General features: G+C 43.1%; 1 protein-coding gene and 1 long non-coding RNA gene across 5 annotated transcripts; both read left to right on the forward strand.

The window, feature by feature from the left end:
* Positions 1 to 2444: 2444 nt before the first annotated feature.
* Positions 2445 to 38564, forward strand: Csnk1a1 (casein kinase 1 alpha 1). Of its 4 annotated transcripts, none has more exons than XM_036204507.1 (11): positions 2445 to 3121; positions 3806 to 3912; positions 17215 to 17341; positions 18465 to 18563; positions 20870 to 20953; positions 24516 to 24655; positions 26332 to 26410; positions 27032 to 27106; positions 28503 to 28609; positions 30169 to 30317; positions 37686 to 38564. In XM_036204507.1, exons 1-11 carry the CDS (start codon positions 2999 to 3001, stop codon positions 37691 to 37693), a joined length of 1098 nt encoding a protein of 365 aa, XP_036060400.1. In that variant the 5' UTR covers positions 2445 to 2998; the 3' UTR covers positions 37694 to 38564. The 4 variants fall into 4 exon arrangements, with proteins under 4 accessions (XP_036060400.1, XP_036060401.1, XP_036060402.1 ...); XM_036204508.1 differs by having other exon boundaries at positions 2446 to 3121; positions 30169 to 30281; XM_036204509.1 differs by lacking the exon at positions 20870 to 20953 and having other exon boundaries at positions 2448 to 3121.
* On the forward strand, positions 31529 to 35752 carry LOC118594575. Its single transcript, XR_004946389.1, has 2 exons — positions 31529 to 34655; positions 35355 to 35752. It is a non-coding gene; the product is annotated as an uncharacterized LOC118594575 (long non-coding RNA).
* Positions 38565 to 71538: the final 32974 nt, after the last annotated feature.

The following is a 71538-nucleotide window of genomic DNA, read 5'->3' on the forward strand; positions in this document are numbered from 1 at the left end:
ATAGAAGTGAGAAGCACTTTTAGGAGTTCTTGCCAAGCTCAGAGCTTACTTCCCAATAGGAAGTAAGGGCCTCATGAACTACAAAATACTCTTTAAGTGTAAAGGGCTAGTCAATATAATTTTGAAACTTTGAGTATTGTGTACTGTTTACATCATTTCTCCCCTTCTCTCCCTCCAGCTCCATTCCTATCACCCCCCACTCCCTCTCAACTTTGACCTCTACATATATATACATATATATGACCAACATACACATGCATGCACGCATGCACACGCACGACCTGTTGAGTCTATTTAGCGTGGCTCATATGAACATGTGTTTAGGGCTGACCACCACTTGGGATTGGATAACCTGTCAGGGAGCTTGACCTCAGAGAAGACTGGATCTCCCTCTTTTAGTCGCCATTAATTACCTTCATCTAGAGGCGGGAACTTGAGATTTCCCACGTCCATGTCGTTGAGCTGGCTGTATGTGGGTGACCATATTGTTAAGATTTCGAGGCTGGAACTGCCTGTCATAGGTAGAAGACATGATCTCACAGCAATCCACTTTAACAAACCCCCGTGAACCATGCAGTGGAAAGAACAGAAAGTGGGAAAAGAAAGACATATGAAATTGCTGTCAGCCGGGCGGTGGTGGCTCACACCTTTCATCCCAGCACTCAGGAGGCAGAGGCAGGCAGATCTTTGTGAGTTCGAGGCCAGCCTGGTCTACAGAGTGAGATCCAGGAAAGGCGCAAAGCTACACAGAGAAACCCTGTCTCGAAAAACAAAAACAAAAACAAAAACAAAAAAAACAGAAGGAAAGTGCTGTCAGTGCCAAACACTGGGAAAAAGGCAGAATGGACTGTGACGCTAACCCAAAGCACATTTCTGTTTTCCTCAAGTTTTCAACACTCCATAGACTCCTGCATCTGATACTGACTCTACTCAGGCGTGTTTAATAATCAACACCCGGGACAGAGCTTGGTGCATTCTAAAGGTGTTGCGTTTTCTACTGATTTGTAGGTTTCCGATCCTAGAGATGGACGAGCTGTTTGGGGTTTTTTGAATCTGCCTGAACTTCTTGTTGTTGTTCTTATTTTACCCCAAACACTCTTTGTTTACCAGGAAACTTTTCTTGAGTAAAACCACTTTTTTTTTCATTTTGTTGAGTTCATTTTAGGGTTGACTTAAAACTTTTACAACCTACGCTATATTCATCTTTCATAGCAACCAACAGAGCCTTTGTAAACCTTAATTTCACATTCAGTTTTTGGTCAAATATCGTAACTGAAAATAAGATCAAGTTCTGATTTTTTAAATCGATTTTTACTTAACGTTTAAAGGTTTTTAAAAAGTTTTATACACTCCCAATTTTATGATAGTTATTTATACCGTTTACATCAATACTGTACTTTTATTTTTTTAGTTTTTCGAGACAGGGTTTCTCTGTGTAGCTTTGCGCCTTTCCTGGAACTCACTCTGTAGACCAGGCTGGCCTCGAACTCACAGAGATCCGCCTGCCTCTGCCTCCCGAGTGCTGGGGTTAAAGGCGTGCGCCACCGCCGCCCAATCCTGTGCTTTTCAACATGACTCAAATGTGACTGTTTCTTTGGGGATGAGTTTAACAAGGTTTACTATGAGTAGTTTTCTTACTGTTATCGTTATTTTTGTTTTGTTTTGTTTGTTTTTCGAGACAGGGTTTCTTCTTGTGTGGCTCTGTAGACCAGGCTGGCCTTGAACTCAGACTCATCTGCCTTTGCCTCCCAAGTGCTTGGATCAAAAGCGTGAGCCGCCACCGCCGCCCAGCTTGTTCTTTCCTCTTCATTGTGTCAGTAAAATTATGAAGCATCTATTTGAATTGTTCCTTTCAGATCAAGTGCATTCAGAGGGCCACAAACAGACATTGGGTGAGACCAACTCCAGGTTGTTTCCGAGCCCTTAAAAAAAAAAAAAAAATGGGGGAGGGGGCTTAGCAACATTCCAGGGAGCCCGAACTCTAATGACTAGTAATCAACTAGGCCCTACTAAAACCTGAGCCACTTCTTGAACCCAGCTCGCGCCCAGCTCGGCTTTTCTCTTCCCAAGCAGAAACTGGGCTGGGAAAGGACGGCCCCGGAGAGCGACTTGAAGACAGATCAAAGGTTAGAAACCGCCTCAAACGCGGAATAAAGGTCAACGCTCCACTCCCAAGGAGGCCAGACGCTTCCATTGGCCACATTTGAAAAAAAAAAAAAGAGGTGACTCCCTAACGCGCTCTCCTAGAAGCACAGCCCGACACCAGCCTCGGGGCCTGAATTAACAGGTAGCAGCAAGAAAGGACCCGCCGACGGCCGGAAGTGGAAGTGAGCCCCGGGGGCGGGAGGGGGCGGGAAAAAAGAGGACAGGCCGCACCAGGCCTGCGCGGTCCGCAAGCCTCGCAGTGCGCAGGCGCAGCGGGGCGGCGACGGGGTGACGCTCGGAGCGTGGGCTGCGACTCTCGCGGATCCGGTTCCGCCCTCCGTCTCGCAGCCCACCCTACCGAAAGAGCGCCCGAGATCCCTTTCCCAGAGTGCTCTGCGCCGTGAAGAAGCGGCTCCCAGGGACTGGGGGCATTTTGTGTTGGCTGGAGCTGGAGTAACAAGATGGCGGCATCGGCGGAGTGACGGGGGTCCCTCCGGGCCGGAGCCGGCGGCAGTGGTGGCAGCGGTCGCGCCGCCCTAACTCCCGGCGCCCCTCTCCCAGCCCGCAACGTCGCCGCGGACGCGAGACAGCGGCGGCCGCCCGCAAAGCCACTGGCCGAGCTTCGGCAGCCGCGACCACCCCTCACGAACTGCGGCCTGGCCCTCAGCGAGCGGCGGCGGCGGCGATCCGGTTCCTCGCAGCCGACTCCGGCGCCCTGTAACGCCAACAAAGCGTCGCTTCTCGGTGGCCTGCCGCGCTCCGCCGTTCTGCCGGGGGGAACAGCCTCGGAGGCCTCCATCCTCTTCCCAGAGGTGTCGGGGCTCGACCCCCGCCTCCATCTTCGCGTCTCAGGATGGCGAGCAGCAGCGGCTCTAAGGCCGAATTTATCGTCGGGGGGAAATACAAACTGGTGCGGAAGATCGGATCGGGCTCCTTCGGGGACATTTATCTGGCGATCAACATCACCAATGGCGAGGTAATCGCCCGGTTCGGGGAGGGGTGGGGGACGTTAACGCTGGGCTTTTTTTTTTTTTTTTTCCCCAACCCTCCCCCCCCCAAGTACTCCAAGCCTCTTCCCACTGCACGCACGCACGCACGCACGCACGCACCGGGGAGCCTAGAGCGAGCCAGCTTTCCTGGCTTAGCAACCTCCCCCACTATTTCCCTAAAAAGGAAAAAAAGCCCGATTAGAAAGGCCGGGTAAACTCCGAGGTTCCCCAGCTTGTTCAAAATGTCTCTCTTTAACCGCTGTTTAAGACGAGGAGAAGGGCGAAGGCGTGTGATCGCCGTGGTGTCCTTTTTTATTTCTTAAATTTAGTTTGGGGTTCTTGTTCCAATTAGAGCAGTTTCTTTCAAAACACAAACAAACAAGCACCGCCTTACGCCCCAGGGTTGCCTGCTTTCTGGATGAGTCCTTTCATTCACTTTAGATTTAGAGGACATGGAGGGTTCGCCATTTGCCGCGCCCCCACCCCACCAATCCCCGAAAAAACCTTTGAGGCTGGTTGGCTTGTTTTGTAATTACAAAGGTAGCTTTCCCCCATCCTTTCGCGTCCTTGTAGCGGCGGCGACTAGGAAGAAGCATTGCTAATGTCTCGTTTCCCAAGTGAGTTGGAATCCATAGGGATGTTGATGCCGTCCCCTCCCCTCTCCTCTGCAGGAAGTGGCGGTGAAGCTAGAATCCCAGAAGGCCAGGCATCCCCAGTTGCTGTACGAGAGCAAACTGTATAAGATTCTTCAAGGTGGGGTTGGCATCCCTCACATACGGTAAGAACCCTTGAGCACAGTCGATCCCAGAGGGGATTGCGAAATCAACGGTGAAAGGGGCTGAGGCTGGTAATGGGCCCGGCTGAGTCGGTTTTGGTACCGAGTCCTCCGGGTTCCACAATTAACCGTGATCGTTGGATAAATTTTAGCACGCCAACTTAGTTGAAATTTTGTTTGTTGTACTGCTGCATTTAGTTTCGGTCCGTTTCCCGGGGCTTTCACTTGCAGCTGACTAGGCAGGTCATCTTTGATCCCTACGCGGAAGGGATCTTGCTATCTTTACGGCGACACTTTTGATGTTGGTACGTTTGTCCACTGAAGTGGTTGGGAAGGTGCGGATGTGACCGAGTTTAGTCTGTTGGGGTTGCTATCCGAGCTGGTTTGGGAAATGGCTGCTCTTTTGTTGTGTTTTTGTTCCAACATGTCTTCCTCCTCCGCTTAGAAAATGGCGGAACGACGTGACTCAACCCCCATATTCCTGCTTTTTTCTCCGCTTGGATTCACATGTTAAGTTTCCTTGATTTTCCTTTAGCAGCCTTAAATGGATTAACTGTTGAAAAGCCAAGAATTGAGTCCCATAAGGCCATGAGATTCTGGGAAGGAGATGGCATGACAGTGTGCGATCCCTGCAGCAGATGCGACGTAACTTGTTATGTTATGCTGATCGAGAATCCTCAACATCCCTGCCCAATATGTTCATTGCATTTTGCTTTTGTGAATGGTAATGTTTAACATGTTTTAGTTCCTTCCTACAAACTTTACGGGCAGTGTCTGTTAATGCAGTTTAGAGCAGCACCCGCTGTTGAAATGAGCTGGTCAGCTTTATGAAGAAAGCTTCACTTACCAGCAGTTTGATAAGTAGCTTCAACCTGTTGAGTTATTTTGTCGGTGATATTTAAGGGAAATTTCCTCGGAGAGGATGAATGGTAAATAGAAATAATCAGGACAAAAATTGCTGTTTCAAGTATTTGATTTTATTGAAAGAAACATTAGTTTTACTTTTGAAATTAACCTTTGTAAAAAACTAAACTATAGCTTTAAACCTCACTGTTTGGAAAAAAAAAGAATCATAATTGAGAATGAAATGGACTGCTGCATAGTGTGTTCTCCCCTTTTCCATTCCTCTCGTCGCTGTTCTGCCTCCACTGGGTGATGTTATGTAGACCATCCTGGGCCTTGACCTCATAGAGATCTGCCTGCCCCTTCCCAAATGCTGGGAATAAAGGAGTACACCACACCCAGCTGCTTTTTTCTATGTCCTGAATTGAGTAATGAATTACCTTCACTCTAAATACTACTACCTTTTAAAAAATGATAAATGTTTATTTTTAATACAGATGCTGGGTGATAAATACTCCCGCTGGTCATTTGTAAATGAGCTTTTTCAAAGAAAATTCCAGATTTATATGGCCAAAATTAAAGTGAATTGGAGGAGGTTTGAGTTTTTGAGTGATTTTTGTCCCTGAAATAAACTATCCTGGGAGGAAATAAGGCCCTCAGGTTTCCTTTACGTAGATCAGCCTGTATTGGTTCATTTGTGTTTGGCCCATTTCACAATATTGTCATCCTTTTAAGATTGCCCTGTGTTGGGAAATTTATACATTTCAAAAAAACATTAATGATTGCATTTTCAATGCTAGTGTATTCTTTAGTCTGGTAGCTTAAGGACCTTGCAGATACAGATCATTAAGGGCAATGAGTAGTATACTAAATAAGCAGATGAATGAGTTAACATGTGAGCAGACTAGTAGGTACCTATTATAAAATGGTGAATGCAGAGAGAGTTACAGCCTTTGTAAACTTTCTGTGGGTGGGGCTAAATAGATTAACCTGGCTTTTAAATTAAGGCTTCCTGGGAAAGGAGATGAGGTTTCAGGAAGCAAGCTTGGTGGACTGGTTGGGGAGGGCATCCAAGAATAGAGTGGCTTCTGGGAGTGGTTCCTAAGGCAGAATGTGGTAATTAGGTAGGGGTGGGGAAAGTGTACGGTTGTTAAGCAGTGATAGGACAAGTACATAAAAACAGATACAGTGTGTTGGTTTGTTTTGTTTTGTTTTGTCTTTTTCTTGAGACACAAACTCAGAGATTCTTCTGTCTTCCCTCTAGTGCTGGCCACCATGACTGACCAGTTTGTTGGTTTTAAAGGGAAGTATGAAATGATAGTTTTTGCACCAAAAGATAAATATTCACAAAAATGTTCTTAGTTTGGTGGCAGCGTTTTCTCATTGTTTTTGTATATTCAGTATTTCTTTGTCACTTATACATAGTATATATCTAGTAAATATTTACTTGGAAAATGTTCAGGCAAGTTGGCTGGCTAGTTTTAGGTAACTAGGAACAATCTGTTTTATCCATTGGTTGATAATAATTTAAATTTTTACCTATCATATACATCCTCCTCCTTTCATACTTTATTTTTTATGCACACATACAATCTGTTTATAAGATTGGCTTTAAGATACTCTGCTCTGGTAGAGAGACTCAAAATTATTTGGCCTACATAGGTGGGTGGCTTCCCTCTTCCTTTGTAGTTTGAGGGACTTATAGCCACTTAGAAAGAGTCTAGGCTGGACAGCCACTTAGAAAGAGTCTAGGCTGGGGCGGTGGCGCTGCACACCTTGAATCCCAGCACTCGGGAGGCAGAGCCAGGAGGATCTACAGCTCGAGATCCAGGTCAGGCACCAAAACTACACAGAGAAACCCTGTCTCGAAAAACCAAAAAAAAGAAAAAAATAAATCTAACCTCAAGAGTGAAGTATGACATCTAGTTTATGGTATATGAAACTAAATCCTTTTGGCTTGCAGGACATCTGGAAGCTCACCTAGAATAACCATCTTTACATTCCTTTTCTACATGCAGAAATTGAATTCTCTCTGTAAAGGAAAAACAATTTTGGTAAACAAGAAGAGCTCTTAATCGGGGCAATTAGAATTGAATGTCTGAGCACTTGGTGAGCTAGAGTCTTTTTAACTTCTGTGAGGCTCATAGCTGCCCAGCTGTGCAATTCAAAAGAATGTTAATACTTAATGGGTTTAGTTTTGTTGGGGGTGGGAGAGTGTTGAATAGAAATGGGGAGGGCTAGAGAGATGGGTCTGAATTCAGTTCCCAGCACCCACCAGGGGTTTTTCACAACTGCCTCTAACTCCAGCTCTAGGAAATCTGATATCCTCTTCTGTTGTCTAGACATTTGCACTCATATGACACAGTCACATGGACATACACTTTAGTTTTCCCCAAGAAGAAATGTTTGGGAAATTTATTCTGCTAGGAAAAGAACTCATTGCCACCTGCTTTTTATGTGCAGAACTTACCATGGGAGCAGGATTCCATATTTAAAGTCTTTTGCTTAGTTAATCTCAGACCTTTCAGTTTTGGATTTTAAGACTGTTTCCAGATGATAGTTGCAAAAGACCCCCCCCCCCCCAGTTTGGTGCTGTGTCTAAGTCTTACCTTTAATATTATTTTATGGAACAGTACCTCACAAAACTTACACATGCATCTGCTTCTGGCAACTTTTAGATTAACTATTTAGAAAGATGTATAGTGGTAGAATATACTTTTATAGGAAAATTGTGTGTAAGAAGGTAGTTGGGGATATGGGAAAAGAGTTCTTGCCTTTTTTGTTGTGGTGGTGTTTCCCCCCCCCCCCCCCCCCAGGGTTTCTCTGTTTAGCTTTGCATCTTTCCTGGAACTCACTCTGTAGCACAGGTTGGCCTCAAACTCACAGAGATCCGCCTGCCTCTGCCTCCCGAGTGCTGGGATTAAAGGCTTGTGCCACCACTGCCCGGCTCTTGCCTCTTGTTTTTTTGACCACACCTTCTTGCCCCTCTGCATTTGGATGTCAGATATTTTAGAAAATATTTATAAAGCATTAGTTAATACTTTGTACTGCTAAAGGCAGTTTAAACAATTTCTGTCTTAATCTTTTGCTATTAAGTACACATACACACACACATATAATTGTGAATAAGGTTGTAACAGAGAAAAACAATTGTTGAAGTGACTTTTTCAAAGTGTGACTAAATTCAGTGTACTGGAGATGTGCTTTGTATTGTTCATTTATGGGATAATAGATGGTGTTTTTTGAGCTGAACAAAATCTGTAAGATGTGTGAAGAAGATTGACTCATATAAGTTAAACCTTGAGTCCCAGAAGAGTTAACTAGTCTTCTGGATCCTAGTTCTCCTGAATGCCATTATCACCTTGATGTCAAGGTCATATCATGCCTGCTCATACATGCCACACCTCTATTTGATAACTGAGAAAGCCATACTTAGTTAGCTTCATTCACTATCCACAATTCCCTTGTCTCCATCCACACACATTAATTTAACAAAAAACAAACAGGCTTGGAATTGTAGGTCAGTGAAGAAACACATGCTTCATGTATGAGAGACTCAATTTAATTAAGTACCAGTATTCCAAAGAACAATATAGCTAGGCTTGGTGGCTCATACCAGCAATCCGAGCTCTTGGAACATTATCTGAGGCCAGCCCAGGTAACATAGCAAGACCTGTCTGAAAAGAAATTATAAACAAATGTCTAGAATTTGTTGCAAATATAAAGAATTGAATCTTTTTGAGACAGGGTCTCACTATGTAACTGTCTAACATGGAAGTCACTTTCTAGGCTAGGCAGGTCTTAAACTCGAGGATCTTTCTACCTCCTGAGTGCTGTGACTAAAGGTATTCCCCACCACTTCCCACTAATTGAATCTTTAAAATGGGTTATTAAGTAGATTACCTGAGTATCTTTTTCATACCTTCCAGTGAATGAAATGTTTATTTAAAGTGATGTGCTCTGGTTACTGTTTTTGTTTATTTCACCCCAATAACTGGCCTCAGGTTTGATTTTATTGATAAGAACTGTTAAGATTTGTGCTACAGTTTATAATGCAACCTCAGTGGCTCCTAATAGTTTAAGTGACCAGTGTTAACTAGTGTGAACTGATATGTGGTTTAATGGAATTTTTATGATCTTAGGTATAATTTAAACTTAGTGAAATGTATAAATGCTAATGTGTGGCAATGTTTTTTTATAGTAGTTGTGTGTTATTTCTTCTAAATTTGATGAAGGATGTTCAAAACAAAGTAATAACAAAGCCTTCTGTTTGATGGGTAGGATACCCTGGAGAAGTTACTGACACTATTTAATGTAGTTGTGATGATTACTGCTTGACTACTCAGTGGTAGTTGGTAGCTTTGACTCGTTTTCTTCCATTGAAGATCTAAAACATTGCCATTCCCTAGTCCTAGTGACTAGTGAATTGAAATGTGTTGTGGCTGGTTTTTGGTTTTGTTTTGTTTTGTTTTGTTTTCAAGATAAGGTTTCTCTGTGTATGGAACTTGCTTTGTAGACCACACTGGCTCCGAACTTAAGAGATCCTCCTGCCTCTGCCTCCCAAGTGCTGGGATTAAAGGCATGCAACCAATTCTAGATTTCTGTTTATAAATTTTTGTTGTGGCTGTTTTAATAAGGACTTTGAAAGTGCCATACAAAAAGGATTGGTTGGAGAGTGTTAGACACTAAATAAAAATGGAAAAGACAAAAGCCAAACTGTATTTGAACCTAGAATTCCACAATTTTTAATGTTGTCTGCTTTTCAGAGAAAAGGTTTTGTTAGACCAAATGGTTTTTTTCTTGTTTTTGAGACAGAATTTTGTGCAGTCCAGGCTGGCAAGACCTGGCATGGCTTCCAAATAGGTCTTTTAACAGTGTTTAAATGCTTTCTCTAAATTGACAGGATTATGATGAGGGATACTACTTCCCACCTCTGATGTATACAGTACAGAGATTTGTTTTGAGCTAAAATTGCCTTTTATTTCTAGCATTGATAAGCACTGTTGAAATAAGGAGATAGTTGGTTGGCTTCAGAGCCTGCATATTCTTTTTCCTTTTATGTGGAAGAAGAGGCATGGTAGTGGTAGCACATGCTTCTACTTTCAACACTTGGAAGGTAGAGGCAGGAAGTTCAAGGACAACCTGAGCTACATGAAGGCTCTCAAAAAAAAAAAAAGAGTGGAGAGGTAAATGCTCAATAGTTCAGAGTGAGTACTACTTTTGTGAAAGATCTGAATTGTATTCCCAGCACCTGTGTTTGGTGGCTCCAGGGAATGCAACCCCTCCTCTGTGGTCACTAGTACTTGCTACACACATAAACATAATGAAGAACAAGATCGAACACTATCCTGGCATTATGTATTATCTCTTTTAATCATTGCAGCAATCCTGTATGTTGGGAGGTTCATATAAAAATTACACCTGGTATATAACGTAGATATTTAAGGCCTAGGTTGATTCTGGTGTCAAAATACAGGAACCAACCATACTACAAACACTATAACTATTGCCTCTCAGCTCAGCTAATTTATCTCCATTTTTCCTGGACCTATATCTCAGTAAGACTCTTTTGGGGGCTCATTCCTTTAATCCCAGCACCTAGGAGGCTGTGGCAGGTGGATCTCTGGATTTGAGGTTAGTCTGATCCTATAGAGCCAGTTCCAGAACAGACAGCTACACAGAGAAACTGCATGTCAGAAAAACAACAATGGACTCTTTAATTTATGTGCTTACGAGATGCTGTATCAGGCAGTATGATGCTAGAAGCTGCACTGTAACCTCACACAACCAAGTGGTTTGGGTTTTTTGGTGGGGGCAGTATCTAAAACATGTTAAAAAAAAAAAAAAACCACTGCTTTGAGAGAAAGAAGAAGTAGGTCTTGCTGACAGGTTCTTAGCACAGTGTGCAGGTATAAAGGAGGCATTTTAGAAGTATTTGCTGCGTGTATTGTTAAGTTCCTGAGTTGTAACTGAAATGGTCTCCAGTTGTAATACTTGTGTTAAACTCCACAGGACTAAGACTGATTTACAAAGGGAAATGTGGCTGTGCTCTTTGCTTTGAGTGCTGTTAGAAAAAAACACTGTTATTGAAATTTAATGTTCTAGAGCCGGGGGTTGTAGGCACACATGTAATTCCAGAGTTCAGAATTCCTGGCCAACCTGGGCCACATAGTGAGACTTTGTCTTTAAAAAAAAAAAAAAAAAAAAAGGAAAGTTCTTTAACTTATCACAAGGTTTATTTATCGGGTATTTTAATTTTCTAGGTCAATACCAAGAAGGGTTGTTGGTTTGGGTGTTTGGGTAGTGCATGGTTTTTGTTTGTTTTTGGAGACAGGTTTTCTGTGTAGCCATGGCTGTCCTGGAAGTCAATCTGTATGTAGACTAGGCTGGCCTCAAACTCAGAGATCCACCTACCTCCCTGTCTCCCAAGTGCTGGGATTAAAAGCATGCACCATCACCACTTGGCTATTTTATTTTATTTTAATTTATTTATTTATCTATTTATTTATTTATTTATTTATTTATTTTTAAGGAAAATGTCGCCGGGCAGTGGTGGTGCAGGCCTTTAATCCCAGCACTCCAGGAGGCAGAGGCAGACGGAACTCTGTGAGTTCCAGGCCAGCCTGGTCTACAGAGCAAGATCCAGGAAATGCGCAAAGCTACACAAAGAAACTGTCTCAAAACCAAAAAAAAAAAAACCCAAAAAACAAAAAACTGTCTATAGTGGATGAAGTATGGGTAGTGTAAATTGTTACTGTGTTTGTGTTGTATTTAAATGTACAGGGAAGAAGCTTACAAGAGAACTTCTAAGACATTGTCCTGCCAGCCCTTATCTGAAATTAAAAAACTTGAGCATAGTTATATTATTACAAGTGTCTCATACATTGTACTGGTAAAAATGTAGGAAGAACCTGGAGTGGAGTGCATGTTTTTATATGAATACCTCTCTTTTTTCTGTCCTCACATTTATTCCTTTTTTGAGACAAGGGTCTTGCTGTGTAGACTAGGCTGGCCTTGGACTCACTTGGTGTGTGCTACCATGCCTGGCTTCCTTTTTCTGTTTTTTTTGTTTGTTTGTTTTTCTTTCTTTTTTTTTTTTAGGACTTTTCGTATTGATTGATTGGATTGTTTTTGTATGGGGGCTGTTGACACTGAATTTAAATTATTCCTAGTACCAGGTTCCACTTAGTGAAGTCAGTGTTTCAGTTCAATGAATATTAGCTGCTATTCTTCAAATAAAGTCTCTAGTGGTTGAAACTGTCCTGCTTAACTTAAGCTTATAAGCAAGTTTACATAACATATCTATAGTAAGTTATAGATAATAAAAAGCTTTTCCCTGTATGAGTGCCTACTGTGTACCAGTGAGTTTAAAATAGACACACTTCGGCCAGGCGGTGGTGGCGCATGCCTGTAATCCCAGCACTCAGGAGGCAGAGGCAGGTGGATCTCTGTGAGTTTGAGACCAGCCTGGGCTACCAGGTGAGTTCCAGGAAAGGCGCAAAACTACACAGAGAAACCCTGTCTCGAAAAACCAAAAGAAAAAAAAAATAGACACACTTCAAAATTTTTGTTTTTTAAATTTAAGCATTTGTCATGAGCCAGACATGTGGTATCAATAAGTTTTGTCTTCCTTTGAAAATTAGAGAACAGTGTCTAAATCTCAAACTGAGATTGAACATACAAGGATGTGAATGTTTCCTTAACTTCAAGAAGATAGTGTATTTAAGAATAAGCTTCGAACTATAGCTGGAAGCCCTCGGCTGCTTTCATTGGTCAGTGTCTTAATAAGTTAGGGGGTTCTATTTCTATGATAAAACACCACTACCAATAAACCCTTTGGGAGGAAAGGGTTTATTTTAGCTTCCAGTTCCACAGCGCAACTGAGAGAAGTCTCAGAGTAGGAACCTGGAGGCAGAAGCTGATGCAGAAGCCATGGAGGGATGCTGGTTGCTTCCTAGCTTACTCACATTGCTTTATAGCATAGGGACCACCAGCCCAGGGGTGGTACCAGCTGGGCCTGCTTACATTAAGAAACCGCCCCAGGCTTTCCCACAGGCCATCTAGGGGCATTTTATAGAATGAGGTTTCCTCTTTGACATGACTGTGGGTTGTGTAAAGTTGACAAAAAAAACTAGCAAGCACAGTCAGATTCAGGGGACAGACTATTGATGGAGGTGTTTGAATCAGTGGAGTAAGCGTTTCTCAGACCTTAGCCATGTATAATACTTGACTGTGTGGACTGGAGAGAGCTCGAGCATTTATTATTGCTCTTTCAGAGGACCAGAGTTTAAGTGCCAGCACCCACATGGTGGCTCACATGGTCAGTAACTCGTTCTAGGAGATCCAACATCCTCTTCTGAACTCTGCAAGCATGCTTGTGGTGCACATATATGCAGGCAAAACACTTATACGCATACTATAAATAATTTTTTTAAGAATTAGCTACAGAGTTTGTTTAAAATGCAGGTGGCTTCACCTTCTGCTCATATGTGTTTCATCAATTCTGGAATGGGTCCCAAATCTAATTTTTAATAAGGACATCCAAATATTTCTGCTAAGACCTGATGGCCACACTTTGAGAACTCTGTTGAGGTTCTAGCATTCCGTTGCTGGAAAGTACAGAATTTTGCCAAGTGCTTGTGGCTGTTGTGGAAAATGGTATTGTCAAGCAGATATGATGATACATGCCTATAACCTCAGCACTTCTGAGACAGAAAGCAGGATTGCTGCTAGTTTGAGGCCATCCTGACTACAAAGCACATTCCATACTAGTTGTGGGGGGTACATACCAGAGACCATATCTCTCAGAAAGAGTGAGGCATGAGGCAGGGAGAGGATGCTATTGTCGTGGTTGTTAGATTGTAGGATTGTTGGGCAAGTTCTTTTTTCCGCTTTCCTAGTTCTTTTACATGGGTCATCTCATAATTACCACACCACATCGTGATAGGTAGGCGCAGTTCAGGGTTGAGGAGATGGCTCACTGGATAAAACACTTGCCACACCAGCAGAAGGACCAGGGTTCTGATACAGAGAGCTAGGTGGGAATGGTGAGAGCTAGAGGTAGGATCTCAAAGGGTTGTATATTCACATACATAACGTGATGGGTACAAGGCCTTGGATTAATCCCTAGTTCTGCAAGAAGTGGGGGAAGTGCCTGGCATGGTGGTGCCTGCTTGTAATCCCAGGCTAAGGCTGGTGGGTCACAACTTCAAGGATAACCTACCTGGGCTTGTTTCAATACCTAGCGAGACTGTTATGGAAGAGGGAGAAAGATGAGTCATGGACCAGTGAGCAAAGTGGGTTTTCTGGCTATTTTTCTGTTATTCTTGGTATGGTGTTGTGTTCATTTTGTTGTTGCCTCAGTGTTGTACTTATCATTTATCTGTTCTTTTAGATCAGAGAATGAATCGGGTGTGTGTGTGTGTGTGTGTGTGTGTGTGTGTGTGTGTGTGTGTGTGTGTGTGTGTGTGTGCGCGCGCGTGCGTGCAGCTTGAGTGGTGTACAGGCTTTATGCAGATAATCACAACTGATGAGAATTCTAGAGTACAGTATGTATGTAGGGGAGTTGTTTGTTTTGTACAAGATCTCACTGTATAGCCAGGCTGGCCTCTTAACTAGGCAATCAATCCTCTGGCCTCTTCCTGAATACTGATTGAACTACAGAGATGGGCACGCCTGGCTTTCAATACTAACATGAGATTGGAAGCAATTCTCAGCCTCTCAAATGTTATTGTAGGCCTGAGCCTCCATACTCCAGCTGACCTTAAAATTTCTATAGCTCTGACTAGAGTGTAGGAGAAATTTTTTAAATAACTTAAAATGACATGATTTGCTAGTGAAAAGCTTGAACCATTTCAAGTGTACAGTTTTATTTTTGTCATGTACAGTCATTACCATAATTCAGTTTTAGGATATTTTTGTCACGCTCCACAAAGATACCTTGAACCCATGAGCAGTCATTCTCTATTTCCTTGCTAGTTCCAGAAAACCAGCAATTTTATTTTCTGTATGTGTATAGTTAGTTGCCTATTAGGAAATTGTTGACCAGGGGCTTGGATGGATAGCTTGGTGGTAGTGTTTGCTTGGCATCTGGGCGTCCTGGGGTTTGATCTACAGCACCCAAAAGAGGGTGAGATCATTAACCATTTATGATCGGTATGCTGGCGATGGCTATAATTTCTACTTCCCAACGCAGATGTGTGTTAATGCTTGACTCTCCCTTGACCTTCACTGTCTACACTCTGCCCCATCCATTGTACCTCTGTTAGCAACATTTAAAGTAATGACAACTGACAAAAATTCCATCATACTACAAACTAAGTAGTATGATTAGAACGTATTGCTTCAACCGAGGAAAAAATGGGGAAAATAGCAGGTATCGGATGAATAAATGTGCAGTAGCTTCAGTGGTGTACAGGCTTTATGCCGATAATCACTGATGAGAATTCTAGAGTACAGTAGACACGTTAGGCCCAGAATAAACTGTTCCACAACTCTCTGCCCCTCTACCCTCCCTCTTGCTCTAACATTCTTTTGGGATGTTCCCCGAGCCTTGCAGAACGAGATGTAGAAATCCCAGTTAAGGCTCATCTTTCAATAGTCTGTTCCTCTCAGCACTTTGACCAGTTAGGAGTCTTCTATAGTAAGCACATGACCTACTGCCAAAAGAATCCTGGTAGCCACAGCTGACAGCAGCGCTGGTGCATGGACATAAACAAAAATATCCAGAAGGCATTAGATAGGCACACAGTTTCTACTCTCCAGCTGTCTGATAGTGGAAGCTTCCCCACTAGGGCCTATTCATTCCCCAGCCAGACTTTTAGCCAAGCTTACAGTACCAGATAAGAATTCCTTCCTGTAGAGGTAGCTTCAGATCCAGTCGGAAAGTGCGCAGTTGGCCCTAACAGACCTGCCACTATTGGACCTCATTTTCATGCAAGTGTATATTGTATGTTTAATGATCTTTTACTTTGACTTGCTAAGGATTTTAAGGGAGCAAATTTGATGTAACTGAATATGGACTCTGTTATTAAGGTCTGAAATGAGCTGATATGAGGTTTTATCTATATTTCTCTTAAAGGTCATATTTGAAATCCCTTACAGTTCTGAGGATGGCATTAAAGGGATAATAATATTGAGTATCTGAGACCACTAGTTAAACAACTATTTAAAAAAAAAGAAAAGAAAGAGAAGAAAGAAAAAATAAATAGCAGCTGGGCTTCGGTAGTGCACACCTTTAATCCCAGCCAGGAGGCAGAGACAGGGCTACAAAGAGAAACCCTGTCTCAAAAAAACAAAACAAAATGAGCATAGCACATCATATAATAAACTGTATTTTCTAGGAAAATCTTCATATTCTTGTGTTAATACTGATGTTTAAAATAAATGATATCTATCGGCAGCAGAACAGCATATTAGAGAAAAATTGTAAAGAAGAAATAGCATTAAAACATTTAGATAATTTCCTAGAAACTGGTATGTAATGTTTTTTGCTCTTTTGAGGCAGGATCTCATCTCACCCTATAGCCTAGGTTGGCCTCAAACTTTGCCTTAGGCTCCTGAGCCTTAGGGTTACAGGCTTAGCCAACAATCCGACTCGGATTTTAGTTTTCAAAAAGCCTTTTCTCTCCTTTTGAGTTTTTTAACGTTGTTTCTATTGGTGTTAACAGAGAAACTAAGCCAGGTTAGGCTTTTAAGTATTTACTCCAGGGAAGAATTTGTTTACAGACATCAAAATGTGGAAAAAAAACTTATGGTCGTGATTTCCAGTCCCCCCCCCCCACACACACACAGAGTTTCTCTGTGTAGCTTTGCGCCTTTCCTAGAACTCACTTGGTAGCCCAGGCTGGCCTCGAACTCAAGAGATCCATATGGCTCTGCCTCCTGAGTGCTGGGATTACAGGTGTGCGCCACCACCACTCGGCAGATTCCCAGTTCTTACAACGAGAAATTAAGTGATAACATTTGAGTTATTGGGGAGAAATTTTATTTGTATACAGTATTAACACAGGACAGTTAAAATAACTTTTCTTGAACAGATTAATCATGTGTTGATACTACTCTTGTAATACTAAACTAGGCAAAAATATGATTCCTTTTCAATGAGGGACAAATAATTGAAGTGCAATTCGGTGTGAAAGATACCGTTCTGAAGTGTTAATAAGAGGGCTGATGGAGTCATTTCTTCCATTACAAAGCTAGTCTAGATTGCAGAATTTGTCTGACGTTGGGAAGTGGTGCAGATGGCTAGCTGCCGAGTTGAGTTACGCTGGTGAGAGTGAGTTATTAAGTGTATTAAGTGCTATGCGGGGAAAGGGCTTCCTACTCTTTCTGAGCAGTGTGTTTAATTGCTGAGTTTGTCTTGTGTCTAGAGAAAGGTTTCCTTAGATAAACCAAAAATTTAAATGTTATAATGTTAAGTGATAATGTTTTTGCATTGACTTTTTTTTCTTGTTTTTTTAGGTGGTATGGACAAGAAAAAGACTATAATGTGCTAGTCATGGATCTTCTGGGGCCCAGCCTTGAAGATCTCTTCAATTTCTGTTCAAGAAGGTTCACTATGAAGACTGTTCTTATGTTAGCTGACCAGGTATGTAAACTTTTGAGAAAAGTTATTTATTATATAATGGCAACAGTTCATAGACCAGAGTATTATACCCCACATGTCACTGTTTCTCTTCAAAAAACGTAAAAGGATTGTTTGTTCTCTTACAGTAGTAAGGTATGCTTTATAAATGTGTTTCTCTGGAAATAACTATTCCGTGCAGCATTCTGTTTTTACTGTGCGTGGTGGCACAAAATCTTACAATCTCAGCATTTGGGAGACTGAAGAGGGCTTACCAATGCAGGGCCAACCTGTGCTGTATACAAGATCTTGTCTCAGGGGAACAAAGAACAGCAAAGAACTTTGCTTTTTGTTTTGTTTTGTTTTTTTTTTTAATAAGATACCAGGGTAACTAAAGATGATGTTTTAGCCAGAGGATGCTTAAAGTCGGAAGCACTAATAGAAACACCAAGACAAGACATTGTAGTAATGCCTACGTTTGCCTTTTTCTTTTGTCTGCCGTGTGTGTGTGTGTGTGTGTGTGTGTGTGTGTGTGTGTGTGTGTATGTGTCCGTGTGTGTCCGTGTGTGTGTCCCCGTGTGTGTGTGTCCCGTGTGTGTGTGTCCGTGTGTCCATCCGTCCGTCCGTCCCAGCCTGGCTTCAAACTCCCTAAGTTTACCACTGGGGGAAATAAAGTAGAATAAATAGGCCCTTCTAGGAGCTTAAAGTCAAAAAGAGAAAGATAAAAAAAATAGCTAGTCAAGGTTCTGTGGTAACATGAGAAAGAAAATTGCTAAGGACTATAAGGCTTTTTTGCAATATAGTCCTTAGCAATTATTTCTTTCTCACTTTGTAGAGCAGGCTGGTTTTGAACCCATAGAGATCCACCTGCCTTTGCCTCCTGAGTGCTGGGCTTAAAGGTGAGTACCACCACATCCAGCAACACAAAGTTTTTAATCATTCATACTAATAGAACAGGCCAAAAGCCACAAAAGTTTGGGCCTGGGAGCCAGCAAGTTTGAAATAAAAAAAGGGCTTTATTGTTTTTTCATTTATTGTCTGTCTAATGCTGTCATTATAGATTATACATAATTGAAATACTGGAGTGCTTGAGAAATTATGAGTTGCTTTCTGTTATCACTTACTATTTTTACCTTTTCTTTTTCAGATGATCAGTAGAATTGAATATGTGCATACAAAGAATTTTATACACAGAGACATTAAACCAGATAACTTCCTAATGGGTATTGGGCGTCACTGTAATAAGGTTAGTTCAATGCTCTTTGCATGAAAGAACAAAGAGTAGAATATTGAATCGAATTGCTCTGATAAACTTCTGAATCTTTAAAAAGCCATAGTAAATTGAATTTGCTGTAATCTGCTTAAGAGATTGTACCAGAAGGATAATCAGCTAACTCTATTAACTTAGTAACTGAAGTATATTCTCTTCAACTTATTTAACCAAGGTTAGTTTATTTATGTGAAAATATAAAATTCCAAGGGCTTTTTAATGAGCTTTAATCGTCTATATTTAACTTGGACAATTGTATGTAGTTTTCATTCACTTAAACAGTGAAAACATGTACCTATAATCCTTTCTGAATGGTGACTCTAAAGTGTGGGTTTTGGAATACATGTGCTTGTACCAGTATGGCAACCACCGACCTATCTGTCACTATGGCATTAACCCTTGCTGCCTGAGCATGGTTGATACTGAGAATTCTTAAGTCCTTGGATTGGTGTATTTCAAAGAATAACTTTTGGGCCTGTTTCAAAAGTAGCTTACAATTTATTACTTGGGTGAGTTCTCCACCCCTCCTCCATGCTGTTACAGGAGAGTACTGACCAGTGATTGAACATTCATATAGCAGAGTGAGTGATTATTGGGAGGGTTTCTGACAGTGGGTTCCATATACGGGGTGGTTAGGTTGTAGTGACGCATGATTGCAGTTAGAAACTAATTATATTGAAATTTTGTCTGCAATGCTTAGTTTTATTGAGTGAATTGCTTTCTTTATTCATTCAATGTTGAGCTCGGGCAGACAGGCAGCATTGGCAATGCACGAAGCATGTTCCAATCTGATGATCTCAGAAATTTCTCAACTTCAGGACAACTGGGGGCGGGGGGGCTTTTTTGTTTTTGTTTTCTTTTTGGAAGGAAACTTCCCATTTGTTAACCAGTTAGGGAATGTGGTGTTTTAGGTCCAGCTGTAAATGTTTACCTTTGTTTGCCTGTATGAATGCCAACTTGGAGCCATTATATTAGACCTGGTGTTGCTTGTTAATGTGAGATTAATGTTGGTCTGACCAAGTTTTAGGAATTAGATTTTTTCATAGAATTTCATATATTGAAGGGTTTTTCAGCTATGTAATTTATCTTACATCCCCAAATTGCATTTAAAGAAATGTAGCTTCTCTCTTTGAAGCATCCAGGTTCTTAGTTATTATTCTAAAACCTGGTAATTGGTTAGAAAAAAAAAAAACAAAAAACGTTGGTCTTAATTTTTCCTCCTGCAGTTTTGGCAGTTTGACTCTTCTGTTGGCTATTTCCCAGCCCTCTTCTTCCTGTTTCCCTATCCTTAAACACCCATTCTCCCCATATGGTCCCTGTTCTGCATAGTGACAGAGCAGTAAGTACATAGTTTTTGCCTTCACTTTAAACAGTGGTCCAGGTAGTAATACTTCCCGCTCTTTCCCCGCTCCTTAGGAATAGTTGGTTTAATCCCGTAGATGTCTTGGAAAGTCCATGTTCCTTTTTTAGAATCTGTGTCCTCCGTACAGATAGTAAAAGATTTTGTGGCACTGCTTACCTGGGGCAGTTTTCAGTTTCCATAGGACAGAAGTGAAGTGTTTCCTTTAAGATTCAAATAGAAATGTTTCTCGTGAACACTTCAGTGTTTTGTTTCTGTAGTTGGTTTTTTGTTTTTTTTTTTTTTTTGGTGTTTTCTGTACTGTAGTTTGAAAGTGCCCATTATGTAAGACTGGCTCCTTCAGTCAGCTTGTACCAGTAGTTTGTATCCACAGGAATCAGGCTTGATGGGGTGGGGGCAGCTTCCAAGTTCAATTTCTTACTTGGAAATTGTTCTGAATTTGATACCTAGGAGTAGCCACTCCAATCTTAGTGAATTTGCTCATCTCTTCCATTAATTGGCCCTGCATGCTTTAAAAATAAATTTTAAGGTGACTAAATGCCTTCTACCTCTTCCTTACTGAAGATTTTTTCCCCCATACATTCTTTTTTGGGGGAAGGGCAGATTGTGGTGTCAAAGATTTCAGATCTAAATTCCCCGTTTTTTATTAAAAATCAAAGAGCCAAATGTCACCATTGCTATCCCTGTTTCAGACAGTGACACAATCCTAGTGGCCTTAAAACCATAACTATTCTAGAATTGAATGTTCTTGAGCACACGATTTTTATTTGGAAACTGAGAAGCTCCAGTGCTTGGTGGAAGAAGGATGGCATTTGGCTACCCTGTTCTTTCTCTGATGCCTCGGTGTTGCCTGTCTGCGCCGGCCATTGTTGCAATGTACGCAATACTGTTTGATGCACTGCCACCTCTATTGTCTGTTCAGTGTTTAGAATCTCCAGTGGGGAAGAGGAAAAGAAGCATGACTGTTAGTCCTTCTCAGGACCCATCTTTCTCAGGATTAAACCAGGTCTGAAACTGTCTCCTATTCCAACCTCAACCCCCAATTCATGTGCTTTTCTTTCTTATTGTTTTGTTTTTAATTACTTTTATTTAAGTCTGGAGAATATAGATCTTGCTCAAGCACCTCTTACGTTGGCATTATTCAGACATACTTGGCAAACATGTAACATTACTAAGATATTTTTGTGGCTTTTGCTTAAAACTTTTAAAGCTTAGAGAAATCCTAAATGAAAATAGGGTAATGTCTTTGTTTTAGATCGTTGACATTGATATGAAGAAATGCTTTTAGTTTAGTACTGGAACCTTTACTTCAAAATAAACGAGATAGACTAGCTTCAAAATGTGTTTGGACTTGAAGAGTTTAATACACAGTTAAGTCTCGTGTGCTCTAGTGACTGCTTTGCTCTCCCTCCCTCCCTCCCTCCCTCCCTCCCTCCCTCCCTCCCTTCCTTCCTTCCTTCCTTCCCCAAGAACTTACCTCAGGTAAGTGTAGGTCAGATTTCACAGCTAGTCTTCTCAAACCAGATTGGTCAGGGTGTCGGCTCTTAGTTTCCACCAATGGTTGCTCTAGACCAGACAATGTTTTTGTAACACAAGAGTGACGGTTGAAGGAAACAAACTAAATGGCCAGTGACCACTAGTCACAGGAAGATAACGGAATATATGACCCGATTTAGATTTGAACAGGCTAAACAAGCCAGTATTTAATCAGTTTACATTAGCTTTTCCCTCTGGAAACTGAATTTTGTTTTTGGTTTTAGTTTGAGGCCTGGTCTAGCCCTGGTTGGCCTGGAACAGGCTGGCCTCTTGTTCAGCCATCCCATTCACCTACCTCTGCCTCCAAGTCCTGGGACTAAGGATGTAGGCCACCATGCCTGACCCAGCATGAATTTTTGTAGACAGAGGAACGTTTACTTTAGGATGTGAATTTTGGTGCTTCTGGAACCAACAAGACTATAATTTTTGATACTGCGTCCTCTGAGAAGACTATTGGCATAAATAACCAAAAATGTAGAAATATGCCATGCTGTGTACTGACTTAATTACCTAAATTACTTTGCATTTCTTTCCTACACTGCCCCAGTTTTGATTTGTATTCTGGCGCTTTCACTGCTGTCCAGGGGCAAGTTCCTCCTCAAAAGGTTTCAGATACTCGAGAGTTACTTATCCCAAACAGAAATGCGTGTGCTGGTGCATGCCTGTAATCCTGGCAGGAGGAGGCGGTGGGTCACAGCAAATTCCGGGCCAGGACTAGTTAGTTCCCTAGGGAGTCCAGGTAACCCAAGGAGCTGCATGCTGAGACCTCTCCTCAACAAATAATGACCCCCAAAGAGCTTATTGCTGTGGGTGGGTAAGAGTGCATGAGTTTCCTCATTATAAGAAGAAACAATTCTTTAAAACTTACTAGCCTCATTTTTCTCCCCAATCCCTTTTGCTTACATTTTGTAGTATAACAACTTGATTATCTAAATGTGTTAATATTTTGTTTATATTATACAAGCTAGTTAGGTTGCGAATAATTGATGCAGGTCCTCAGAAAAACAGCTTGTCCCCTAATGGAAATTGCCTGTGTCTTTGCAGGCGCAGTCCTCACACTTGACTGGCACTGACCTTCCTCATTTGTTGTTTTCTTTATGTACTTTCTTGGAGCATTCATGGATTTAGTATTTGGCTTGGGGGTTTTTAGGTTTTTTGGTTTTGTTTTGTATTGGTTTTGCTTTTTACATTTTTGTTTGTTTTTAATACTGTTTTCTCATTTTTGTAGAGGAAATAACTTTGGAGTACTGGGTTTCTTAAATCAATCTTTGGTTGTTTACACACTATCTGCTCATTGAGTTGCACATGGAGATTTGTCTTTGAGTAGCAGCTGTCAGACATAATCCACATTAGCACACTTCCCCTTCTCTTTGAGGGATCACATAATCCAAGAAGGCCCTGAGGAGTCCATGACCTAGGAATTGTTTTCAGTGCCATGAAGCTTAATATCGTTTATTGTTAGTTTTCTGTTTTCAGTGTTACTCTGCAGAACTCTGTGCTCATTGACTACTAGTAAACTGGTGCTGGTTTTCATATTAAGAGGAATGTGCAGCGTGAGCTATAAAATACTTTCCCATATACCCAAATAACTTGATTGCTTAGGGAGTTTAATATTAGATTTATAAGGCTTCTGTTATCTATCTATTACTAGTAATTTAGTCTTTTTTTTTTTTTTTTTTGCCAGAGCTGAGGACTGAACCCAGGGCCTTGTGCTTGCTAGGCAAGCGCTCTATCACTGAGCTAAATCCCCAACTCCAATTTAGTCTTTTATGTAGACCAAATGAAAGTATAGGCATAATAGCTGGAAGAGACAGGGTTTGTTTGTTAAAACAGGCTGTCACTTTGTAACCCTGGCTAGCCTTGTACCCTTTTGTAGACCAGGCTGGGTTCAAAGAAGAGATCTGCCTGCCTTTGTGTCCATAATGCTGGGATTAAAGGCATGTGCCACCACCCTTGGCATCTTAGCATGAGTAGATGATTTGTTTACTTGTAACTTGAGTTTTAAAAGATTACATTAACAGTTTCCTAAGACATCACAGCTTCCATACTGGTAGAAGAGACCCAGTAGTTAACAAAAAGAGTAATAAAGTGTAGGTGCAATTAGAAGAGACACAGTAGTCTCATGTGTTCACATGCACACAGATAGGTCAAGCTTGATAATGTGGGAGATAGGATTTTATTATAGCATAGAATGGTAAGTCGGGTTTTTTCCTACAAAAGTTAAAACCTCAAATACATTGGTAAACAGGAATCGATTTTGTTACTTTTTCATCAAAAAATAGGTTTTCCTTTTTAAAAATTCAGTTTTGTAGATTAAATTTGAATGACTTAGAAAACTGTACTCTTAGTGCTTTATTCCCTGGTTACCACGTAGATCATATAAAAGGAGACATTTTCTTCTAAAATGTTACTGTGGTTTGGGGTAGCTCATTTAAGCAGATAATATGTAAGCCACCTTAATTTAAAGTCTGTGCTTTTAATTTTTAGATTAACATTTTATATTTTTCAGATATCTTGTGAAACATTGTAATGCATGCTCTTGTTTTTTATTATCTTAAAATGGTTTGTTTTTTTATATCAGACTTTGAGGATTGTGTTATTTAAATAATTAGCTTTTTATTAACATACTGAAGAGAGTGGCCTTTGTGAGAGATTAGAGTCCCAAAAAGCTTGTGCATAGATTGTGGAACATGCTTGTTTTAACTGTAAAAACAGCCTGTCAAATTTCATGTGGTAGATAGCATACTTGACAACTCTGCCTTGGGACATGTATATACTCACTTTGTGAAGACAGGCTGCTATGTGTAAGAACTGGGCAGATGAAGTTAATTTATATAAGTAAGGATAGATTACTAGGCATAATTGTGGGGGGTGTTACTTACTGGTGAAGAATAGTAAAGGCTTATTGGGATATTAAATCTATTATCTGTTCTACTTATATTTCATTTTGATATTTGAATATACTAATGAGTAAGAGGCTGTTTAATTGAACAAGGTTAGAAACCTAATGTCTCCTTGTTTTTCTTTTAAAGTTATTCCTTATTGATTTTGGTTTGGCCAAAAAGTACAGAGACAACAGGACAAGGCAACACATACCATACAGAGAAGATAAAAACCTCACTGGCACTGCCCGATACGCTAGCATCAATGCACATCTTGGTATTGAGCAGAGGTAAGTCTTTTCAAATCCATAATGGAAGCAAGCTTTTGATGGCTTTTCTTGAGTTTGTATTAAAATTTCTTAGTATCTTAAGAGTGCTTCTTGGCTGAGAACTAAGGAATTGCTTTTATTGTTGTACCTTTGGTTTTTAACTAGTGCAGAGAAGCCAACTAAATTAATGGGGCTTTTTATTTTCTTTCCTGAAAGTTGTCTCTGGGATAGAAAGTTGAATGTCTGGTTTGGTGACACATACCTGCGATCTCAGCTGGCACTAGGAGGCTGAAGCAGGATTAGTGCTAAGAATTCAGGGCCATTCTTGGCTATATAATGAGTACCATATTAGCAGGGTCCACATTGTAAGACCCTATCTAAAAAAGGAAGGAACGAAAAAACAAAAGCCCACTAAACATGGAAGTTGGAAACATAATTAGTATTTTGGCATCTCTTTTCAGCTTAACGTAGTACCTGCTTTTTAAGTGCTGATCTTAGGCACTTCAGTGTTATGACTGTAGTTGGTAATGTGAACCTGGGAGAGTGGATCCTTGAAATGAGGCAGACTAAAGTCTCATGCAATAACCAACTTTATTCAGAGCATTAGACAATTTATACTCTGAGTCACATGAGTAATTTGTACAATCACAAGGACAAGCCCCACAAGCTGCGTGTGGCAAAAACATGTTTTTCCATGGAGGTATATAAACAAAAAAATCCAATAGCCAGTTGTAGTGAATAATCTGAAGTAAACTCCTATCCCTACACCTGGGAGGAGCATGAAAACACAGTCCAAGAACAATGCCGTGTGTTTGAAGAGACTGAGGTCCCAAGACTCTTGTTTTCTTGGAATTTTTCCAAAAGCACTTTGAATCCCCTCGAATGACTCCATTTGTGGACCATGTTCCAACAACTTGAGTTTCAGGGGCGGTGAGGGTCTGTGGGTCCCTCTTATAAGGAAAATTTGGTAGGAGAGCTGAGCTGAGGGACTCGAGCCTGTAACCCAGCACTTTGATAGTCTGTGACAGGATTGCTTTAACTTCGAATTCAAAGTTCGTTTCAGAACAAACAAGTTATGACATTTGTAATCACCACAATGTGATTGGTAGACTGGGGTCTCTGTGTCTTCCTATTTCGGCACTTGAATGTTCTTTTTTTCGAGTTCCCTTCAGTTTTTGGTTAGCTTTTCTTCCCTAAAAGAAACAAAGCAAAAAGTGCTGTGTCTTTGGGTTGGAAACTTCATAGTTGGACTGTAGGAAGAAAAATAGTAAATTTCTGAATACTCTGAGATGTGCTATATGATTGCATTCACCCAAGAACGGGTATTTCCTGTCACTGGATATATTTCTTTTAGTGCATGTGTATAAGTGTGTACACACTTGGAGGTTGGTTTCAGCATCTCTAGAAGGGCTTTTTAGGAGTTGAAAATTAAGGCATCTCTACTACTTGTTTTTCATTATTCATTAACTTTTAGAGGCATATAGCTATATTGCCATTCATTTAAAAAACAATTTTAAGTTTTCTGACAATCTTGTAAGTGGTTAATCAATCCATTTTGAACGTTATTACTTTAATTACCTATTTTAATAAGATACCAAATAGTCTTTATCTTCATTTGTGAGTGTTTTTTTCTTATGTATACTTAGTTTTTATGTTTTCCCATTATCTGCTTCATAAAATACTATTCTGTTTTCCAGTCGCCGAGATGACATGGAATCTTTAGGATATGTTTTGATGTACTTCAATAGAACCAGTCTTCCCTGGCAAGGGCTAAAGGTAAATCAGACTCCAGTTACTGAGATTGTTTTGTTTATCGTATTTGAAGGGGAAATATGAGAGGATCATCCAGGACTTGAGGAGTGGTGTGGGCCCAGTAGAGTACGAGCAACCTAGGCAGCGCAGCCTAAGGAAGGAGCCCTTGTAGTGCGGGGAGAGAAAGAAGAAAACACCGTGGACGGTGTCCTTTAGTGTTCCCAGAATCTGAGTTTCAGCCAAAGCTAATTTGCTTTTGCCTTTAATTTGGGGGGTAAGTTAACTGTTTGAGTAAGAAATTAGTTTAAGAGTAATTAATTAATTTAACTAGTTGATTAGTTAACCCTGAAGGCTTATGTTCTTTTGTGCTAGCACTCTTGGTGACAACTTGTTGAGCTGTGCTTTTTGGGTGTATGCTAATAAATCATTGGTGTAGAATTTAATAGCTATTTTGAACCTTTAAAGGAAAATAGTAAAATGCTCAGTTCTTTTGTGAGTAGCTTTATCCAATATGGACTTGATTCCACATATTATTTACTTAGCTCTCACCTACTAACTCTCTAGTATATATCTTGTCTAGTGAGTTCAACTACTGCACTTCTTTTAAGTATTAAATCCATCTTTGCACTCCTTTTTTTTTAACAGGCTGCAACAAAGAAACAAAAATATGAAAAGATTAGTGAAAAGAAGATGTCCACTCCTGTTGAAGTTTTGTGTAAGGTAAGTAAGTATACATGATGATATTTAGAAATAATTCCCATGGCCAGGTGTGATTATATACATCTTTAATCCCGGAACTTGGGAGGCAGAGGCAGCCTGGTCTAACGCAGGAATTCTAGGCAGCTCGAGTTCAAGTAGTAAGACCTGTCTAAGTAAATAAAAGCATGGGCTGGAGGACACACCTGGTCAAGAGCATGTGCCATGCCTGGTGTGGTATTGCGATTGTGCCTCTAATCCCAGTATTCCAGACTCAGAGCCAGGAGTTCAGGACTGCTGGGGCTATATAGAGATATCCTGTCTCAAAAAAACAAAAATAGTATTTGCTGCTCTTCTGGGGGATGCGAGTTCAATTCCCAGCACCCACATTGAATGTGGTTTATAACCTGATAACTTCAGCTCCAGACTCTTTTGGCCTTTATCCTCTCTGGGCACCAAACATATATGAAGCAGGCACAGTGCACATATATAAATAAGTATCAATCTTTTTAGTAGTTGGTATACTAATGTTGAGTAAAATGGCACAGTGAGTTAGATAGCTGCTACCCAGCCTGATAGCCTGAGTTTGATCCCTAAGACAAGTGGTGGAAGAACCAGCTCCACAAGTTGTTCTCTATTCCATGTGCGTGCTATAGCACATAGATATCCATACACGGACATAGTAGTACACACAAAAGTAAGAAGTAGTCATGTTAAGAGAAAAAATCAAATCCTACATTAGCAAAAAGACATCAGGTCTCAGGGTAGGGGGAATCACCCTAGTAATTTTCCTAGTAAGACAAAAAAAAAAAAAAAAAACACATTGTCTTTGTTACTGCCCTCAGAAAAAGTTCTGAATTGTGCTATAGAAAAGGTGATTTCTTTCGTAATTGTCTTAGGGTTTCTATAAAGCAACTTGGGAAGGAGGTTTATTTCTTATTAGAGCTCTCAGGCCACACTTTTGTCTCCTGAGGGAGGGAGGTCAGCAGGAATTTAAATCTGGAACCTGGAATAAGGAACTGAAGCAGAAGGCAGCGGAGAGCTGCTGCCTACTGGCTTGCTCCCCAGGGCGGCACCATCCCCGCTGAGAAGAATCCTCCCACATAAATCATGAGTCAAGAAAATGCCCCATGAGTCAGTCTGCGGGGAGCATTTTCTCCATTGACGTTCCTTTCCCAGATGACTAGCTTTTGTCAAGTTAACAAAAGAAACTAACCAGGACAACATCTTGTATACTATAGAGTGAGTAAATGGTGAATTTGGCTTAAATTCATGAGAAAACCAGGCTATAGTTGTCTTAATTGTCATAGCTTCATACAAAATACTGAAACAACATTATACATTTCCTTTTGCTTGTATTTCAGAACTTCTAACTTGGTGTTTTTGCTTTTCACTCTTGTTTTAAATATTGAATCGATAGGGATTTCCTGCAGAATTTGCCATGTACTTAAATTACTGTCGTGGACTGCGCTTTGAGGAAGCTCCGGATTATATGTATCTGAGGCAGCTATTCCGCATCCTCTTCAGGTCAGTTGTTAATCTCAGAGTGGCTGCAGAGGCTGAAAGATGGTTTGGGGAGGGGGGGGCATACTGCTCTTGGGAGCAAGTCAGATTTGGTCCCACCACTCACATTGGGCAACTCGTGTGCAGATTCCCCCACCCCTGTGTGTATGTGTTTACATATACATAATTACAAATAATTTTGCCCTGTGCTAGTGGTTGCAGCTACAGAATAACTCTGAATCTAAGGCTTGGGAATAATAGGCTGTGTATGAGGTTGTATGTCACATCAGAAGCTGCACCCATAAAATCTCACCAGCATGCCTTCTTAAACTAAGGAATGATGAGAGCAAGAGATTCTTTTCCCTAGGGAAGAGCACAAGTGGTCAGCCCTGAAAACATACATAATATTACACATAGTGAGCAGGTTGTACTCGTGGATGCAAGGAGAGAGAGAGAGAGAGAGAGAGATAGATAGATAGATTTATATAACAATAATTCATGAAAAATGGTCATTTTTTTTTAAAGCAAGGTGTATATAGGCATTTTTGGAGGAAAGGGAAAAATTATGTAATTACATTAATCTCAAAATAAATTTTACAAGTAAATGATTTTTTTTTCAATCCTTAAACAGTAATTTCAGTGATACAGAAAGAACCCTATTCAGTACCAAATAATAAGGCATTAAAATTCAGGCGTGGTGGCACGTCTTTAATCCCAGCACTTGGGAGACAGAGGCAGACATGGTTCTCTGAGTTCCAAGCCAACCAGGACTACACAGAGAAAACTTGTCTTGAAATTATGTGCTCCTCCCTCCCTCCCCCCAAAAAAGGAAAACCAGAAAAGAGCATTAAAATACAGAGTCTGCCAGAGGTCTCCCAGAGACTCTAGCACTTTAGGAGATAGAGGCTGGAGGATTGGGAGTTCAGGGCCATCTGCTGCACCACAGCTAGTTCAAGGCTCAACATTATCCTGCCTGTGTTTCAGATTCTTGAAGAAACCACCAAGTAATCCATTAGTTTCAGAAATGATGTCCCCAGGTACTAGCACCATCTCGTCCACTAGCTGACAGTTGTCTGCATGCTCCCTAGGAGGTTCTGAATGAATCTTTCTAGGTAATTGACAGCTTGAGTCACTGTAGTTGCTAATTCTGTGTTTTCACTCCTAGTATGCCCCTTTGGAGAAATTTGTATTCTGATTTTGTTTTTTTAGAGAGGGTTTCACTATGTAGACCAGGCTGGCCTCAAACTCAGTAGAGCTTTGCCTTACTGAACACTGGGGTTAAAGGCTTGTGTCACTCTGCCGGACTCCCTTGGAGACGACTTAAAAGGCAGTTTCTATTTGAAAAGTTACTATATTTTTTTAAATCTAGTACATCAGAGTAATTAACATTTTCCTTTCAGTTGTGACATATGAGAAGTAATTATCTGAAAGTTTCTTAGAAGAAGAAAAATCGTAGAAGTTACCGTGCTTATGAGAAAATACTCTTAATCTAAAGAGCCCCCTGGCTCTTTTGAGAAGTGAGCAAGCTGTTTAGCTGGCCAGCGTTATTCAAAGGTTAACACCGCGCTCTTCTTCTCTTCCAGGACGCTGAACCACCAGTACGATTACACGTTTGACTGGACCATGCTCAAGCAGAAAGCAGCACAGCAGGCAGCCTCCTCCAGTGGGCAGGGCCAGCAGGCCCAAACCCCCACAGGCAAGCAAACTGACAAAACCAAGAGTAACATGAAAGGTTAGTAGCCAAGAACCAAGGGACGTTACAGGGAAAATTCAATACAAATTGGGTAATTCATTCATTTCTAACAGTGTTAGATCAAGGAGGTGGTTTTCAAACAGAAAATTTGGCTTTGTATTTAAAAAAAAAAAAAAAAAGACGTCCTTGGAAAATTTGACTACTAACTTTAAACCCAAATGTCCTTGTTCATATATATGTATATGTATTTGTATATACATATATGTGTGTATATTATATCATTTCTCTTGGGATTTTGGGTCATTTTTAACAACTGCATCTTTTTTACTCATTCATTAACCCTTTTCCAAAATAAACATTTGGTGTTGGGAATATGGTATTGCCAATCAATCCAAAATCCTAGACCTAACACTTGTTGATTTTTAATACAGAATCTGGTTAGCCATGGTATTTTGACTGACTTTCAGACTAACAGTGTTTAAGATATTTGTATATTGTTTGTTTGCATGTTAATGCTTGAGCATTTGCTGGGGAACTGTGAACGTGATCTAATTTTAAAGGCGAGTCTTGGCACTGCCCTCAGCCTGTCTGTCTTCTCGATGGCAAGAGAACCTGTTAACTGCAAAGCTCAGCATGGCTTCCTGAGTCACAGATTCTCTCTGCCAACGAACTGTGACAGATCATAAGTTCATGGTGGTCCTTAAGGAACTTTAGACACTAGAGCTCATTTAATGTGGCATTGAAGTCTGTAGTTAGAACTTGTCAATTGAAGATAACTGAGGCAAGTGCCGTTAAACTGCTAGTCTGTCTGTCTGTCTCTTTCTGGCACTTTGAGTGCTTCTAAGGAGTAGAGCTGAGAGCACAGCACATTCCCTGTTCTCGGTGCCTAGGGTTCAACTCCTGCTCCCGTGTTGCTATCTCCTTCCCGGGCCTTACCTGCCACTACCTGCCTGCTTTGTGCAAGTGGTGGCCAGCTAAGCTTGGCTGCTTGGTTTTTAAATCTTTATTTCTGAAAGACTGCTCTAGTCTGAATGTGGTTTTCAAATATTAGTATTTTTCTATATATTTAGTGTTGTATTTAAATAATTCTTAAACTTAAAAATAAATTCTAGGCCAGGTGGGGTGGCGAATGCCTTTAATCCCAGCATTTGGGAGGCAAAGGCAAACAGATCTCTGTGGGTCCCAGGTCCACCTGGTCTACAGAGTGAAGACAGCCAGGGGCTACATAAGACCTATCTTTTTCAAGAAAGAAAGAAAAGCTTCTAGTATCTGAGGAACATTTGAAGAAATGGAATGAAGTGATGTCATCCTCATCCCAGCAGCTCAGTCAAGTTGAGGGCTTCCTTTCTGTGCTTCTGTATTTGGGAAGGGTTGAATTGAAGATTTGGTGGAGGAGGGATTTGAGATGATGGGGCCTGAGCCTAGAAAGCATAGTGGGTGCTCCAGCTGTTCAGCCTCTGCACCTCAGTTGAGACTTTAATGCCTCATTTGTTTCTTAATATTGTGTAAATAATCTTGTGTGGAAGTAGGCATCAAGATTTGTGAGAAGTGGTTTTATTGTTGAGGCGAAGGCAAATAGAGCCTCTTAACTAAGATATTAAATAACGCCTATAATATATTTGCTTTTGTCATGAAATGAAGCCCTTTTTTTTTTCTTCCTTTTTGCCTAAAGCTGGTTGGGATAATAGGATTCATCACAAATTGCAGCTTCTAAAACTAGGATTGAAATCTCATCTGGCCTAGAACATTTTTCTTCAGGCATTCAGCAGCCTTCAGAAAGAAGTATCTTAATTTTGACCTAGTTTCATTGTTCTAATATACTGTGTTTTTACTCAATAAACAAGCAGAATTTTTGTCCTGCTTTATCTAGGTATTAAAGATGAGAAGTTGGATCCACTGAGTTAGTATGTTTCCTTGAAAAAAAAAAAAAGTGATTAAACTTAAGTTTAAGCCTTCTTCTGTATCGTAACTTTTTCATGAAAGTAACTTAAAATCATAAAACAGTTGAAAATACCGTTAGACACAATGGTCGTGCAAATTATTACATGTACATGAACTTGTTATGTTCTGAAATAGGGATTTTTTTTTTTTTCCAACAAAAAATAACATTATTGACTACTTTTAAAAGTACATTTCTAAGGCCGGGTTCAGTGACATGAATACTTACAGTCTTAGTTACTGGGAGGCTAAGACAAGAAGATCGCTTGAGCTCAGGAGTTAATGGCCAGCTTTGCCAATAGGAAGCATTCCTTCTCAGAGGGTGGGTGAGTAGAATGGGTTACCAAGAGTTTTGTGGTTTTTTGTTTTTTGTTTTTTTCTTTTTTTAACCTTTAGCAAACTATTGCTTGCTACTCAAATATATCAATCTGGGGCTGGGAAGTTTGCTAAGTTGGTAAGTGATTGCTTTGTAAGAATAGGGACCTGAGTTCAATCCCCAGAACCTCCATTTAAAAAGCAGCGAGCAAGGGCTGGGCATGGTGTGGCACGTGCCCTGAATCCCAGCACTTGGACATAGAAACAAGTGGATTTCTGTGAGTTTGAGGCCAACTTCAACATTGTGAGACTGATACCCTGTCTCAGCAACAATGCTAGCAAGCTGTAATGATGTTCATTGTAAGCCCAGCCCTGGCTAGCAGGGTGGAGATAGGCAAAAGCTTGGGACTTCTGGCCAGCCGGAAGACCCCAGCTCCAAAAAGCAAAGACATTAGAGGAACAGCCACCAAGATTGGCTCCTGAGCACCACACACACAGATGCACAATAAGCTATGCCGCTATCCAAAATAGAGATGACTTCTTAAACATCTGTGAAATTAGTGTCCATAACAGAAAGCTAAGAAAATACATCTACCTAAGGGTGGCATGAAATAAGCATGAGGGAGTTGGTCTTAGACCCTCTGCCTCTCACATTATGTAGGTTGTTAGTGATTCCAAATGCTTAAGTAATAGAGTGTATAAAACCATAGACTCAGTTTCTGCTATTATAGCTTTTGATTTCATGGAGTCTTCCCATAATGGTAGCACCATGTTATTTCTCTCTGCTCAAAAATTATAGAAAGTGGCTGCGGGTGGTGGCACATACTTTTAATCCCAGCACTTGGGAGGAAGGAGGAAGGTGTATCTCTGATTAGGTTGGGAACTGCCAAGGCTATATAGTGAGACTTTCCAAGACCCCCAAAATGTAGAAGATACTCAGAATATACATTATAACTTTTTTTTTTCTTTCGGTCATAATCTCAGATGCTTGCATGTCAATGAATTCAGTTTCATAAATCTTTAGCAAGCAGGCCTCTATCATAAAGGTTCTCTTCTGGAAAGATCCTCTAAATGTTGGCATTTACTGGTATATTTTTTATAGTTTTGGGGTTTTGTGGGGGTTTCTGTTTTGGTTTGGTTTTTGGTTTCTTGGCAGTTACTTTAAGTATGTGTTTCTTTCATAAAAATTAGAGAAAGTTCTCGCCCCTCATTGAGAGTGTTCAAGTGTTCTTCCAAAGCTTTCTTATTTAGCTAGTATGTGCTTCTCCTGTAATAGGTGGGTCTCTGCTCTGATACATTTGCATTTAGGCCTTTCAGTCACTGCATTGCAAAGCCAATCAAGACCAAGAGACAAGGATTTTCCCTAATGTCGCATAGATTTTTTTTTCCAGTGCTAAAGTGCCCCAAGATGGAATTTTTTGCTTCTATTTGTGTAGCAGAGAAGATAAAAGCTTCTCTCTCTTAACCCTTGACAATCCATTTTGCTTGGTGTTCTACAACTATATGTGATTTTCAGAAAGATGCTTGTTTATGACCTAGAAAGGGCAAAGAAAAAAGAAATAGTTTATGGACATTTAGATTCAGTTAATTCTGATGTACCCACAAGTAGCTGAGACCGTAGAATGACTGGTTTGAAGGTGGCTTTGGCCTTCAGAGACTTGAAGTATTTCCATCAATTAACCTACCTGTGTCAGTGGTCCCCAGCAGCTACAGGGCTTTGCCATGTGTAGCTTAACCTCTTCTGACTTCACCAACTGCTGCCAGGACCACAGCTGATAATTCAGCAACTTAACCCAAAACAGGGAAGGGAAGACCTTGGGATTCCTGGAGAGACTGACCTACCCTGAATACACTGTCCAGAGAAGACCAGGGAACTGAATCTTCACTGAAATCTGGGATTTCCACCGGCTTTTTTCATTGTGGGCAGTAAAGCTGGAGAAGTTGACAATCTAAGAAATGAAGATGACAGTGCAAGAGACCTCTCCAAGGCTCGCTGGGCCTGCCAACCTTCTGCTCAGGTCCTGTGATGGCTGTCAGAAGGCCTGGAGTACTGCCAGTGTTGCTGAGCCTCAGCGCTGTGGAATGGCTACCATCTGCCAGTTGGGGTGGATTCCTTTGTAACAGGTATGTTAAACTTACCAGCTATACCAACTGTTAGAAAATGAAATCTGAGTAGAGAAGACAGTCGTTCAAATTGTTAGTCTTGTGGTCCAATTCAGGGATGAGTTGAACCTGTTACATACAAATTACTAGTTTGTGATGGAAAATCCTTTCATCTTTCACCCCTTTCATTTATGTAGAGGAGAATTAATAGGGTTGTTGGTTTGGTAGGATGTAGTGGGTACATACATACTGGCAGCTTAATTCAAACTAAGTGACATTGTATGTTGATTATTGAGTTAAAAATAACTTCACACAATTTTGTTCTTATACTGTGGAAGGAGCCTAAATTTCAAACACCCACCACAAATGTTATTACTGCATAAACATTTAATTGCATGGTGGCCCTTAATTATAATCCCATCAATACAGAGGTATGTAGAGGCAGGAGGAACTGTCTGAAAACATAACTACATCTGTTTAAAATGGATTCTGGCTCTATCTTTTTAATAAATTGGACATGTTTGGAGTGAATTCATGAATAAAGATATATTTCTTGTAGGTTTCTTTTTGAGAGGATAATGTATGATTGTTGCATAAAATTAAAATAAGCACTTTTTCTTCCGTATTTGAAGACTTGAAAAGAAACTGAAATGTAGATGAATTCCTGGATCATCACTTCATGCACCTTTGGTGATGGTCTTCCTTATCCCTCTCCTCCAGGAGGAACAGAAGAGCCTCGTTTTAACGGAAGAACTAGAAGAGCCACCCAGACAGCAGGATTTTAAGAACAAACAAAAGACTAAAGCACACTGCAGAGAAGAAAGAGTCCTTAGTAGTGGTCGGAGAGTGAATGTTGTATACCTACCACAGTGCTTTTCCTTCTGGAGTGCCGTCAGAGAAGAGCTCATTGGAAGGGTGCTACCTGGATGGGACATCCTACCATTGCCCTGTCTAGCTGAAGAACTAAATCTGGATTGGACTGCTTTATTCTACCAGGAATATTGCTAGGCTAATCTTCAACCAATCCCTAGACAATTGTAACCAGAGACTGACCGTCCACAAAGAGAGACTTCTGACCTAGAACCTCCCTGTTATTAAAGAAATCAAGTTGTCTTGTATTTGGCTTATAGTTTGTTAGTGACTGGTTTTCTATTTCAGACCTGCTTGTGTGGAGGTATATGCAGTATAACAAAGTACTAAAACAGAATCACATGATGGAAGCAAAGTATTATAAAGGGAGGGAGACCCTGGTTTTACTAGCTGGGAAATGGTTGTTTTTACAGTATTTATGAATAACTTTCATACTTAAAGCCAAATACTGATGGGATAAAGGTCATTTCTGTTTAGCTACTTCATGGTTTTCTTAATTTTAATATCTTCTTAGCCAGTGCAATTGGAATTAGACCTCAGGTGTGGTCAGGTTTATAGGTGTAATTAAGGTTTGTTTGATAGCCTTTTAAAGTGTGCCTTACTGTAGCTGGGGAGGTGGCTCAGTATACAAGAACACTCAGCACAGAACATGAGGACCAGCATTCAGATATTCTAAAACCCTGAGGTGGGTGGATATAGTTGTCCATCTGTAATCCCAGCACCTGAAAGTCAGAGACAGCATCCCCAGAGCAAGCCGGCCAGATTGTGAGCTCCAGGTTCAGCAAAAGGCCTTGCATCAGTATATGCCATAGGGAAAGATACTACCTGATTTCAACCGCTAGCCTGCATACAAGCGTGCCTACACACATGTATATGTACCCGCACACAAAAGAGCACATGGGCATAGCACAGTTTGGTTCTCAGTTTGCCAGTACTATCTCATAATCTTTATTTAATGTTTGCTTTCTGTGCGTTTATGATTATGGAATTGGTGTTTGTTACATACCTGCTCTTAGTAGGTCCTGTGGGAAGGGGTGCACATCTGTGCCTTCAAAGCTTAGGTGTATTTATCAAATACATGAGGATGTCTGGTTTTCCTCCCATATGGAGTTCCTAGTTAACTGATGAAAGAATGCTTATCAAAAGAAAGATGATTATAAATGCTTAATAATGTCTTTCTAGTTTTAGTCTTAAAAACATTTGTAATAAAGAGTAAGTAGTAGGAGTATTTTGTAAGTTCCACGAAGCCCAAAGGAAATAGCCCACCAATGGTTGAAGAGGAAAAAAGCAATTTATTTCTGGCAAAACCATGATTTTTCTGTAGTGGTGGTGGTTTGTTTTTGACTTTTATTAAATAAATTAAATGGTCAGAAATGTAGTTTGATCATCTCAAGTTTGGAAGGGAAAGAGAGTGTGGCTCTTGCTTATAGGATGTTCAGGTTATTAAGAGGTGGGTATGTTTGTTCTATCTCTAGCCATAAAGACAAGCCAATAGAACCAACATCTTTCTGCGGAAGCCCTGACTTCCACTTGGGGGGCGGGGAGGGGGTCCAGTAGGATAGGACAGGACAGGGAGTGAGTATGGCCAAAGCATTGTTCATTTCTAGTTCACAAGTCAGTGAGGAGACCTGACCTGTGGAAGGAAAGAAGTGTGAAGATGAGTGTGAGGTTTTGTATGCAAATCCTATTTCTTGGAGATACAACACCAAGTGACGCTTTAAATGAATTCATTAACCGTTATTGTTGTTACGTAATCTGTCAGAAATGGTGTACACAGTAGTGTGTGCTTCTGATCTGGCTAGAAGCACACAGGTTGTTGCAGTGATGTCATCTGTTTCTCATTTGCCTGTTGGGTTTCTGAAATAGCTTGTGTTCTGGGTCCAGAAGAATTGGGCATCCTTGTTTGGATGGCTAGCCACTCTAGCTTAGAGTTGGGTGCTGACGTTGTAACTGACTATAGACTTATTTCTGGGTCATTCAAATGGGGCATGGGGAGGGGAACGGTGGCTTTAATTAGAGAGTCACGTACTCTGTTTTGAAAGGTTAGATTTGGTGATTCTTCAAGATAAAAATCAACAGCCACTAAAACGTGATTATTGTCCTATTTCTACCTAATTTGGGGAATACTTGTAAAAGTGTTTAAAACTTGTAACATCCTTTTTCTGTTTCATTTTTTAATAGGTTTCTAGGCATGAATTGAGGAAGAGAAGCAGCAGAGCAGATGATTGGAGCGGCATTTGTTTCTCCCCAAACCAGACATTTTAGTTCATATGTACACTAGCCAGTGGTTGTGGACAACCATTTACTTGGTGTAAAGAACTTAATTTCAGTGTAAACTGGCCTAGGCAGCATTGCTGATGCTGGCCCTGAGCTGTAACCGCTGTAATTGTGAATATTAACTGAGGTAGTGAAACATGGTGTCCGGTTTTCTATTGCTTTTTTTTTTTTTTTTTTAAAGTGGAAAAGTTTAACTAAATGGTTGACACACGAATTGGTGGAGAAATTGTGCATATGCCAATTTTTTGTTAAAACCTTTTTATTTTGAACTATACTTCTTTGAGATCTCATTTCAGGAGAACGGCATGAACAGTCTTCAGCCACAGTTGTGATGGTTGTAAATGTTCACAATTGTGTGTTCTTAGGGTTTTTCATCCCTGGGGTTTGCAAGTTGTTAACTTAAAACATTCTTTAAATGGTTGGCTTCTTGTTTGCAAGCCAGCTGATACGGTAGCAACCAAAGATTCCAGTGTTTGAGCATTTGAAAGACTCTGCCTGCTTACCTGTGCTAGAAATAACAGCATCTAAAGTGAAGACTTAAGAAAAAAACATAGCGACTACTAGATTATCTTTAGGACTCTGCATTAACTCTATAATGTTCTTGCTATTAAAAACGCATTTGTCACAGAAATTTAGTTACCGTCTTACAACTGAACATGTATGTGTGTTGCTTAGATAAATGTAATCACTGTAAACATCTATATGACCTGGGATTTTGTTTTTATTTTGAAATGGGAGCTTTTTGTTTACAAGTTCATTAAAAACTAAAAACTGTTTCTGTAAGGAAGTGAAATTTTTTTTTAATGACAAAATGCCTTGCTGACTCAACATGAAGTATATCTCCCCGATTGTTTTGTTTTGTTTTATGTTTTGAGACAGGGTCTCATTTTGTAGCTCTGGCTGGCCTAGACTCACTATATAGACCAGGCTGGCCTAGAACTCTCAGAGATCCTCCTTCCTCTGCCTCCCCAAAGTCCTGGGACTAAAAATAAGAGCCACCACGCCCGGCTTCCCTCATTTTTTTTAAGACTACTTAAAGCCATTTGTTATATTCCTTTGCTGTGAAAGTTTTTTGTTTTGTTTTTGTCTTCATCTGAAAAGAAAGGAATTCTTTCACTTTCTTTTAAATGACTCACAGGCACAATACCAGTACTTCACCTGCCGTAACTTTGGCATTGACTTGTGGCCACTGCGGCCAGCAGATGGACTGATTCTGAGTAAGAGTGAAAGTGTTAAAGGGTTTAGTAACCATATTACAAAATCTTCTTCTTAGAAATCTTTGTGAAATGGCTGTAAGAGTGTTGCAGTATGGAGTTAGAGATGCTGACCCTCTAGGCCCACTTCTGGAGGTACCTGTGCCGGCTTCCTCCCAGGCTCTCCTGGCCGCTTTCCTTTTTTCTTTGATGATTCAAGAGAAGGGGAAACTTATTGACAATAATTCTTTAAATGGTGTAATTTATTCATTTACAGCATGTCAGGATAAATGAAAAGATCATTTGAAAATGCTGCCAGGAGCCTACTGTGTAACTGTAGGTATATTGTAAAATACTCTTGAATTGTAAATTGGCATGTGTTTGGTAAGAGTGTCAGGGTTGATTTGTGGTTTTCTTTTTCTTTTTTTTTTTTTTTAATTTGAACAGCAATAATTAATTCCATGATTGCCACATTCTGTCATCAAGTTGTATGAGTAGTGTAAGAAGGCTGCAGAAGAAGTCACAGTGAGGTGGAGCTGGTGGGTGGCAGCCTGTCTCTTTTCGAACCATGCTTGTCAGTTAAGGTATTTGTTTCTTGACTAATAAACCCTTTGATACTTTCAGCCAGAAATCAGTCTCATAAAGCTATTTTTGAGTATAGTTTGTGTAAGATAAAACTGTTCAGCTTTGGTCATAACTCTCCAGGCTGAACTCCCTCTCTAGCAAGATATTTTTCAGTGCTTTTATTTACTATGCACTTAGACTATGCACTTTTTCTGAAATATTTTTGTAACACTTTTTTGTATTTTTGCCATTTGAAAAGGTTGTGGTGTCATTGGTCTGTAATTAAGTTGCAGGTTTCAAACTGCTGTTAGCTTTGTGAATCAGAATATAGAATGTTTTTGTTATAGTGTACTTTTGTCCCATCTGCAGCTGGAGCTGGAATCCCATTGATCTTCTAGCTGCCGTTCATTTTCTTCACAGTTCACAAAGAAGAGCGTGAAATTCAGTGAATGCTGTTACTAATCCTGTCTGAAAATGAATCTCATTTCACCAAAATTAATTATGTTTTTCCACTAAAATGATGGTATACGGTGAAGACACATCACTTTGAAGTTGGAAGACCTCACCACTAAAGGCTCCACAGTGGCTGACTCAGCTGAACTCTAGGTTGCCACTCTTTTCTTTAGTCACCCCACTGGGTGATGCAGCTTTTTGAAATGTTGGGAGATGGCCATTCTAACTACTGTTGAATGTCTCTGTTTTGGGAAGGTATAATAAGAAAATAAAGAAGAATATATATGAAGGGGGAGACTGCTTGTCTCCCATATGGCTGTGCTGCATATGCTCTTAGAACCCACAAGTGGACATAGGTTTGCCTTTGCTGTGATTTCCTCTCTGCTTTAAGTCTATCGTATTGTAAATAATTTCCAAGTGTGCTGTAACAGGACATGATTTGTTATAAGTCATGAACCATGGAGATGGTGTAGTCTAAGACAGTAGGCTGTTTTCCCTAAAAATTGCTGGGATAATAAAGAATAGTTTATTGTAACTCAACTAGAATGAGCCATGAGGATTGCAAAAAGGGCCGTTGAAGCATCTTTAGCTCACTTGAAGATTTTGCAGCATCCAATATAGGTGTGCTGGAAGTGGCCCTCTTCCAGCTAGTCTTTGATTCCTTTTTTTAAGTTGTTTGTTTGGGAGGGTGGTTTGGTTTGGTTTGGGGTGTTTGGTCTTTCTGAGCCAAACTGGTTTGTAAGGTGATGACCAATGTCTGTATGACATGTAGCAAAGGTCAGAAATGGGATCAAGATGTGCTGTCCCATTTGTGTGTGGCGGCAGCTGGGGGGACGGGGATTTCCAGGGCTCACTGCTATCCCCGGCCTGTTTGTTGCCTTAAAGTGCCACTGATCCATAGCAATTTCATTGTGTTGTTGTTAGAGCACATTGAGACCCTTCAGTAGTACCCAAATGACATTCTTTCTTCCCTATAGTTAGTACATGTTTTGGTGGTGAAAATTGTTTGATTAGCAGCACCTGGGCATGGAACCTGGAGCCTTGTGCCTGCTAGGCAAGCATTCCACCACTACCACTTGCTGTATATACTTCAGAATCGGGCAAAGACCAAATGAGAACTGGTCTACACGTTTTCTGAATACTGAAAAGTGAAAAGAAATGAAAATGTTGGGCAGTTTAGGCCTAAGCAAAGGTGGCTCACACCTTTGAGTCCCAGCACTCAAGGTGGGCAGATCTCTGGAAGTTGCAGGCCAGCCAGGAATATATGAAGAGACCATGTCTAAGGAAAAGGGGAAACTAGAACCATGGCTCTTGGAAGTATCTGATTTTAGCACTGACAGAAAAAGATAGAAGGGAATTTTGTACCATCCTCTGGTGCCAGAAAGGAAATCTCAAAATGTACCTATCAGAGGCACAAGGACCTCTTGCATGTTTAAGAATGGCGAGTCATTGAGCAAAAGTCTGACCATCTTTCAGAAATGTGAGAAAAGTTCTGTCTTGGATGTCAACAAATAAAAGGCCAGGTGTGGTGCGTGTTCCTTTAGTCCCACCCAGGAGGCAGTGGTGGACCTGCTCTACATAGCACCTTTCAGGTTAGCAGGTTGAAGAGGGAGATGATGGTGTATACCTGCAGTCTCAGTATTCAGGAAGTTATACATGCCAGGCAAGCCTGGTCTGCAAAAGGGTGGGCATTGGGGGCAAAGATCAGTTTTCAAACTGTTGAGGTAATGCTGTCATTTTTTTAGTCATTGTAAATCTTGGACAATGAGAAAAATGAGAAAGTTAGACATGCCCTTGGCGCCCTTCTCTCATCATCACGATGTTGGTCACAACTTGATGTTTTCAAACCTTCAGCTTTATTATGAAGTCCTCTTACATGTGATGGTGGTGAGGCATGATGTTGGAAGAAATTGTCCATCCTGCACCCCCCCCACACACACACATACACACACACCTTGTCTTGAATTTTCCCCTGTAGACCAGAACTCAAGAGACCCACCTGCCTCTGCCTCCCAAGTGCTGGGATTAAAGGCCTGTGCTGCCACTGCCCAGCTTCTCAAAGTTCTTAATACCTTTGATTTGGATTTTCTGGGCTGGTCTTAACCTCTTGGGCACAAGAATCCTCCCCTGCACACTGTAGACATGAACTACTGGACTAGAATGACTTGGTCTACTCTACTCTATCTGGTTTTTGATGCAGGCAGAGTCTCCACTTTCCCAACATTGACACCTGCCTTTCACATGGGTGCTGGGGAGATGCTTTGGTACAAGTTCTGAGCTGACATGGTAGTAGGATTTGTGTCCACCATGTATGATACGTTTGCTTGTTTGCTCTTAAGTCATGAGTGAACTTTGTCTATTGAACACAAAAAGGCACTCGTTGACATAAAGAGGATGGGATTGAAGCAGAAGGCCTCGAAGTCTGAGATTGTCTGTAGTATGAAATGGTTGCAAGTTGGACGCCATCTCATGTAGCCTGGAATGCCCTCAATTCACTGTAGTGGAGTTAACTTGAATTTCTGATCTTCCCTGTGCTGGGATCCTAGGCCTGTGTCATCTAAGCACCGGATCCACAAGAGAGGCAGGTTCAAGTTGGTCTTTTATAAACTTGACCCATGTTTGTTCCTTTTGTGACTAAGTGAAATGAAAAAGTACATGGATGCTGAATATCACCCATCATGACTACAAATCGAGCCAAAAACCATACTTTGTTTTGTTAACCTAGGCTCTCACTGTGCAGATGAGATTGGCCTTGAACTCAAGGGGATCCGATGGGATTAGAGGCATGCACCATTATACCCAGTGAAATGATCCTTATTAGTGTTTCCTAGTGGCAACCATTTAAGCCAAAGTGGTTTCATTGTATTTAGTACCTCCAGCCAAACTTCATCTCGTTACCAAACTCCACTTGGGTGTTGGTAGAGAAAAAATAAAACAGCAATTAGGATCTCCTCCCCTCCCCCTCCGTGAGTTTGGGGAATTAAAGGTATGAGCCCGGCTAGGATTTTTTACTATTGACAAATTAGTATTGGATAGATTTAAGATACAGTTCTCTAGTGGTCAGGAATACTCTGATCCTGTTACATGTAACTTTTTTTTTTTCTTTTTTTGCTTGTGGATATAAATATGTATACAAGCTGGGCATTGGTGGCGCACGCCTTTAATCCCAGCACTTGGGAGGCAGAGGCAGGGGGATCTCTGCCAGTTCGAGGCCAGCCTGGTCTCCAAAGCAAGTTCCAGGAAAGGCGCAAAGCTGCACACAGAAACCCTGTCTCAAAAAAACAACAAAAATGCATACAAGTAGAACATCTCTGTATGGCCAGGTATCTATTATTTGGTCTGACAAACTAGTGTACAAACGAAAGGATTTTTTTCTCCCTTTCACTTTAGAATATAGTACTTGTAGAGCCTGTCATGAAGCAGGATATCTTTCATGAATGTACATTACTCATGTTCTTCCCATATTCCCAAACTGTCACCTTTAATGTCCCTTTGTGCATGTCGCTCACTCACTGGTGTATTTCCAGGTATCTTCCTCCTAGCTGCCATGAACTTCCTAGAGCAATAGTTCCCAACCTGTGAGTTCAGGCCTTTGTGGGGGCGGGGGTCACCTAAAACCATCGGGAAATTTCCTGTTGTCTTCGGAACTGTGACACTTCCATCACCTCCAGGTGGGTCCACCACATATATGTCAAGTTTACTGAGCTCTAGCCCTGGAGGCAGCTTTAAGCCTTTCAGGATGACCTATCCAGCTTGTCATTTGCTGCGCTATAGCTGTTACCCCTTTAGTCACCATAAGAGCTGGACACTCATTTTGTCTCTCCTGCCCCCACACAGAGCTAAGCAATCGGGGCTCTGCAGGTGATTGAGAACTTCCTACTTTTGTCAGGGTGCAAGTCCTGACCCCAGGACCTCAGTGCGTGGCCTTACTAGGTTTCAAACAAGATGATCAAGGTAAAAAGAAATGGTCATTTGAGGGAGTCCTCGTCCAATCCAACTGGTGTCCTTTGTTTCAAAACAGGGATTCTCTGCAGCCCTGGCTGTCCTAAAACTCAACTCTGTTGCCCAGACTGGCCTCGAACTAACAGATCCACCTGCCTCTGCCTTTGGAGTGCTCGGGTCCACCACCTGGCTCAACTGGTGTCTTCATTAGAATCTGCTGGCCAGGTTGGGCTAGAGGGAAGGCTCAGCAATGAAGAGCATGTACTGCTCTTGCAGAGGATCCGAGTTCAATTCTTGGCACCGATGACAAGCTGCTCAGAAGAGCCTGTAACCTCAACTTTGGAGGATCTGATGCCTCTTTGGGCACCTGCCCTTATGTGTACATGAACACACACACTTAAAATAATATTTTAAAAAAGGGAGTCCAAGATTATCCACAAGTCACCCAACACATGACCAGGTGACAGGTGTTCTAGAACATTCAGAGACAAGAAGTACAAGGAAAGGAATGGGAATGGACCTGTTTTCCATCTCTCCCTCCAAGTCCCTCCTTTGTTAGCTTCTCCTTACCCCACCCCCAACAACAACAACAACAAAAAAAAACTAGGTGGGAATGGGAAATGAAACCGGGGGCTCCCCATAGAGAACACCCCATAGAAACTCTGAAAAAAGATGGAAACTCTAGTTTTCAAGACGGTCTCTCTGTGTAGCCCTTGCTATCCTGGAACTTGCTCTATAGACCAGACTGGCATCAAGAGATCTGTCTACTTGTACCACCATGTTCAGCTAGCTTTGGTATTATTAAAGCTATTGTTATATATTCTTTTCATTAGAAAGCCATTCCATGATTATAGATCATGTAGAGAAGAACATTAGGAAAAAATAGCAGTGAGGACTTATGTGAGTATGGTTTTGCCTCAATAATTTCAGCAGGAATTGAGAAACCATATTGTGCTATTTATTACAAAGTTCTATCAACTGAACAAACTAAAATGCACTTTTTGATGCTAAGCATGCAGGTTTGCTGGCAAGGATACCAACTATTTTAGAAGCAAAGCTGATTGACTCAGCCAGACCTGACACTGGTGGCTAGTACCACAAACCAAACATAGCAGCTGTTGAAGTTCTTACTTGGTGGCACTCAGAATTGCCAGAGCTATGAAACCTCACCATTTGCTGAGGATTTAGTGTTGCCAGTGGCCAAAGACAGTATTCAAGTTATGATCAGAGATTAATTTGTTACACAGTTGAGTGCAGTTTATCTAATGACACTGTCCACAGAAGAATGGATGGCATGTCTGCTGATACTCGACCATGTAATCCAGGCAATTAAATCGACTCCGTTTTTGTTTTTTTTTGTTTTTGTTTTTGTTTTTGTTTTCTTTTTTTTCCAGAGCTGAGGACCGAACCCAGGGCCTTGCACGTGCTAGGCAAGAGCTCTACCACTGAGCTAAATCCCCAACCCCCTACTCTGTTTTTAATGTTTAGTATCTAGCCTGATGAATCTAGAGATGTTGCAAACTGTTCAGTTACTAGTTTACATGAGGTATATTAATGATGGTGACTTTGAAGATCAGTTTCTTTTTTGCAATAATCTTGAAACAGCAACTGATGTATTTGACATGGTTCATTTTTGAAAGAGCATAAGATCTCATGGGGAAAGGTTTGTGGGATTTGCACAGATGGTGTTCCAGTTACGCTAGCATATCAGTCTGGGTTTCAACACTTGGTACTGAATGAATCACCAAAAGTGATCGGAACTCACTGATTTATCAGCAATTATTAGCAATGAAGATGCTGCCACAAGAGTTACAAAAAGTAATGAAAGGCATCATTAAGTTCTTTCAATTTTGTAAAGACAATCACTTTAATGAGTCAACTGTTTTCAAAACTGCAACGAATTGCATGTGCCAAACGAAGCTCTGCTATTTCACACTGAGGAAAAATTGTTTTGTTTGTTTGGTTTTTGTTTTTTGAGACAGGGTCTCTCTACATAGCCCTGGATGTCCCGGAACTCACTTTGTAGACCAGGCTAGCTTGGAACTCAAGAGTTCTACCTGCTTCTGCCTCCTGGGTGCTGGGATTAAAAGTGTGCACCACCACAGACTTGCTAGAGAAAAAATGTTTTTTGAGCTTAGTGATGAACTCAAAATGTTTTTTAATCAGAAAGTGAGACTGAAGTTAGAAACACTTTTCAACAGCAATAAATGTGAATTATAGAAAAACACTTATTTGGTTGCCATCTTGAATGAGTTTATCACTGCAAGGACCAAATGCAACATGCCTCAGTTTGTCTGAAAAGATTCAATCATCCCAAATGAGATTTCAGCTATGGTTAAAAAAAAAAAGGATGAAAATAAAATTTGCGTGTTGCCTAATTTACCTGCTTCCTTTAAGGAACATGACATGGAACCAGTCATGGCAATGATATTTCTGTAAAAGAACACTTGCACATACTTGCAGACGAGATTTCAAATCTGCCTGACACCCCAGTTGCACTTGCCAGAAGCCCATTCACAGTCAAAGTTGAAGACGATCCTGAGACAGCACGAGAGAAGTCCACTGAACAGTGATGCAGCGACAACGGATTTCTCTACAGTGCCAGTCACGAAATCCTGAGTCAGGTGTTAGCAGTTGTACCCTGTCCTGCCGGAGACTGTTACATCTCCTTCCATTCCCAATAACATATCTTTGTGACACAGGCTTTTCCAGCTTGCTGGTTATCAAGTCTAAAAATAGAGGTAGACTTGGGGAAGATCTTTGTGCTCTTGCAAAGACTGCCCTGAGAATTTTTTATCTGGTGAGAAAGAAGCAGTCTCTCATTGAGGTTGGCTTTTTGCACATACAGCCACAAAATGTAGCACAGTAGTTTACTGTTGTTATATTAAGACTGTTAGCCATGCTACACCATGCTTCAAGACAAAATTTTGTTTATTTGTAATTAGAGCTAAATATTTCACAATATATAACTACATATTGTTTTGTAATTAATCACTGTTTTAGTTATGTTCGATTTGTAACCATGAAAATAACATTCTGCATATCAGATTTTACATTACAATTCATAACAGTAGCAAAATTACAGTTATGAAGTAGCAGCGAAAATAACTTTATGTTTGGGGGTCACCACAACATGAGGAACTGTATTAAGAGTGTGCAGCAGTGGGAAGGGTGAGAAGCACTGCCCTAGAGATTCTCTGTGATCCCTGCCTCTTCGCTGGGGCTAACTCACTGTCAATCCTCAGGGATCCTCAAAAGCCTTTTCTCTACATTACCACATTAAGTCTGAAATGTTACTGCCTCAAGGAAGGAAAACAGTTTGAACAATTTCTGTGGGTGTTAGGCCACCAGCCACTGGCTCTGCATACCACTGGACATGACACAGTGGAGTTACTGTGTTCTGGAAGCTATTTAGAACTGGGAGGAGGCAAGTGGATTTTCACTACAAAGTGATTTGCTTAGCTAGCACACATGACAACTGAAGGTAAAGTTGTAATCTGGACTCAGTAAAACTGACAAATTTGGCCTCTGGCTTTGGATGATTTTAATCTGCAACATGGAGAGTATGTACGCTGTCGATGCTCTGTAATTTACAACTGCTTGCATGATTTTGTCTCTTTGAGATAGAATCTTGCTACTTTACCCAGGCTGTCCTTCATCTCCTGGATTTACCCTCCTGAATGGCTGGGACAACAAGTTTGTACACACCATGGTGGCTGTTTATCTTAGTTTGTTAACCTAGGCACAAAAAAGAAAAAATTTATACCATACAAACAGTAACAAACTAAGTTTTTTTCACGGTTTAGTAAATAGGAAGAGTTTCAGTGCCCAGCATTGTTGGCCTTTCCTAGGAATTCAAAAATGATGTTGTATATGGGACTGTATGTGGTGAATATGGGACTATATTCGGTGAATGTGTGGACTATATGCAGTGAATGTGGGACTATATGCGGTGAATGTGGGACTATATGCGGTGAATGTGGACTATATGTGGGTGAACATGTGGACTATATGTGAGTGAACATGTGGATTATATGCGGTGAATATGTGGATTATATGCGGTGAATATGTGGATTATATGTGTTGAACATGTGGACTATATGCGGTGAATATGTGGACTATGTAGTGAACATGTGGACTATATGTGGTGAACATGTGGACTATATGTGTTGAACATGTGGACTATATGCGGTGAATATGTGGATTATATGTGTTGAACATGTGGACTATATGTGGTGAATATGTGGACTATATGTGGTGAATATGTGGACTATATGTAGTGGACTATATGTAGTGAACATGTGGACTATATGTGGTGAACATGTGGACTATATGTGGGTGAACATGTGGACTATATGTGGTGAACGTGGGACTATATGCAGTAAATGTGGAATATGTGGACTATATGCGGTGAACGTGGGACTATATGCGGTGAATGTGTGGACTATATGCATGGAATATGTGGACCATATGCAGTGAGTGTGGGACTATATGCGGTGAACGTGTGGACTATATGTGATGAACGTGTGGACTATATGTGTTGAACATGTGGACTATGTGCGGTGAATGTGGGACTATATGCGGTGAATGTGGGACTATATGCGGTGAACATGTGGACTATATGTGATGAACATGTGGACTATGTGGTGAATATGTAATATTCACATAGTAGTGCTGAAGCAGACAGCAGCTGGAGTTGGGTGCCTCTGAACTGCATATGGAAAACAGCCTCCTGGGTAATCTTAGCCAGCATAATACCCATTCCTTCAGAGAAGCCAGGAGGTAAGTGCTGGTGGTTGGTGTATGTTTCATGAAGGATGCACCCTTGGGTGCACACTATATGCAAATTTTTGCCAAAAGTTCCTATTTACATATGAAATGTTGGGGTAAATCCCAGCTAACTATGTTCCCTAGCCAATTACATGTTTTTTGTTTTGTGGGGTTTGGGTGTTTTTTCATGGTTTTTTGTTTGTTTGTTTGTTTGTTTGTTTGTTTATAAATGTGTCCCTTGTATTCCTAGATTGTCTAGGACTTTTATTGTGAAAGGATGTCAGATTTTGTTAAAGGCCCTTTATGAACCTTTTTTCTCTTTTTTATTTATTATATTTGTGTTTTAATTTTACACATCAGCCATGGGTTCCCCTGTTCTCACCCCTCCTGCCCCTGCCCCCACCTTCCCCCCAGCCCCTCCCCTCCATTCCCATCTCCTCCAGGGCCAAGACTCCCCTGACGATTCAGTTCAACCTGGTGGATTCAGTAGAGGCAGGTCCAGTCCCCTCCTTCCAGGCTGAGCAAAGTGTCCCTGTGTAAGCCTAAGGTTCCAAACAGCCAGCTCATTCATGCACTAAGGACAGGTCCAGGTCCCACAGACTGGGTGCCTCCCAAACACTTCAAGCTATTCAATTGTCTCACTTATCCAGAGGGCCTGATCCAGTTGGGGGCTCCACAGCCTTTGGTTCATAATTCATGTGCTTCCATTAGTTTGGCTATTTGTCCCTGTGCTTTTTCCAGTCTTGGTCTCAACAATTCACACTCTTACAGTCCCTCCTCTTTCTTGACAGTTGGATACCTGGAGCTCCTCCTGGGGCCTGGCTGAGGATCTCTGCATCCACTTCCATCAGTTATTGGATGAGAGTTCCAGCATGACAGTTAGGGTGCTTGGCCATCTGATCACCAGACTAGGTCAGATAAGGCTTTCTCTCGACCATTGCCAGCAGTCTACAGTGGATGTATCATTGTGGATTTCTGGGGGCCTCTCTAGCACTTTGCTTCTTCCTGTTCTCAGTGTATAAATCTTGGTGTTACTCTCAGGGGTAGGGGAACAATATGAGGAAATTGATACAGCAGCATGAACCTGACAGGAGGAAGTGTTTGGAGGATGGAGGTGATGGGTAGACAGCGGATGGGTGGTCAGTGGTAGCCAGAAAACAAGTTCACTCTTAGATCAGGCAGGTCCTCTATGACGTCATGTCTGTGATGCCAACTGTCGCTGAAGCCTAAAGAGCTGGTGATGACTGGGAAAGTCCCATTCTAAACTGAAGAAAAGTTCCTGATTTAAGGCTGATAAAATGCCCCTCTTGGGTAAATGCATTTAAATGTCTTCTGGGTGCTGCTTGTCGGCCTATGCTGTTGGAGCGATGTTAGGATTCAAACCCAGTACTCATCGATGCTAGGGAAGCATTCTAATACTGAGCTTTAACCTCTACTTCTAGCCTTATAGTATGGAAGATAGGTTGTATGCTTGGGGAAGGAAATCTCATGCCTTAAACCATTGCCCGAGAGTCTCATAAAGCCACATTTAGACACACACAGTCACCTGGGAAGACGCTAAACTTACTAGGAAGACTTTGGACTCTGAGCACTGGCGAGATAGATAGCTCAGTGTTAAGAGCACTTGCTGTCCTTCCTGGGGTCTCGGGGTCAGTTCCTAGAACCCACATCATGTATGTGTCACAATCGCCTGCAACCGGGACATCTGATGTCCTGGCCTCTGTGGGTACATACACATACATAAATTCAGATACATACAGCTAAATCTTTTTTATGTTGGATCCCTTGCCCTTTGCCTGTTTTGTCTCCGAGTACTGTTTGAAATGGTAATGCAAGGGATAAACAGAATAAAACGCCAAGAAGAGGAAACAAAATGTATTAACACATATGCACGCACTTTATGCCAGGGTGCTGGGGGCTGAAACCAGGGCTTCACGGGTATGCAAACACTACTACTAAGCCACCTCCAAAAGGACCATTAATTATGAAAATATGAAAAGAGGAGGAAGAGAACTCTACTGTAAGCACAGAGGTCCCCCCTTTCCCGTTTATCACCAGGATGGGCTTGAACTCTCCATCTGCCTCAGTGCTGGGATTATAGGCATGCCCAGTAGAAATGAACATCTTCAAGCCCTACCCTAGACCCACAGAATGGGTGCAGTCCAGCACTTTCACACGTACCATACAGAGTCAAATCCTGGCAAAAGGGAGGCAAGTAGAAGGCAGAATAAGATGTACTGTGGTGGCACACACCTTTAATTCCAGCACTGGGGAGGCAGAGGCAGGTGGATCTGAGTTTGAGGCCAGCCTGGTCTACAGACCAAGTTCCAGGACAACCAGGGATATGCCCTGTCTCGAAAAACAAACAAAAAAGACAGGATAAATTGGGACCTGATGCATGGCCCAGTTTGCTACCTATTTGAGCTGGTTGTGAATGGAATGAAGTCAGGTTAAGGACTTGCTCAAATGTTAATGAAATCCACTTTGGTCATATTAGCTATCACTTCACATAAACACACGCATTTACGGTCACATATACATGCATGCGTACATACCATTGTATGAAGAACAGAGGGCCATTTGTGAGAGCCGGCTCTCCCCTTCTACCGTATGTGTTCAGGCTCAGGCTTGGCAGCAAGCACCTTTGCCCACTGAGCCAGCTTGCCAGCCTGCCCATAGTCAACCTAGAACTCTTTTGACCTCCTGACTTCTAGGGGTGCTAAGGGTCTGAATTCAGGTCCTCACACTTGCACAACAGGAACTTTACCTATTGACCCATCTCCCTGTCTATCCTTTACCTATCGTTTCTACCAAAACTAAAGCTACATGATTCTGGGAACCCCCGAAGACAACGTGGGGCAGAGACGTGGCTTTGGTAGTGACAGGCAGAGCAAGGTGAATTCTACACTGAAAACTTTGGTCTAAAAGTTTTATCTAAAAGTTGAACACAGCTCCAGGGACAGAGAATGATGAACTTCCTGGCAAATGGAACTGGCAAAAAAAAAAAAAAAAAAAAAAAGCCGGGCGGTGGTGGCACACGCTTGTAAATCCCAGCACTCGGGAGGCAGAGGCAGGCGGATCTCTGAGTTTGAGGCCAGCCTGGTCTACAGAGCGACATCCAGGACAGGCTCCAAAGCTACAGAGAAACCCTGTCTCCAAAACCAAAAAAAAAAAAAAAAAAAAAAAAAAAGGAACTGGCAAGGACACCCAGAGGGTTTAACGGGACAACACGGGGAGGTCAAAGAGGAGACATTATTGTTTGCTTAGCCAGCATGCCTAATTCGACAGTGGACAAGGACAAGGTGGATTTCTCCTTCACATGAACCATGTGGTGGCTCCCCAGTGGATGCAGCAGGGAGAGCCAGGGGAAGCTTCCCAGCAACCAGTTGTCTCACCTGGGGTGTGACAGCCAGCCTGTTTGGCCGTGACCAGCCTAGGTGTTTGGTTTAGAGTTCTGTGCCACAGGCTGATGTCCAATGCTAGTGTAGAGAAAGGTGGAAGTGCCCTGTGGTGGTGGCACACACCTTTAATCCCAGCTCTTGGGAGGCAAGGGCAGGCGGATCTCTAAGTTCGAGGCCAGCCTGGTCTACAAAGTGAGTTCCAGGACAGCTAGGACTACATAGAGAATTCCTGTCTCAAAAAGCCGGGGCAGGGCAGTATTTGAGAGCAGTTTTTGTCGGTGTCCTCCGGATCTGAGCGCCGTCTTCCTTGCAGGAAGGAGATCTCGCGCCTGGTAAATGCATGGCTTTTGTCCTGGCTCCTTGCCTCCCTTTCAGGGCTTGTCACATAGGAAAATATGCTGTGCAACTCCCTCTGTTGCTAGGAGACATGCAAACATAGCCAGGAAAGCTCTACTGAGGGTTTCGTGTTGCAGCTTTCCCATAAATGACAAAACAGCTGTTGGAGAATGCGGGGGTGGGGGTGGCGGGGAGGGGGGGGGGGGGGAGGTAGGGGCCTATCTGTGTTGGCGGCACAGGAAGAAGGAAGGAAAGGATTCCTGCTGTAGTTGTGTCTTGTGCTCAGTTCTCAAACAAGCATGCCAATTACAACCCACTTAGAAGAGTGTTCGCTTTTCAGCAGTCCTGTGCCATTGCCTCACGGGACCTGTGCTCTATTAAAAAGGTGGGGGGAGCTTTTTACTTGTATAGAATTTTAAAACCAGAGGTGGCCCCACCTTTAACTAACGAAAGTACCCTTCTGGATTCAGGAGCTGCACTATGCTCTTTCTCTAACCATAAAAGGAATTTTTGTTTTGTTTTGTTGAAACAGGGTCTCCCTGTGTATCCCGGGCTGGCCCAGAACTCTAGACCAGGCTGGCCTTGAACTTGAAGAAATCTACACGTCTCAACCTGCAGAGTGCTGGGATAAAGGTAGAAGCCACCACACCCCTCGGTAAAAGGAATTTTTAACAACACCTGGTCCAGGCTTTGTGAGTCTGCCTTTTAAAGTACGCTTTCAGAAGCTCAACGCCGCAGATCAAATTTGGCAGCTTGAATTTTTTTCTTCCTACAAGGCAGGCTGACTCTATAGTAGATTTAAAACTGAGGTGCTTTCTCATAGGTGTCTACTGCTCAGGAGTTGCTGTGTCTTCCCACAAGACATTGCTGTGGCTAGAAACCTTGCTCTGCTTGCTAGTTGGTTCTAGAGCCCAAGCTTAGTTTAAGGTGGCTTATTATTTTGGTTCCTCATGTGCCTCAGTGCCTTGTCATACAAAAGTTCACTTTTGAGGTTTTTGTGTGCAAAGGTCAAGACCCATGTAATTCGAGCGTGGCCAGCTGTGCATTTGTGGGGTTACTGTGTCTATGTCCCTAGGTCTGGCTTCTATTATTCACTCTCAGTGCACCTCTATCCACACTGTCTCCCTTCCTTTAGCCTTTACCATCTCTATAGGCTTCTTGAGATGGGCTCATGTAGCTCCTGTGGCCCAGGCTGCTCTTGAACTTACTATGTAGCTGACCTTGCATTTCTGATCCTCTTGGCTCTCAACCTCCTGAGTGTCAAGATTGCAGGTGTGTGCCATCGCGCCCTGTTCCCGTGACATTCTTGTATGTGTGTTGTTTCTATCCCTTCCTGGTTCCGACCCCTACTTACCAGCCTCCCTGGCCCTGTGTCTTGGCCTCTATCCAGGCATCCCACACTTCACGTACCCTGCTTCTCACAGGACTCACTGTGCATCCAGCCTCCCTCAGAAAAAGCTTCCCACTTTACCAGCCCAATTTGCATGTCTCTGGAAAGTATCCCCATGCTCACCAGGAAAGCTGCTCCCTTACCCTAACAATAACTCCTTCCTAACTATAGCTGTGATCATATTCTGTGATGGTTCTGACTCGGGTGTCAGAACTCATCCATGTCTGCCCCTATCCCCAGTGTTCAAAGGAGAGCACACTAGCGCGGATGTGTAATTCACAAAACATTCTGAGCTCAGCCAGTGATGTGTTGGGGCAGGTAAAATCTATAGGACATAGGGTCTCAAACTGAGCATATATGACACCTAGAAATGTGTTCATTCTTCTTCAGGAGGGATGTAGACCAGAGAAGGTCTATTATAATTATTGCCATTATAATTAGTGTATGCCAATTTAAAACTTTAAAAGCTACCAGGGCAGGGAGTGAGCTCATGGATTGATCTGTTTGCAAGGCTGTGCTGGTCCTGGATTACAAGGCGACAGGTCTTAGAGCATTATCTGCTTCTCCTCTGGGCATTTGGAGCAGACACATGCCTCCATTTCTTATATTTTGTGTCTTCAGCCTGAAGGGGGCTCAGCGAGCCCTCACTGGCTGTTAGACAATCCTTGACCGGTCTATATGTCCACATTTGGAGTTAAAACAGCAGCCTGAGTTCTAAGAGAAAAGTAGGTACCAAATGAAGGCAGGAATGGCAGGCTTTCATCCTACCTTTAGTTACTTCATAGGCCCAAGGGGTCAAATTTCTGTGTGTCTGTTGTGGTTAACAGTCTTGGGGCTGATAGCTGTGGGGCCTCGTCCTGGGACCCCCCCCTTTCTTTTCTATCCAGCATCTGGAAATGTCTAAAATCTCTTGGTCACTAGAGTTCTGTGTATCATTCGCAAAAAATAAAATAAAATAAGTAAATAAAAATAAAGCCTGGAAGATCTTTTATCAAAGTAATAGTTAATCGAAGGGTATCGTTCCCTAGGCAGAATGCTTGTTTAGCACACATAAAGTCCTACCTTCAGTTACCTGCACAGTGGTATCACCTGTGATCTCAGAACTCGGGGTGGTGGCAGAAGGATCAGAAGTTCAAGGACACCCTCTGCTGCATAGTGAGTTCAAGGCGAGCCTGGAATACATGTACAGTGTACAAGACACAGTGCACAAGCCTGTAACTCCAGCAACTGGGAAGCAAAGGCAAAAGGACCCGTCCACAGTTAAGTCCAACCTGAGCTACATAGTGAGGCCATGTCAGAAAAAAAAAAAAAAAAAAAAAAAAAAAAAATCAGTCGACAGCCCACCAACTCCTCCTTCATCTCATACTGTGAACATCTCTTTTCTCGAAAGTGGTTCTAAAGTAGCTTCTAGGACTGCGGCTCTCAATCTGCGGGTCCCGACTTCTCTTGGGGTCGCATATCAGATAGTTAGGACTCATAACAGTAGCAAAATTACAATTATGGAGTAGCGGCCGGGCGGTGGTGGCACATACCTTTAATCCCAGCACTCAGGAGGCAGAGCCAGGCGGATCTCTGTAAGTTTGAGGCCAGCCTGGGCTACAGAATGAGATCCAGGACAGGCACCAAAACTACACAGGGAAACAAACAAACAAAAACAATTATGGAGTAGTAACAAAAATAATTGTATAGCTGGGGGTCACCACAATATGAGCAGCTGTATTAAAGGGTTGCAGCATGGGGAAGGTTGAGAACCGCTGTTCTAGAACAAGTTTGCCATATGCTGTGACTTCTCGGGCTGGTCTGCCCTGGGGCCTCAGGTCCCAAATAAGGGGACCTTTAGCGCTGCCTCTCTCCACCAGGTTTGAATTTCCCTGTCCGGTTCCCGAAATTCCTTTGGGCTGAAAATCAGTATTGTTTTCTGCCCCTCACCCTAGCAACCTAGCTAGCTGACTCTCTGCCAGACCTTGTAATTAGCAGATCAATCCACTGATGTGCTTTTCAAAGCCCGGTTTGCTGGATGCTTTTGGTGTCAGCCGTTTGAGCTATTTACAGCTGGCGCTGACACAATGCACAGTCCACTGAGTCGCCGCCGCCGAACCACTCTGGAAAATTTCGAGAGGCTGGTGCCGGCCCCTGACTCGATGCCCTTAGTTAACATTTTCGCTCAGGCTATTAGCTTGGCTTTTGTATCTGAATCTACTTGGATTCCAGCCTCTTTCGGGCCGCATTAATCATCTCAGTTTCCATTAGGGCTCTCTCCTTGGCTTCTTCCCATGTCTAATAAAGGTAAAGCCACAACATCAAAGCTGCTTGCATTAGCCTTTGCCCTCAACAGAAGCGGGCGTCCTCTTTCTGGAGCAGCTCCATCCCTTGGAGACAGTGCTGAGGCTGGTGGGGATGAAACCCTGTTATTAGACAGCATGCGTGCCTGTGGTGTGTGCACACACACACGCATCTGTCTGTCTGTCTGTCTGTTGAACCCAAGGCCTCTGACCCTCAGCATAAGTACTGCCACTGAGCCATAACCCCAAGCTCCTGGCTCCCATCCTGACCCTGCAACTGGTCTGGTAAATGAAGATAAATTTCAGACTATTGAAACAATGGATCCCAAAGAAGTGGGAATTTCCCCAGGAATCTCATGCTGGGAGAAGGAAAATGCACCAGCTGGATGGGAAACTTGTAGAGGGATTTGACACAGATTTGATAACTTGCCAGGCCATCTCACAGGATGAGGTTAAAGCCTAAGACAATGGTGTGTGGGTGGTGAGTCAAGGCCACACCTTGACTGCGCTTAGATGTGCGCTGCTTAGATGTGCATATCCTCGGCCCTCTAAACTTTGACCTCACCTCAGAAGCCTGGAAGATGGGCTTAGAGAATTCACTGGCTTTCTATGTCCCTCTTCCTAATGTAGCCGCGTTGAATAAATCTCCCTTTTTCTGCTTTCCACTTAACTCAAAAAAGTTTTTTTTTAATTTATTTTATGTGTATGGATGTTTTTCTCCTGTATATGTATGTGCACCACATACATGCCTGGTGCCCACACAGGTCAGAAGAAGGCCTCAGCTTCCCCAGAACTGGAGTTATAAATGGTTGGGAGCCACCATGTCATGGGGAATCAAAGGTAGGCCCCCTGCAAGAGCAATGAGTGCTCTTAGCTGAAGAGTTAGCTCTCCAATCCCTGTGCTTTCCATTTGTAGTTGATGTATTGAGTGGGTGGATGGCTGGACTTGCCTTTGGCCACAGTCTGTGAGCCAGACTGACTCTTTTTTTTTTTTTTTTCTTTTGGTTTTTTGAGACAGGGTTTCTCTGTGTAGCTTTGCACCTTTCCTGGGACTCACTTGGTAGCCCAGGCTGGCCACAAACTCACAGAGATCCACCTGGCTCTGCCTCCCGAGTGCTGGGATACTGGGATTAAAGGCGTGCACCACCACCGCCCAGCTCAATAATGTCTTTCTTCCTTTGTTTCTTTTCTTTTTGACTCCTTTCTTTATATCCTGAGGTAGTTTTTGTGTCAGAGGGAGTAGCCGGGTGCACCCCAGCACTTGAGATGAACAGGCAGAAGGATCGGGAGTTCTTGGTCATCCTCAGCGACATAGTGAGTCCCTGTCATAAAACAAAACAAATTGGATGGTCCTTGTGTCTAAACAACCGTGTGCAGAGTTTTCGCTCTAGCCTGGGGGTGGGACTCAGTTTCAGAGCACTTTAGCGTGTGACCTTTCCTAGATTCCATCCCATAACCCAAACAAAGCAACTAAAATGTGAATTTCCACTCCGTCTTATTCTCAGTAAGATCAAGGCAAAACTTGGTTGTGTTTACCGCAGAGACTATCGTGAAATCAGCGGAGGGGGGGGGGGGGGGGGGTTCAGGGCATTGCTTCATTCTGAGGCACGGTCTTGCTGTATGGCCCAGAATGGCCTCCTAGGCTGGGTCCTCTGCTTCACCATCCAAGTGCTAAACTAAGATCACAGTCCTAGGTCACCAGACCTGTCGGGTAGGTAGTGGTTTCCTGCTGTTTTGTACTTGTTTTGAGACAGGATTTCTCACAGCCCATGCTAGGTATCCTCAAACTTACTATGTATCCAAAGATAACCATGAACCCTCCATCCTCCTGCCTCCACTTTCTAGGTCACTTCTGGGATTCCCTGCACCACCATGCCTCGTTTCAGGGTGCTTACAGAGTTAAATTCAGGGTCTTGAGTATGCTAAGCAAGCACTTTTCTGATCGGGCGTTGTCTACTCCTGGTTTTAGCACATTCATTTTCTTGTTCTGGTGTGTCTGTGTTATCTATGCGGCTGCTCTTTCCCGGCTGAGCTCTGCTGTTGCACTCTGTGGTGTCCCCGCCTTCACTAGAGGTCTGTCTCTGGTACTTTTCTACGGCTGCTGCTGTAATGAGACACCATGGCCGAGGCAACTTATAGAAGAAGGGGTTTATTGGGGACGTAGAGTTTCAGAGGGTTAGAGTCGGACCATCATAGTAGAGAGCATGGCAGCAGGCAGCATGGCTGAGAGGTCACATCTTTTTGTTGTTGTATTTTTTGTTTGTTTGTTTGTTTTGTTTTGTTTTGAGACAGAGTGTCTCTGAGTAACAACACTGGCTGTCTTGGAACTCAGTTTGTAGACCAGACTGACCTGGAACTCACAGAGATCCGACCCACTCTGCCTCCTGAGTGCTGGGATTAAAGGTGTGCAACACCATCCCCTGGCTGTATACACTCTTAACCACTGAACCATTTTTTCTAACTCCTTTTTTTTTCCTTTTTTTAGATAAGGTCTCATATACACTCAGCTGGCTTCAAACTTAATCTGTAGCATAAGTTGACCTTGAACTCATGATCGCCCCTGCCTTTCCCTCCAATTGCTGGGATTACAGGTATGCACCACCAGGCCTGGTGAAATTGTGGATTTTGATGAAGGGAGTCGGCTCTGACTCGGGCAAACCTAGAGGGTTAAAGCCTTATTTCTTGAAATACTTTGTCCGAGTGGTGAAACAAGGGCCACAGCCGAGGCCTGCCAGGGCAAGGAAAGTGGATGGACCGGCTGCTTTGCCAGCTCACATCTGGCTCTAACTGGTTTCTTCCACTCTTCTCCATTTAGGCAGGTGGTACCCAGCCCGCCCCTGAGTCACAGCGGCTGCTTGTCTGTGAGTAGCCAGCCTCTGCAGAGGAAGTACAGGGCCAACTGGGTAGGAAAGGCCGGTGCTGGGTGATGCTTAGAAGAGCCTGTTTCCTCTCCCTCAGTGCTGAGGTGACAGTGGGCTGTAATCTAATAGAGCAGGGAAAAGAACAGGCCCTGGACAAAGATAAGCCGTACTGGGGAACAGGGAGAGGTTCAGATGCCCACCCACCCTTAAGCAATAGTGACCAGGCCAGAGAAGAGAGACCCCCATCTCAAGCTAGGAGAAGCAGCTGCATGGTTTGGGGGCTGAGGCATAAAGCCCACATATTGGGATCCTAGCCCAGTCATTTAGCTTCTCAAGTTGTAAAGGGTGAATCAACATTCCCAGGACCCCACCAAATCCAGTGTTTATAATCTGCAGTCAGGTCACCAGGGGCGGCAAGGCGGGCCGAAGACAGCCCACACTGCCATCCAGCAGTCTGAAAGTTCTCATTTCAGAGACCTCCACCAGGCAAAGGCAGATCCTTGACTTTCCTTCAGGACAAATCAGTGTGAAACCGTTTATGTTAAAATGATTTTTTAACATGGTGAAGCACAGAGAAGTGCTCAGGGAAAGAACGAGGTATGTCCGAGAGTCTGTAGGCTTCTCAGAGGGGAGTCACCCTTCAGTGTCTTCACAGTGTAGCCATATGTAAGATCTGGGCAGTTTCCGAAGTTCCATCTCAAGCAGTTGCTAAGGAACCTGCTCTTAGTCAGTGAATGAGATCGTGGGGCTGGCTGGTGAGGGGCGCTGGGTAGAATTATAGCTGCTAAGGCAAGTCCCTGGGTAGCCTGGGTTACAGGGGAAGCTAAAATGTTACCATAAACAAATGTTTGTGCTTGTTTGTTGGAACAGCAGAACACTTCTGGGACAGAGCTAAGGCTACCTCCAGGCCTCACACGCTCAAGTTAATTGGGAAATAACTCTGTGCAAAAGGAATGATGTTCCTGTGTACGCAGCCTTAAAAACAACTGTGGCCCATTGTGCTGGAATCCTCCACTCTCAGCTACTATGAGACTTCAGTTAAGACTCTGGGCTCTGAATTAGTACAGGGGTGATGCACTGTATTATAGTTAAGGTTTATCTCTGTGGGTTTAGTAACAGAAGCTAATAAAATATTAGAACCAAAAAAAAAAAAAAAGCTGGGCGGTGGTGGCGCACGCCTTTAACCCCAGCACTCGGGAGGCAGAGCCAGGCAGATCTCTGTGAGTTTGAGGCCAGCCTGGTCTACAGAGTGAGTTCTAGGAAAGGCACAAAACTACACAGAGAAACCCTGTCTCGAAACCCCCCCCCCAAAAAAAAATCAATAAATAATGGGACCAGGCAAGACTCTATGGTAAAGGGTTCCTTCCCCTTCCCACATCCCCTCTATTTCCTCTGTCTTTTTATCCTGCCCCCAGATGACATAGAACTCTGCAATGTCTGGTGGAATACAGGACAAAAGAGCGAGCCAGATGAAGTTGTCAGAGTCTGCGGTTTGGAAGGGATCTGGGGAGGTCCTGGAGTCGCCCAGGCTGCTGGAAAGCAGGCTGGGGTCAGCTGGAGGAAGTGTAGATTGTGGGGATTATGAAAGTTAGATACAGAGAATCAGTAGGGGCTCCATGGCATTGCTTTCATTTTGAGGCAAGGTCTTGCCGTGTAGCCCAGAGTGCCTTCAACTCTTGGCTCTTCTGCTTCGGCCATCCAAATGCTAAGATTGCTGTCTTGGATCAGCAAACCTGCCAAATCTGTAGTGTGGTTTTATTTGTTTGGTTGATGTGATTTGAATTCTTTGAGACCGGGTTTCCCATAGTCCGTGCTTGCCTCAAATTTACTATGCATTCAAAGATGACCTTGAACTCCTGATTCTTCGGCCTCAGCTTTCTAGGTCACTGCTGGGATTACATACTCCACCATGCCTACTTCATGGGGTTCTGGAAGTCGAACTTGGCCTTGTGCATGCTAGGCAAGGCAAGCACTTTGCCTACTGAGAAGCTACATTTCTATTCCTCTTTTTGTTGTCTAACTGTGTGTGTGTGTGTGTGTGTGTGTGTGTGTGTGTGTGTGTGTGTGTGTGTCTACTTTTTCCTGCCTGTGGCCTGCCGTGGCATGCCACGATTCCCCGTCACTGCTCCCGAGGGCTGCTGGGGTCATAGATTCACACTGTTACTCCTGGCTCTTATGTGGAACTCTAACTCAGATCTCACACTTTTCATAGCAAGCACTTCCGCCCTCTCTCTTCTTGTCCTCACCCCCTTTTTTTTCTAACCTTTCTAGAGCTTTATTGGGAGAGAAAGGAGGAGAGAGGGAGAGAGAGAAAGAGAGAGACAGAGAGAGAGAGAAAGGTAGAGAAAGGAAGAGACAGAGAGGGACCCCATGGAGGGAAGAGAATGGAAAGAGAAAAGGGCTCACCCTCCTTTTGTGGTGCTGAGGACTGAACTTCAGGCTTTGTGGACGTTACAAAATCTTGCTGCCACTGAGCAAAGCCCCCAGCCCCAACTCCTCCCTTTTTTCAGACTATGTTTGTTATACAGCTCAGGCTGGTCCGGAACTCGCTACATCACCCAACCTGCCAACCTGCCCTCAAACTCAGAGTGATTCTCTCCCTCCACCTTCTGAGGGCTGGACTTGAAGGCATGGGGCAGAAAACATACAACTTTCTTTCTTGGTTTTTTTTTTTTTTTTTTTTTAGATCGAGTCTCCTGTACTCCAGGCTGGCTTCAAGCTCACTATCCTCAAGCCGAGGATGTCCTCGAACTTCTGAACTTTTTTGCCTCCACCCTCCCACTGCTGGAATTATAGGCATGCACCATCAGGCTGAGTTTAGGCTGCAATGCTCTGGAATGAATTCAGGGCTCTGTGTATTATAGAAAAGCACTCTACTAACCTAGCGATATGCCCAGTCCTTCCATAACTTGCAAATACTTTTATAAATGGCCACAGGAACAGTGAACCCAGAAGAAACACGAGGAAGTACACATCTATCAGGATAATTTACAAGCACTATAATCAAAGCTTACTTGGGTCACACATTCATTATCAGGCCTCTCATTCAGGACTTTAAACTTGAGTTCCACAAAGTGCTGAATGAAGAGGAAGTACAGAGGACAGGCAGCAATTTGAGATCCAGTCTGGGCTCCCTGATGAGAAGTCTGAGTCAGCACACACCCACACAGGGTCATCATCTCTTCTTCCACTGGAAGCTGCTGTCCGCTGTGGAAACGCCACCACACCAAGGGACCCTGACACATTAGCAGATTCCCATCTCACCACATGACTCAGCCTCATCATGGCACTGGACACACACAGTGCTTATGCCAAGGGTGTTCTGGAAGCAAATTTGGTCATCCGCCAGTGATGACCATCATTTCCCCTGCTTAGACATCAAAGCAGTGACCACAGGTCAGGCACCTAGCAATTTCTTGGTCACCCATTTAATGAGACATTTGCAAAGCCATCCATGTCTCTGGTACATGACCTGAGACCATCAGTGACCCCTTCCAACACCACCTAGCCCTACTTACCCATGCCAGCATCCCAGCCCTCCCTCCACAGCTAGGGCAAAGTCAAGTTGCAGCTTCCCGGTCCACAGGGTTGGTAGCAACAGCATCCACATGGGTGTGTGTTGGACCTGTTAGAGCAGAGGTCCACAAAACAGGTGTCTTAAAGAACAGACTCAGCCAGGCGGTTGGTGGCGCACGCCTTTAATCCCAGCACTTGGGAGGCAGAGCCAGGCAGATCTCTGTGAGTTCGAGGGCAGCCTGGGCTACAGAGCGAGATCCAGGACAGGCTACAAAGCTACACAGAGAAACCTCGTCTCAGAAAAACAAACAAAAAATAAGTTCAAAGAAATCCTGGGGTTGGGGATTTAGCTCAGTGGTAGAGTGCTTGCCTAGCATACGCCCTGGGTTTGGTCCTCAGCTCTGGGGGGGGGGGGGGGTTGGGATGGGGGGGGGGGGGGGGAGAGCAGACTCACACTGGCCTTCCTCAAAAACAAAACAAATCACTCAATGAATATAATTCATTATGGGTTTGGTTTTTTTTCCGTTGATTACTGGGAACCAACCCATAGCCTTGTGCGTGGTAGGCAAGTGCTCTTCACTGAGCTCTTATTTCTATACATGGTAGCTGTAGGCACTGCCCCATGTCTCGTGGTAGTTGCCCCAAGGAAGTGTATGCTCATCCCAGCAAGTGGCTGGTGACGGTTCTGAACTCCACAGTGAGGAAGCCCCGTCACTGTTTATTCTCGCACTTTCCAAGGCAATGCTTTCCTTCCTTTCCACCTTGCTATGGATGACCTTGAACTTCTGACCCCTTCTGCCTCTGCCTCTACCTCCCAAGTGCTGGGAGTATGGACCTACTCCACTATATCCAGTTTAAGCGCCAGTACTGCCATCGAACCCAGGGCCTTATGCATGCTAGGCAAGCCCTCTACCAACTGAGCTCTGCTTGCAACCCACTTCCCATTTCCTTGACCTTCCTCAAAGCTATGTTCACATCCCCAGGGCTGCCGCCCACAGGAATGAACTTGCTGGTTTTGCCGTGTGGTGCTGTGACCCACCTGCCTGGTAGGAACTACATATTCTGGTTTTTGTGTTTTGCTTTTGGGACAGGATCTCACTGTATAGTCCTGACTGGTCTGGAACTCTCTATGTAGAGCAGACTGGCCTCAAATTCACAGAGATCTGCATGCTTTTAATTCCATCTCCTGAGTACTGGGGCTAAGGGCATGTGCCACCATGACGAGCCTGAACCCCATTTTTAACAGGCAAAGTGTCCCTGCAGCCCTGGTGGCTTTGAGTCCTAGCTACCAGCTGTAAGTTCTGGTCCCAGCTGGTGGCTCTGAGAGGCACTGAGAGGGAGCACTGAGACTGGGAAACTTTGAGCAAGGCTAAAGGTTAGTAGCAACAGATAGTAGCCAGGCAGGCTCTGGGAGGTGGTTGAGCAGGAGCCCCCAGGGTAGTAGTAGCCTTGGAATCCTCTTGGGTAGGCCCTGTTTCCAATGAAACCTTGAGGAACATCTCACCTGTGGGAAGCAAGATCTCACTTCCTGTCCAAAGTGCATCCCAGTACCAGGTACCCTCTGGGTATGTGGGACTCTGAGTATTGATGTGTCTGCTGGCTGCTAAGCCAAGGCCTTCTGAGTTTTGGATTGTTCCCTAGTCGGGGTGTGGTGGGAAGGGCTCCATGAGCCAGGAGATCTAGGCCCTACTCTCTTCTCTCTTCTGATTCTGGGGAAACCCTTGACTTCTGGGCCTTAGTTCCCACATATAAACTAAGAATATTCTTAAGGGCTGGAGATATGGTCCAGTGGTTGATAGCACTGTCTTCTTTTCCAGAGGACCTAGGTTCAATTCCCAGCACCCACATGGCAGCTCACAACTGTCTGTGACTCCAGTTCCAGGGGATATGACATTCTCATGAATACAGGCAAAACGTCAATGCACATGAAATAAAAATAATTTAATTTATTTTATTTTTTTGAGACAGGGTTTCTCTGTGTAATTGCCCTGGCTGTCCTAGGACCCACTCTGTAGAGATCAGCCTGCCCTTGCCTCCTCCCAAGTGCTAGGATTAAAGGCGTGCGCCACCACAGGCCCCACAAAATGAATACATTTTAAAAAAATATTCTTGTTCAGGAATAAAATGTAGATTCTATTTTCTTCTGGTACTAGTGTGAGAAATGTTGTTTTTGATTTTTTTTTTTTTTTTTTTTTTTTTTTTGGTTTGTTTCTCTTTTTTTCTTATCAAAGCTGGCTAGTCTACCAAGGGCCGGCATTCCATGAGTCTTCACAACTTGTAAAGCTTTTATGCCAACCCTTTTAATCTCCCCAACCTGGTAAAGCTTCATGTACGCAGAGGCCCTGCTGCTTTTCCAGAAGTCGACCCAGAACAGCCAACTCCTTCTGTCTTCCCTTTACTTCCTTTGCACCAGTTTTAAAATTCTCGTGTCAGGAAGGAGTAGACCGGGAGCTTGAATCACAGCCAGTGAGGAACAGCCAAGCACCCTTTTCACAAAGAGACATTGCCTTGCAGGGCGGCTTTCGCTCTGTCTGGGTGTTTCTTTGTCCTTTACTAAGAATATTGTCCAACATTCGGGACTCAATCCAAGGCCTCACTCATGCTAAGCGAGTGTTCTGCCACTGAGCTTTGTCACCGATGGGCCCTCTTTTTATTTTGAGACAAGGCTTGAACTCAGCAACTCTCCCCTCTCAGCTTCTCAAAGAGCTGGGATTACAGGATTTTGCCACCAAGCCCAGATTTTCTTGTTTGTTATTTTTGTTTTGAAACGAGGTCTCACTTTATTGCCTAGGCTGGACTGGAGCTTGCTGGGTAGAGGAGGCTGGTCTCAAACTTGGGATCCTCCTGCTGCTGACTCCTGAATGCTAGGACTATGGTTGTGTGCCTTCAAATCCAACCTAGATTCTCTTCCTGGACTCAAATGGCAGGTAGTATTTATTCATTTACTGAGACAAGGCCTTGATATGTGTGTGGTCCAGGCTGGCCTGGAGCTCATCATTTAGCCCAGGCTGGCCTCAAACCAGAGACACTCCTGCTTCAGCTACTTGAGTGCTGAGATCACAAGTAAGTAATTTGTTTCCTGACTTAAATAGTTTTACTGAGTTATTCTGGGATTGGGACTGAGTGAAAGCTTCCATACCTTTTTTTTTTTTTGGAGCTGAGGACCAAACCCAGGGCCTTGTGCTTGCTAGGCAAGCACTCTACCACTGAGCTAAATCCCCAACCCAGCTTCCATACCTTTTATCAGCATAATCCTTGCCTCTCTAGGAAGTGGCCAGTAAAGGTTAAGTAAAGTGATTCCTCAAGGCCATACAGCTGGCTAGCAGCCACAAAGGTGGAATTTATGCTTTCATAGGCTCTGCCTATAAAAACTATCACCCACCCAGACCCCAAGAGGAACTGGCTTCAACCTGTTTTTAAATATGGTGTTAAGAGCAAGATGAAAAGCAATTATGCCAAAGCCAGAGGGAGCTGAGAAGGATGCCATTTTATTATGTATCTGCCTCTACACTTCACCCCGTCTTAGCCTAGCCGTGTTCTAGAACCTGGCCACATCAGTCCTGGAAGGCTGAGTGAAGAGAGCTTGGGCCAACTGTGACTGAGTCCAGTAGCCAGGGCTTATTTCCCAAGCCTTGCTTCTAGGCCTCCAGGGGACAGGTCCTCGTCTGTAGGGCCACTCTGATGCCTATCTGCCACGTTCTCGAGGCTGTCCCCAGACTCTCTTGAGAACTTCTTACATGGGCTTTCTTGAAGATCCTGCACCTAGCCTGCACCTTTCTTGTAGCCCAGTAGCATGCATGAGGCCATGGGTTAGAGTGTCTCAGCAAAGAAGTGGGTGGGGGAAGACACTCAGTTATCTGGGCACTGGTCCTATCTTCCTGTGCTACCTCCTGTAGGCACCATCACCGGCATCCTAGATGGTCACCCAAGACCACTCAAGTCTCCACAAACAAGAGAACCAACACTTCATGCTGGCTAGGACTGCCTGGCTTTAGTCACAGGCAGAGATGATGGCCCTGATGAGTGTGAGTGCCCGGGAGCATGATTGGAGGTTAAACATAATGGGTCATATGCCCCACCCTGCATGTCTCACAGGTCTGTAGAAGGGCACTGAGGCCCCCCTTCAGCCCTCAGCATAGAGGCAGTTCTTGAAAAGTAGCTGAGCCTAGGCTTCTTCCTCCAATGGTCTAAAACAGTGGTTCTCAACCTTCCTAATCTGTGACCCCTTAATACATCCTCATGTAGTGAAGCCCCAACCATAAAATTATTTTTGTTGCTACTTCATAACCGTAATATTTCTACTGCCATAAATCACAGTGTAAATATCTGATATGCAGGTCTCAGGCAACTTCTGTGAAAGGGTCATTCATCCCCCAAAGGGGTTGCGACCCACAGGTTGAGAACCACCGATCTAAAACATACATATAAATAAAGTGTCTCCAGTGTTCTGAATTAGTTGCCAAAATTCAAGAGTGAAAATATTTCACATAAAAGCTGAATTTCAGCCAGGAATAACGGCTCATGTGTACAGTTACAGCACTCAGAAGCTATGGAAAGAGGGTGGCTATGAGTTTAGGCCTAGCCTGGGCTACAGAATGATTTCCAAGTGAGCCGGGGCTAGAATGAGGGCCTTTCTTTAACAACAACAACAACAGAATCTGAATTTCTTTCTGTTGAAAACCTAAACAAATAGCTGGAAGTGTTGTACTCAGGTTGCAAGACTCCCACAGAGCCAATATCCATGCAAGCATACAGAGGTCTTTCATAACAAAACAAGCCTAGGTCCCTGCATCCAACATCTGACACTGAGGGGTGGAGGAGGAAGGCCCCAGCACTCACTTTAAGTAGTTCATCTAGGAAAGGCTTACATGCAGAATGTTACGCATCTTGGGATTGGACGAGGAGGCTAGGGGTGAGTAGTTCTTTGAAGTCACTGGCTGAACTATAAGCATGAGGTTACTGATGGCTAACAGGATTCAGGGTATCTATAGAGACATAAATTTTTTACTCCCTGTGTCCTGCTTTTGCTGAACCCAGGTTAGATACATTCAGATTTATTGTTCCAGTCCTATTCTCCCATAAGTTCAATTTCTGGTTAGTTGCGTCTATTACTCCCCATATCCTGTTTTACCTAGTCCAGGATTTATAGATTTATTGTTTCAGCCTTATCTTCCTATGAGTTCAACTTCTGGTCAGTTCTAAAACTGCTGGTCAGCAAATACCTTTAGAGGAGGGGGCGGGGGGCGTCTCTCAAGATGGCTACTGATTTTTGCCTTTCAGAAGTAGTATTGTACACCTTTAGTTCCAGCACTTGGGAGGCAAAGGCTGGTGGATCTCCATAAGTTTGAGGCCAACCTGGACAGCCAGAGCTACACAGTAAGACCCTGTCTCAAAAAAAAAAAAAAAAAAAAAAAAAAAAAAAAAAAAGAAAGAAAGAAAAGAAAAGAAAACTTGAAAAATGCCAATTTTAAGGTTGGCTTGTTCTATGTACTAAGTTCCAGGTCAGGGCTACACAGTAAGATCCTGTCAAGGAATGAAGGGGGAAGGAAGGGAAGAAGGGAGGGAGGGAAGGAGGGAGGGAGGGAGGGAGGGAGGAAGAAAGGAAGGAAGGAAGAAAGGGAAACATGGAAAATCTGTACATTGAGCTTGTGAGCCTATGGGAAGGCTGGGGCTAAAATCATGGTTCCCTCTCTCCTCTTTCTCTATCTTCCATGAGTGGGAACATGATTTTACTCCTGTGTGATTCATATATCAACATAATTAAAGAAACAGAAGGAAACACGCCCCCCCCCACACACACACACTGACCTCTACTGACTGCATGAGCAAGCAAGCCTCTGAGAAGTCTTACTATTTCTCAGAGCACAGTGGTCCCCATTGGAGACAGTGGTGTTGCCCTACCAGACATCCTGGCCCATTAGATTCCCTGGAGCCTCCTCTAAGTACTGAGCAGGTCTCTATCAGTTGGTTTAGGTGCTCCTGCACAAGGTGGTGACGAACTTCAAACTCAGAGCTAGTGACTCAGCACCTCACCTTAGTCCTGCCCTTGGCAAAGGTGTTTCTCACCTGGCTGATGTCAAGAACCCCAGGCTCGTAGGTAACTAGAAGCTCTCCTTGGAGACACTGACCTGCTCACTATTCCACACCCTTCCCCAGCTCAGGTAAGGTGTGCTGACTCACATCCTGACTACGCCAGTGCCCGAGGCGGCTTTGAGATCGTCCCATCTCATTTAGTTCCTTTGTGTCAGCCAGACTTGCTTGGGATGGCGTCTTGGAACATACTGTGGAGGATGAGTTGGCTTCTGGGCTTAGACAATGGGGGGGGGGGGGGGGGGGGGAGGGAGAGATAGGATTGATTGATCTTGCCGGCCCCAGGTGGGGCAGTAGGGAGTGGTGGGCTACAGCACGTCTATGGTTCGTATATGTATATTATGGCTGCCTGTATAGACTGTGGGTCATAAGCATAATAGAGGTAGAGGGAGTGGAGGGAGGCATGGGGCAGTAGAAGGTACAACCTTCTGGTGGTCAGTCTTAGTGTAACTGCCCTGCCATAGCCTCCTCAGAAGTAGCCAGGGTGGGACCCTGTGGTGTTGCCTCTTGGCTATAGCTGATGGGACCTAGATGGGGATCCAATCAGTCAGCAAGCTCCCAAGATTGTGAGGGAGCCTGGCTGGAAGATAAAGCACACCAATCTGAACTTTTTTTTTTTCCTTTTTCTTTTTTTGTTTTTGTTTTTTTTTCGAGACAGGGTTTCTCTGTGTAAATTTTGGTGCCTGTCCTGGATCTCGCTCTGTAGCCCAGGCTGGCCTCGAACTCACAGAGATCCGCCTGGCTCTGCCTCCGCAGTGCTGGAATTAAAGGTGTGCACCACCACCGCCCCTGAACTTCTTTTTGGGAAACAGGAATTCAAGGCAGAGCAGGCAGTGGGTAGCAAGATGTCAGAGGCTAAGGGGCAGGGAGCAGACAAGTAGGAGTAATGATACATCCTGAAGTGGATGTGCTCAGCTCCCAGAGCCTCTGTGGGCCAAGGGTGGGAAGACAGGAAGAAATGCATGCTGGGTTATCAATGCAGGCATCTGCATTCCACACCTTATCTTTCTCTGGCTAAAGGAGGCTGAGGCTGTCTCTACCCTCTAGGCTTACTGAAGTGTGGAGTCAGGCCCATGTGTGCTGTGGGATGGTCTGTATGTCAAATGTATTGCTCTGATTGGTTAATAAATAAAGCACTGATTGGCCAGTAGCCAGGCAGGAAGTATAGGCAGGACAAGCAGAGAAGAGAATTCTGGGAAGTGGAAGGCTGAGGCAGAGAGACACTGCCAGCCGCCACCATGGCAAGTATGGTGAGCCACGAGCCATGTGGCAACTTATAGATGAATAGAAACGGGTAAGAACAGCTAGCAAGAAGTCTGAGCCATTAGACCAAACAGTTTAAATAATATAAGAGTCTGTGTGTTTATTTTATAAGTGGGCTTCGGGACTGCCGTGGTTTGGCGGGACCAGAGAGGAAAACTCTAGCTACACATGTGAGTGCCCCCAAACTAGCAAAATGAAGTAGATTAAGGTGACCGCTGTGATGTGGTTAGAACTCACGACCTGGCTGGGTGTAGTGGCTCACACCTTTAGTTCCAGCATTTGGGAGGCAGAAGCAGTTGGATCCCATCTCTAGAAAAACAAACTAACAAAGAACTCATGACCTAGCCAGGCAGTGGTGGTGCACACCTTTAATCCCAGCACTCAGGAGGCAGAGCCAGGCAGATCTCTGTGAGTTCGAGGCCAGCCTGGGCTGCAGAGTGAGTTCCAGGACAGGTGCAAAAGCCACACAGAGAAACCCTGTCTCGAAAAACCATGGAAAACAAACAAACAAACAAAAAACCCATAACGTGTACATTTCCTAGGCTATGCAATGCTGAGAGCCAGAACTATGGGCGGAGTGTGCCACTCTCCCGTGCTCCTGTCCTTGTTCATGAGGCTGAGTGACAGCTCTTGGCGATGGGGTGGCCGTTTGACCTAGAGAGAACCTGTGGATGTCCCCGGGGCTGCTGGGTTTGTCTCTCCTGGCTGCAGTAAGAACCGACTATGTGAAGACAGAATCCTGATCCAAATCCAGCTCTAAAGCCAGGAAGCAGCTCCTTTCTGGTCCCTGGAGTGCTTTCCCTTGTTTCTCAGCTGCAAATAGCCAGGCACATGACCAGCTGCCTGGGATGGGTAAACAAAAGAACAGCCCAAAGGTGACTGAGAGCCCTGGCTACTCTCCACCTTCACTGTTCTCGGCAGTCTCTGTGAAAAGGCCATCGTGAGTCTAATTCCGGAGGTGGTGGAGCCAGGGCCCAGGAGTGGGGACAGGGCTGTGGGTCAGGGGGACCCTGTGCATCAGCAGGAAATAGGAGTGGTAGCAACCGTGACCACAAGTGGAGAGCGAGTTCCAGGACAGGCTCTGAAAGCTAACAGAGAAACCCTGTCTCAAAAACAAAACAAAACAAAACAAAAATACATGCCTGGTGCTCAGGGTGTCAGACCCTTTACCATTGGAGTTACAGACAGGTGTTGGGAACTGAAATCTGGTCCTCTGCAAGAGCAACAGGTGCTCCTCACCTGGGAATCACCCGGGAGTGCTTTACCCATTAAACTGGGCCTTTTCCTAATTTGGTCTGATTTACATTGCTGTGTCATGGAGAGGTTTATCGGGATACAAAAAGCTTATCACCTACACATAATTAAAAATAATAACAATAGGGGTTGGGGATTTAGCTCAGTGGTAGAGCGCTTGCCTAGCAAGCACAAGGCCCTGGGTTCGATCCTCAGCTCCGAAAAAAAGAAAGGAAAGAAGGAAAGAAAGAAAGGAAAAGAAAGGCTGGGTGTGGGGGCATATGCCTTTAATCCCAGCACTCAAGGCAGAAGAAGGCTGATCTCTGTGAGTTTGAGGCCAGCCTGGCCTATATAGAGTTCCAGGGCAGTTAGGACTACATAGATAGATAGACCCTGTTTTAAAAAACAAAGCCAAAAATAAAAATTAAATACATTTTCTCCTTTTGTTTTGTCTTTTTTTTAG

This window comes from Onychomys torridus, chromosome 13 (assembly GCF_903995425.1).
Source record: "Onychomys torridus chromosome 13, mOncTor1.1, whole genome shotgun sequence".
Lineage (NCBI taxonomy): Eukaryota > Metazoa > Chordata > Mammalia > Rodentia > Cricetidae > Onychomys > Onychomys torridus.

What these genes read in the sequence shown, in the direction of transcription:
- Csnk1a1 (XM_036204507.1), top strand. Translation starts at nt 2,999, where the DNA reads ATGGCGAGCAGCAGCGGCTCTAAGGCCGAATTTATCGTCGGGGGGAAA. An exon ending in TCAACATCACCAATGGCGAG is followed by an intron (nt 3,122 to 3,805) that starts GTAATCGCCCGG and finishes TCTCCTCTGCAG; the next exon opens with GAAGTGGCGGTGAAGCTAGA. An exon ending in TTCCCTGGCAAGGGCTAAAG is followed by an intron (nt 26,411 to 27,031) that starts GTAAATCAGACT and finishes TTTTTTTAACAG; the next exon opens with GCTGCAACAAAGAAACAAAA.